Here is a 72,089-nt window from a genome sequence, read left to right on the forward strand (position 1 = left end):
CTTTAATCCCAGCACTTGGGAGGCAGAGGCAGGTGGATTTCTGAGTTCGAGGCCAGCCTGATCTACAGAGTGAGTTTCAGGACAGCCAGAGCTACACAGAGAAACCCTCTCTCAAAAAACCAATAAATAAATAAATAAATAAATAAATAAATAAATACAGAAGACAGCATAAATCCTTAGCGTCATCGGTTTTTATTACTAAGAGATTTTATTACTAAGAGAAATTACCTATGCCATTTGTATTCTTACTTGAAATGTAAAGCAAAGAGAAAAGTTATGTGTAGATGAAATTGGGAGAGTGGCAAGCACATGCTTTGTAGACCGGAAGAAGGGCAGCTCTGTATGATTTTCCAGCCCTTACTTAATGTAAGTGGAACCTAAAGTGTTACGTGTTACAGACGGCATTGATATGAGTGACACCAACACCTGTAGCAATAATTAGGTTATCAGTTTTATACACAGGTAAATTAAAGTAGGTTTAATTACTACAGCTCATTAATGTTCATTAAACATATATACATTATATATTAATTTATCATTTATATATATTATATAATATATACATTAAACTCATACACACACTATTCCCAGGGATAGAGAGACTTATACATTCTATATTTGGACTTCATATTATATTAAGCACGTATACACTGTAAACATCTCAGTACAGTCACCCAGTGATAATGTCATGTTTGTTCTGAGTTAACCTTTACCCTCCACGGTCTTGGTAGTGATGTGAGGCTCAGTAGCATTGGAAGAATGTGTGAACCCCACTCTCAGAGAAACCACCCTGAGGGAGAGAGTGCCACAGAAGAGAGGCAGCACCACTGATCTCAGCCACAAGGCTGATCTGGCTCAGGTTTCCAATAAACGTAATGGTTGGCTCTCTGTGTTCCGATTCATCCTGAAGTGTGTTACCAGGGGAGAAAAGAAGGAAGGTGGAGCTTGAGGAGTGTTAATCTGTTTTCCCAAATTGCTGGCTCAACAGCTTAAGTTTCAATTCCTGTTACTGCTCACTGGTGTTTGTCACTTACAAGCTTCACAAACTGCACTGTTCTCTTACAATGCCATCTCTTACACAAAACTGACAATGATTGAAAGCCTATTTCCTGATGACATCTGTAAACTGGCCTGCAATGACCAGACCTCAAATAGCCTTTATTCTTAAAATTATGCCTATTCTGAGGCTAATTGTGCTTTGGGTGGATACAAAATAGATAAGCAGGGCATTTAAAAATACAAATACTAGCAAGCATTTTCCCTGGGAGACTGCATGAGCTGAGCTCTCCCGCTCATGCTCCAGCTATGACTCACGTTGACAGTTTAGGCCTCGGGGCCTGGATTCAAAACCTGTTGTGCCCAGTTTGAGAGCCCCAAAAGACCACCAAAGAACCCATTATGATGCATTCTCACTAGGGTCTTTATTCAAGCTCAAGCTTGGGCCACAAGCACTGTCACTGACGCAGCAGGACAGGAGGGTGAAGCCCCAAGCCCAGTTTCAAGCAGGCATTTGTAGAGACAAACAAACAAGCAAGGGCATTTTCAGCAGTTTATTTTGTATATGTGGGATTTTAAAGTTGTTCACACGCCTTGTTGATCCATTCTTCTACTAATCTCTATATAGCCACTGTTCATTCCTTTAGAACTTCTCCTTAGATAGCACAAGGATGCCTACTTTCATCACCTCATCCCTTGGGTAATAAAAACTTTAAATCAACAAATAAGCACATGATTTTACCCTTCCAGATGTTTGTTTTGTGTATTTGGAAAGATTACTTGAGAGTCCCTTCAAAGAGTAGCCTTCTTTAAGGAGAATTTAAAGTATATTAAGCTATAATTTTGATCTCAGTATTATTGCCAGAGAAGCATAATGTTGGGCCTTGGACGAGGTAACTCCATTTAACCTGTTACCTTCAGTCACGTAGGGCACAGGTAGAGGGCGTGACTAACAAGTCTCCACCTCCAGAGATTTAAGTATTAATGAATTATCAAAAGGCCAGGGGTGTAGCTAATTAAGTTATTCCCTCCCCTTTCTCCCTTCCCTATAAGATTGGTCTCCCCTGGCTTTTGGCGGGGGAAGCGTATACCACTTGCGTCCATTCACCATACCATGAACAATAAAAGCTTTGGCAAACCGGACTCCACTTGTCCATGGTCTCTCCGCCTGATTCCCAGCTTTTGGAACCCTGGAACTTTGCCGATGCAGCCGCCGGCCCAAATGTGGGATCCTTCTTCCCCACAGCATAAGTCTTTTAAATCCCAAGTAGAAGACAGGTGGAAAGAGGAAAGAGCCAGAGGCATGTCTGACTGCAAGGGAACAATGTCTTCAAGACACAGCAGGGCAGCTGCACATATGAATTCACAGCAGTTGTGGCAGCACACACAAGACCCCTGAAAGCACAAACCAGGCTGTATCCCACCATGGAGCGAAAAGTAGAAAAGATCAATTCTACCTCACGGCCATGTAGCTATTGGCAATTATTATCTTCTGGGGAGAAAAAAAGCAATTGTATCAGAGAGTGTAGCGCCTGGAAAGTTGCTGATGTTCTAATGGAATACAACACATCCAAGAATATTCGGATAAAAAGGGAAAAAAGACCTTGCTGTTATACGATAAATAGATACGAACAAACAAACACCCACAAAATTGGGTGGATAAGAAAAAGGTGTTGAATCTGTACATCTTTGCAGAAGGAGGGGTAAATATGACCTAAACACACTGTATGAAGCTCCCAAAGAACTAATAATAATGAGAATAATAAAAGACAATATTATCTCATATTTTTCAGTTTACACAAGTAGTATGTTTCTTCAGAGATCAACTCTTCAGAAGAATAATGATCTGTTCAGTCTTGAACACCTAATCTAGCATGTTCTTTGATAAAGAAGCAAGTATTTTTTCTCTCCTATGAGTATACAATACTCCTCTCTTATATGTGTATACAGCACTCTCACTACTATAGATAGCAATTTCTCAGTTTTAGTTTTTGGTTTGCTATGTAAAATATTAAGAAATATAATATAAGAATAATTAATATTTTGTATTTCTGGTTTGTTCTCTAACCTTAGTTTCTTTATTTTTGTTGTGAAATTTTGTCTTAAATTGTAATGATAAATTCAGCTTGATATTTATTTATTTAAACGTAAATACTTTATTCAGAATCCAAAATTCTTAACCACAGAAAAATGTACTATCATATAAAATTGTAACTAGAATGGAACTTTAATTCATAGATGATAAATTGGAGTTCACTATTACTAAAGGGAGGTCATATTAAACCTTATTGTATGCTATTCCTTCTAAATAATTCTAGGTTTTTTTATTTTTGTGTAACTTCATGGTTCTGTAAAAGTAGAAAATGTGTCCTATTTTTACTTACTCTCATAAAAGGAAACTAAGGGAAGTTCTACGTGAAGAGTCAAACATCTAGATATAATAAATTTTTGGAGTGGCATAATGCATCCATATTCATTTTAATTACTTATTTCTGTCAGTTATTTGCAACATGCTGTCCATGTTATTGGGAGCCAAGAAGGCACAACTCTATAATGTTAATTTATTGTACTCATACTCACAGAAAGAGTTCAATGTGTTGATCTGGTTAGGGGGGTTATAAGACTGCTAATTGCATATGACATATGTAGCCAGCCTTCTTTCTCTAAGGACAAGTCAGACATCTGAGGAACATGGAATCCTTGGGGACAGGCCGAGCTCATCGTTCACAATGAGAGCTTGTTTTGCTTTTGCCTATCTTCTTTCTATTAACGCCACTTGCCTTGTTTTCACCTGATTCTCTATGTTATGGCATGCTGTCCTCTGTTCCACCCAGATGAAATGACCCGCAAACACTTCACTGTCCTTGTAGACAATATGGAGGTTACCCTTCATGCTCTTCTCACTACACAGGTAATCTGACCCCTTTTCTTGGTCCAGAGTAGATGACAACCCAAGAGTATCACATTGCATGTTGCTGAGGTTGGCAAAGGAGAATTCTCTGTACGGAGAATACTTCACTCCATTATCACAACACTGTTCCCTGAAAGTGCTCCAATCCCTGTTTCAAGGTTATTCCAACTTTCTTACATTTGATTATTTTTCCTTTTTTAAAAAATATGTGAAAGTTTTACATCCATTTCCACAATCTACTCTCTGCTTCCCATTATGTCCTGTTTACACTCAGCTCTGTCTTTGTCATATGTGATTGAGAAGGATACTTTTCAATAGTATCCCCTCATATATGATTTCTAAAATGGAAGACAACAAAGACATGCCCTTTAGGCCTAATCTCTCAAACTGACAGTTGCAGCCTGTCACAGAGTCATTCTTACTCTGTCCTACTCAGTCCTCTCAACTCATGTCATGGGCCATTAATATTTCATTCCCATGTTGATTGTCTCACAAAAAACAGTAATGCCTATAGCACTCACAAACCTCATGGAGATATGACAAAAAGTTGTTCAATTACTTGAAAGTAAATGATTTTAAGATCATGAAAAAATTATCATCTGTACATTGCTATGTAGCTCCAAGTAGCCATAGAACTAGTGAGCTTCTAGGTTCTGAATGGAATGTTAATTGTTGTAGCTGCTTTTATCTCTGCATCCTGGACTCTTCCTAATAGTAACGTGGAAATAGTGGAGTGTAAGACAGATGAAGGCCCAGTCTTCTCTCACTGACCTCTAAGGTAGCCATTTCATATGTATCTTCCAAAAACTATTGTCCTTTGAAATTTTGATGATCATAACTGATTATAACTACTTTTTTTTTGCCTAGAGTCTTATCATATCTGCCTGTTTAACTCATATCAGGTATATTGGGTGATCTGGGCCATTATGACAAGACCATATCTGGGTGGGTTATAAGAGTAGAAAACTCCTTCTCACAGCCTGGAGGCAGAGATTTGATGTCTGATGAGACTTGATCCCCTCAAAATCTCTTCTTCTAGAACTTCATGTGGCTTAAGGAGAAAGTTCTCTCATAGATCTGTTTTGTAAAACCTCTAATCCTATCCATGAGGTTCCTTTCCTTAGAATTATTTCTTCATAAATCAATTGCTTTATGAGTTTCATTTTTTACTATTTGGCAGACAAATATTCAGGCCATTGAACTAAGAAACTATTTTGGAGACAAAAGGCTTCAAAGGAGTTGATGCTTCATTGATGTTGGTGGGATATGGGTGAAAACCTTGATGGTTTTGGAGCCATTGCTGAACATTCTGAGTTCTCAAGCTTCTGCTTTAATTTTTGTAATGTGGTGTCTTTATTAGGAACCAGAATTTTATGTTTTTGTATAGAATAAAAAAGTCAAATGTTCTAGCTGGATTATAACAAGTGCCTGCAAACTGATTTTGCTTCTGACATACAAATAAGTGTGAAGCTTACATGACCCTCAGGAGGCCTTATGTTTTCCTACTCTCTTTCCAAACTGTTCATAATTCATGTTAAAATATAAGTCATATGCTCCTGTTCTCCCCTTTTCTTCCTTGGTACATGTGGATTCATTTCATAGATGTTCCATGTATCAGTTTAAGCGAAAAGATATTTCTAAGACTCGTTTTAATTTTCAAAACTGTAAATTGACCTGGCAATGAACTGGGAGTTCTCACCTTAAATCAACAGTGAATGTTTTCAAAGATAAGACACTTCCAAAGTATGTGATCATAACCAGAATCTAAGCCAGAGGTTCAATTCTAAGGGTTTCAACATATAAAGTCTAGGCATTGGTCCTAAAGAAAGCAAACAGAAAGTAAAGATGAAGACTTAAGAGTGAACTTTATGCATAATGTACATGTTCAAAAAGGAGAAAAGTAAATATCTGAGCACATCTTTGGAATAGTTAAAGAGAAAACAAATTGGGCAGACAGTGAGAAGTGTACATGATTAAGCAGTCTTGATCAACCTGTGGTCTGCTGATGATTGTCTCAGTTTTGATTCTGTAAAATGCTCCTAAAGAAGTATTTTAATAGGACAATCTGGGTCTAGCAGATTATTGCTCCTAGTGGGGCTAGAGAATTCCTCATCCTCAGGAATTCTCAAGGCTCCAATATTCCTGGAATCAAAGGTAGTTGTGGGTTTAGGACAATGACCTGTTGCTTTTAAGGGACATTTCTATAATTCAGAGCTAGATAATACTAAATACTAAATATTAAATATAAATACTAAAGTACCAGAACTACTATTATCTTTGTGCTATAAATCTTGAAAGAAAAAGAAACATATTTGATTCCACAAGTGTAAAAGATATTTATAAGTTATTGTCACATTTTTTTTGTACAGAACTCCACAAGCTTACTCCAAAGTAAAGCTAGAAATGAAATTAGAAGTGCAATTTTTTTTTGTCCTGCTTCTGTCTACACTATGGGCTAAGTAAGAGGTGATTTTTCAAGCAGGATTTGACCAGAAAGTATCCTTTCTGAAAACTAAGTTTTATAGTCTCTGAAGGGACTATGTAAACTACCAAGGAAGTAATGAAACCACTTCCTATGATAATCCTATTCAATTATGAAGCCTATGAACTACAAAAACAATCAGCATGACAAGATATTTCTATAGGTTCAATAGTGGCACTCATATCTTGTTGGTAACCAATAGCTGTCTAATTGGATTTAAGACCAACTCTATATAAAGAAATTCATTCCTGGTACTTGAAACCTGGCCAACTTCCCAGGGCTAATGATGACATGGATCTTAGAAAGAACAAACTACTATCACTTCATTAAACAAGCATGGCTCTTAACAGGACTCTAAATACTCATTCTTATATCCACAGATAAACATAGCTTCCATTTCTCATCAACAGAGAGTTGGTACAACAAAGGATCTTTAAACAGAGAGACCATTACAGAAAATAACAACTGATAATATCCAGGAAATAATTGACTAGAGTTGTCTATCTCCAATGGTTACATCTTACAACACAGCTCCTGTATCTAAGGCTCAGCTAGATTAAAAGCAAAATTAGAGCTGTAATAAATAATCATCCTATTAGTAAAGGCCCTTATCCAGACAGATTCACTATTGAGTTCTATCAGACCTTTAAAGGATAACTTAACCATCGCTTCTCAAATTATTCTGTCAGAAAAAGAAGGGATACGCTTCCAAATTATTTCTACAAAAAAGTTCCCTGACAAGAAAAGAAACTTACATTGACAAGAAAAGCAGATAGATACACAGCAAAAACAAAAGAGAACCATAGACCGATTTTTAATTCCCCTGACTACTTGAAAAGAAATATTTCATGTCTTCTACTGTAACTTTTTTTTAGTCTATGGTCCTTTAGGAAGTATACCATTCCAAGTAATGTTATTTCATGTTTTTTTAATTATATATATGCATTATATGTAATATCAGGTAAATATGAAATATCGTGATTCCTTATAGCCTTTTGCGTATCTGTAGGGCTACATTTCATTCCTTTCTCCCTCTGCTCTACTACTGACCGTCTATTTCTCTCAATTAAAATCCCAGCCCGTTTGTTTTCATTTCTCCCTTCATGTCACCTCTTTCCTCCTATGCCCATCACTAGGGCTTCCCACGATAATTCTTTTTATTTTTCTTTATTCTGTGGTTGTTCTAGATTATATAATCACATCTGAAGCTTTGACGATAAGAAACAAACATCAGAAAGCATATGCGATATTTGGTTGTATGGATCTGGTTTAGTCCATTCAATGGATTTTCTAGTTATACCCATGTGCCTGCAAATTCTATTTTTCTTTATAGCTGAATAATATTCCATCGTTTATATGTGACATGGTTTTGATATCTCCTCACAGGCCAAAGGTTATTTACTTTATTTCCATTCTTGCTATTGTGAGTTGAATGTCAATGAACATGGCTGAGCAAGTATCTGTGGCATAGGATGCTTCATCTTTTGAGCATATTCTGTGGAATAGTGTTGCTGGTTGATACTGAGTTTAATTTTAGCTTTTGAGAATTCTCCCCTAATTTCCAGACTGATTTTCAGACTATATACAACTACTTACAACCCAAAATAGTGAGTAAAAATTCTCCTCTTCCCCACATATTTGAAGCATTTGTTGTTGGTCATTTTGTTATCTTAGGTATTCTAAGTGATGTATGACAAAAATCTCAGAATTGTTTTGGTTTCCATTTCCTGTAACTCTTAAAGACAATATAGACTTTTTGAAATATTTCTCAGTCATTTAATTTCTTCTTTTGAAAACTCTTTGTTCAAAATCATTACTGATTTTTAGTTGTGTCATTTGTTTTCTTGACTTTTTTTTTTTTTTTTTTTGAAGTTCTTTACATAAAATGGGTACTAATGCACTGTCAGATGTAGAGCTGGCAAAAATTCTTTCCCATTTTGTGGCCTTGCTCTTCCTTTATTATTTTCTTAGTTGGGTAGACAAATTTCTCCTCTTCCTCCTCCTCTTCCTCCTTCTCCTCCTCTTCTTCCTCCTCTTTCTTTTTCTCCTCCTCTTCCTCCTTCTCCTCTTCCTACTCCTCCTTTTCTTCTCCCTCCTCTTTTTTCTTCCTTTTCCTCTTCCTTTCTCTTCCTCTTCCACTTCTGCTTCTTCTTTTTTTCTTCTCATTATGAGGTCTCACTTGGTATTTGCTGGCCTTAAATCTTGAGCAGATACAGTCACAATCAAAAGTCTTTTCCTACACGTGTGTGTTTCAGGGCACTGTTCATGTTTTATCCTTGGCGTTTCAGTGTTTCAGGCTTCAGAATGAGGTGCTGGATTCATTTGAAATCAAGTTTTGTGCACAGTAATAGATAATCCTCAAATTGTATTCTACATACAGACATCCAGTATTCCTAGTAAGTGTCTGTGTTTGTTAAAGATGCTCTCTTCTCTAGTATATGACTCTGTGTATCACGTGGCTGTACTTAGGCGTATTCATGCTCTACTGTTTGAAGTTTCTATTTTGTTCCATTGAATTTTATTTCCGCTTTTGAACTCAAGTCAGACTATTTTTATTTCAATAATTCTGAAATATACAAATTTGAAATGGTAGTCCCTCTATCAATGCTGTTATCTGTCTCTGTCAGTCTCTCACCTCTCTCTCTCTCTCTCTCTCTCTCTCTCTCTCTCTCTCTCTCTCTCTCTCTCTCTTTCTCATCTCTCTTTCTTCCCCCAAGATCATTTTTGCTAATGGGGATTTTGTGTGTGTGTGTGTGTAATATTAAATGAATTTTAGGATTTTAAATATTTCTGTGAAAAACTGTAAGAATTTTGACTGGAATTGCATTTAATCTGTAAATTGCTTTTGGTAGAACTGTCATGTTTTTGTATAGTACTAATTCATGGGATTTGGAGGTCTGTCCATTTTCTATGTTTTTACTTCACCTCCATGGCTAGGCTTATCCCTAGATACATATCTTCTTTTTGGCTATTGTCAATGGGAATCCATCTGGCACAACCATATCCACAGGAAGCGTCAAGAGTCAGGAAGCCAGCTCAGCTGCTTGCCATGGTTCCATCAAAGCTAATCAGATTGCTGCCATTGCTGTCCTTCCTTTTCTAACTTTTAGGTTTTGGTCTCTGTATGTTGTATTCTTGGGGACTTTCTTTATTATAATTGATTTTATGTCCTGAGAAAAATTATGCATGAGTTTTTTTTTTTCAGGAAAATCCTAAAATTAAGACTATCTGGTCACTATTTTGAAGTCTTCCTGTGCCCTAGAGATCATTAAGCAAAAGTATGCACACAGATAGATGGGGCCATTACTCATGGAATCTTCTTCAAGTGTCAGCCCCTAAGCTAATGCAAACAGTATAATTGATGCAGGGCAAACAGAGACAACAAACTCTACTTGCCAGGAGAATAGGTTACAAATTCAAGATCTCTTTTTATTATAGAGTTAGAGCTCTCTGAAAATGTAGTTTAAAGATAGGAGGTCATACAGGATTCACCCTGGAGGAATAAAACTCAGTAAGTACAATATATTTGACTAAAATAAACTTTTCCTACTTTATAGTGTAGATGATGAAGCACATAGTTAAAAAAAAGTTAGACATTAGTATTTGCTATTCAAAAGAAGACTGGTTTAGATATTTTCTATTTGTTTGGAGTGCTTTCAAACTGCTAACACTGCCAGCCTAAAACCAGGCTTTCATATAATAAATATGTTTGCTTTGGAGGAGACTTTCTTCTTCTTTTTTTTTAATTGGTTATTTTATTTTCATTTCAAGTGCTGTCCCCTCCCAGTTTCCCTTCCACAAATCCCCCCCTCTCATCCCCCCTCCACGGCCTCTATGATGGTGCTAACCCACCCATCCACTCACTCCCGCCTCACTTCCCTAGCATCCTCCTACGCTGGGACGCCAAGCCTCCACAGGACCAAGGGCTTTTCCTCCCATTGATGCCAGATAAGGCCATCCTCTGCTACATATGCAGCTGGAGCCATGGGGTCCTTCCCTGTGGATTCTTTGGTTGGTGGTTTAGTCTCTGGAAGCTCTGGTGTGAGGGGCCCAGTTAGTTAATATTGCTCTTTCTATGAGGTTACAGTCCCCTTAAACTCCTTCAGCTCTTCCCCTAATTCTTCCATTGAGGTCCCCGTGCTCTGTCCAGTGGTTGGCTATGAGCATCTGCATCTGTATTGATCAGATGCTAGTAGAGCTTTTCAGGAAACAGCTATGTCAGGCTCCTGTCAGAAAGCACTTCTTGGCATCAGCAATAGTGTCTGGGTTTGGTGTCTGCAAATGGGATAGATCCCTAGGTGGGGCCATCTCTGTATGACCTTTCCTGCAGTCTCTGCTCCACTCTGTCCCTGCATTTCCTTTAGACAGGAACAATTCTGGGCTAAAATTTGGAGGAGGAGACATTCTTTGGATTCCTGAAATTGGAATTACTGGGCTAATAGTAAGAATAAAATCTGTTCTGTTTATATTTTCTAATTGTGACTGAACATGTAACCGTGAACAAGTAACGAGAAATCAAATACATGATCTGTTCCACTTGGATAATCATTTGTCTTCTGTGAAACTTGTATAAATAAAGAAGTACCTGTTTGATAGTCAAAGCAGCAGAAATGGCCTGATTGCTAATAGCCAGAACCACTGAAGTGGCCTGATTGGTAGCAAGTCAGAGCTGCTAAATTCCCTTAATCATTGCCTAAATCACTCTCTCCCCTTGCAGAAGCTTAGTCTCCTCTTGGTACCTTGTAAGGAAAGGTCTAAGACCCTGGGGGGAGGAGAGACATCCCTTCCCCAGAAGGCCCCTGGCATGCATCCATGAACTCCTTGGCACATTTGGTTGGGTGTATAAAAAGGCTCCTGCTTTTGAGAGTCGGTTTTGTATCCTGCTAAAACCGTCGATCATTTCTAAAAGTATTCCATTGGAACTCTTTGGATCTCTTAAGTGTAGCGGCATATATTCTGCAAGTCAGACCAATTTGCTTTCTTCTTTCTCCTATTTGCACTCCTTTACTTGACTTTCCTTGCCTTACTGCTCCACCTAGCTCGTTGATCACTGTATTGAGAAGAGTAGGGATACTGGATAGCCCTGTCATGTTCCCAAGTTTTGATGAAATTGCTTCAAGGTTTTCTCCATTTAGGATAGTGTTAACTAACTATATGTAGCCTTCGTATGTTGAGGTATGTTCCCTTATGTCCCACTTTCTCTACGATTTTCATCATGAAGGCATGTGGGATTTTGGCACTTTCTGGATTGATTGTGATGATCATGTTATTGTTGCCCACAAATTCCTTCATTTATTACAGTGTTTACACATGTTTAATCGCCCCTACATCTCTGAGATAAGCTAATTTTGTCATGGTGGATGTACATTTAGGTGTATACCTATATTCATTTCACAAATATTTCATTGTGGACTTTTGTATCTCTGTTAATCAGAGACATTGATCAGTAGTAGTTGTTGTTGTTGCTATTATTATTATTATTGTCTTTATTTGGTTTGGTATTAGAGTAATGCGAGCTTCATAGAAGAGGCTTAAACGTTCTCCATTTGTTTTGTTTTTTCTTTCTTTCTTTTCTTTCTTTCTTTCTTTCTTTCTTTCTTTCTTTCTTTCTTTCTTTTAATTTAAGTACTGTTACCTGTGGATCTTCTGAGAAAGCCTGGTAGATTTCTTCTGTGAATCTGCCTCAGCCAGAGCTTTACATAGAAGACTTTTTAATTTCTATTTCAGTCTCATTTGCTTTGGGTCTGTTTAGGTTGTTAATCTCTTCTTAATTTAACTTTGGTAATTTCAATGGATCTAGATATTCTCCCATTTCTTTTAGATTTTCTGATTTAATGGAGTACGGGTTTTAAAATTATTCCCTTATAGTATTCTATATATTTTTAGTATTTGTTATAATGGCTCCTGTTCATTTCTGATTCTGTTAATTTGGTCATCTCTTTCTTTTTTGTTGGTTAAGCCCAATATCTGTGAATATTTGTTTGCTTTTTGAAGAAACAGCTCTTAGATTCATTGAAGTTCTGTATTAGTTTCTTTGTTTCTATTTCATTATTTCATGCTCTGATTTTAGTCTTTTTTTTTTTTTTTTTTTTTTTTTTTTTTGCCATCAACTGGGATTGAGTTTAATTCTTTTCATGATTTTCCAAATTCTTGTGTTGTAGCTCAAGCCATTTATTTGTATCCCCTTTTGCTTTTTCAATATAAGCTCATAAAGCTGTGAATTTCCCTACTGGGATTACTGTTAGTTTGCCAGACATTTTGTTGTGTTGGGTCTTCATTTTTCATTTAATTCTAGGAGTTTTAAAACTTCTTGATTGATTTTTAACTTTTACCCATTTGTCATTCCCTGATGAACGGTTTAATCTCCATTAGTACGTGTACTAACTAGGAATTATTAGCTATTTATTTAAAGTTTTATTGAATTATAGTCAGATAGGGTATATAGAGTTAGTTCAAACTTTCTAAATTTATTAAGCTTTGTTTTGTGTCCCAGAATGAGGCCTATTTTAAAGAAACTTTCCATGAAATGCTGAGTATCAAGTGCATTTCTTGATACTTGGGAGAAATATTCTGGGGATGTTAGGTTCATTTAATTATGACATCATTTAATTTTAATATTTCTCTATTAGTTTTTTTTTATTGTTCAGATGACCTACCTACTTGAGTAAGTGAGGTGTTAAAAGCATCTACTATTACTAGGTTGGTGTTAATCTGTCTTTATTTCTAGAATTAATTTTTAAAAGAATTGTATGCATCAGAATTTGGTTCATATGTGTTTATGATTGTAATGTATTCTTGGTTGGTTGTTCCCTTAATTAGGATGAGGTGTCTTTTATTATCTCCTGTGATTAGTTTTAGGTAAGTTTATTTTGTGATCTAGTAGAACATTAATCCTAATTGTTATATGGTCCATTTGCTTTGTATACATTTTTTCACCCTTTTACTGTAAGGTGCTTCCTGTCTAAATTTAGTTTCTTGTACATAATAAGAAGGTGGCTGTTGTTTCTTAGCATGTTTAGCCAGCCTGTGTCTTTTGATTGCGTAGGTGAAGCCATTAAAAACTTAATGTTATTATTGGAATGTGAGTTTTGATTACAGCTTTTCTGTTTTGCTTATGTGTTTTGTTTTAATTGTTGTTTTGGTCCTCATCATACTTTGGTTTTCAGTAATTATAGTTTTGTTTATTTTATTTTTTAAAAAAGAATTATTTATTTATATATTTAATGAACATGAGTGCTTTGTTTTTAATGTACATTTGCACACCCAAAAAGGGCATTGGATCTCATGTGAATACAGTTATAGACAGTTGTGAACCACCATGTGTGTGCTGGGGGAATTGAACTCAGGATCTATAGAAGAGCAGCCACTGTGATTTACCTTTGAGCCATCAGTGCTCATTTATTTTCCTTCTATAGCCTCTTCACTATGCTTATTCCTGCCTCAGCTAGAAGTATTTTTTTCTAATATTTTCCGTGGGGATAATTTTATGAACATATATTCTTTCAGTCTCTATCATGAAAAGCTTTTCTTTTTCCTTCAATGGTGATAGTTTTTCAGGGTGTGGTAATCTAGGTTTGTCATCCTGGATCTTTCTGAACTTGGAGTCATTACTCTAGGCTTCTCTGGCTTTCAAAATTTCTATTGAGAAATCAGCTATGACTTTTGAGGCTCTTAAATTTGTATGCAATTCATGCTTTTCTTTTTTCCTCTCTCTGCTTTCAACACATTATGTGCACTCTTAAGTGTTTAACTATGATGCATCACGGGGACTTTCTTGATCTTGTCTACTTGGTATTCTGTGTGCATTTTGTAGCAGACTGGGTGAGTCTTTTTTTAATTTTGGGAAATTGTCTATGATATTGTTAAAGATATGGTCTGATTATTGACTTGGAATTCTTCATCTCTGCCTATAATTTGAGTGTGTGTGTGTGTGTGTGTGTGTGTGTGTGTGTGTTACCTGTTGTCTCAAAGCTCCTGTTCCTTTTCTGTAGCTTAAAATTTTTCTTTGCTTGTGTCGTATCACTCCTGCAATCTGTGTTTGCGTTTTTGTACTCTACCTTTACTTGATCCATAGTGCTTACTATGCTTTGCCCCAAGGTTTCTAATTCTTTTATTAAGCTTTTTTTTTTTCAATTCCATCTTCATTTCCACTTGAGTTTGCTTCAATGTTTACATCTCTTTACTGAGTTTGTTTCTTAAATCCTGCGCTGTCTTTGCCATTTTCCTTATGGAAATGATCCTTATGGTCATGATTTCTTGGCATCACTCAGGTGTTTTACAGCTCTCAGGTCACACTCATCACTAAGGCAAGGCAGAGCACTATGTGCATCAGAAGTCAGGGAGGAATCAGAAGCCACTTGCTGTCTTGGTCGGTTTGCTTTCTCGTAAAGCTTACCTACCCAGGGGTGGCACAATTGGTATTGGGCTGGGCCTGGGAGCACCATCCATTAATGGGAAAAAATTCCCAACAGACTTGCCCTCAGACTTGTAATCTGGGTGGATGCATTTCTTAATTAAGATTTCCTCTCCCTAGATATGTCTATGTTCCTGTGAAGGTGACAAAACCCAGTCAGGACCAGCTTCAGTGTCCTAGGACAGACACATATGAAGTATAGAATAGCACAGAGAGTATGAAAGAGGATATCAGGAATTCATGAAGAGCTAGATAGGATGAAGCACACCATGTGGAGGAAATTAAAGTCAGGAAAACTGCAAGCCAATTTAAATTTGTTCTCCTTATATTTGTTTCATTTTTAATCTCATTTGGTAGAGTTGGAGCTTTAGGGAACAATTAAGTTGGAAAAGAATTGTGAACATAAAATTGTGAAAGTGAAATCTAAAGAGACAAGCTAGAGCTCAAGTAAAGTTAGCTCAAGATGCAGCTAATTTTACAAAAACACTGGAAGATGCCAAGATCAGGTCTATCCAAAGTTAATTAGAAATGGCTGTGAACACCAGCTACATTTGTTTGGGTGGTAATTACCTTCTTATCGGTGTCTAAATGATGCAAGATATATATATATATATATATAAAATCACATTGTTGTTATATCATGGAGTATCATGGAGAGACTGACAGACTAACAGGTGAACAAGTTTCCCCAGGTCATGGAGCTTGAGGTCTTTAGGACCACGGTTTGCAAATGCTTTAATGGTATGAATGATGTAAAGATGAGGGGATGCAGTTAATATTCCTTTCATTATGTGACACCAAGAATGAGGGAAACAATGGTAGTATTTTATCAGTCCTTTCCCAGTTTCTAATATGATTGTTTCAAAGCAAAACACAAAAATACTTGATAATAAAATTACTGTCCTAGCATTTTGAATTCTTTCGTTATAAATCATGTATTATCTGCCATTTTCCAGAAATAATTTCTTTCTATGAAATAAATATTCTTTCTAAAATAGCAATATAAACAGTGAATTATTTATTACCCTTTAACTTTATCTTTAACTAAGGTCACGCTAAGGGGTTGAGAAAGAAAGTGTTATAAGAGAGAAATAACTTTCTATTAAAATTAAGCTCATAGAATTCTGTGTTGAAAAGGAAAATTCCACTGTTTACTCCTGATTTCCTTAGTGCACAATAGTTCATGCTGAAGTTAAAATTTATTACAAGAGGAACAAACTGAAGAGTCTCTATTTGTAAATAGTACAAAATTTCCACTCATAACTAAACCAAGAAGAAACATGTTTTTATTTCAGAAAGTTGTTATCTGCTAACTTTGTTTTTTTCTGCTATATAATATTTCTAAGAAGGCACCTTTACATTCCAATAAAAATCATAGAAAAACATTATACATACTTACATCAGAATCACACCTCTTAAACGTAAGACTAAAACACAAAGCCTATTCAAAAAATAATAATATTCTATAAAGTTCTAAACAATAAACAGAATAGGAATAAAGAATTAACTAGGCATATTTGAAAGGAAACATAAGATTGTTATGATTTTAGATTACTACTTTACTTTTAAAAAAGTATAATACAATAAGATTTACAATATACTTTGAGTTATTCATTTAAAATAATATATATTGAAAGTTCAACATTAATTATTGATTTAAAATTCAACTGTACTACTAAAAATGCTACAGGATAAATATCAAGAGAAATATTCAATACCTCCACATAAAAAGCATGATTGATAACACTGTGGAGGTTTACAGTGACTAAACAGATGCCCCAAATTCATTTACTTTCCCAACAAAAATTCCTAAAGTGATATGTATGATATATTTTGAGATGAGTGCCATGGAACAACATTGCAAATCAGTAAGTAAATCACTGCAACATTGTCAGATGCAGTAACCTATAGCAATGCAGAAAGCTGGGAGACAGAGAAGAAAAAATATCTGCCATTTATACCTCATGGCCAGAGAAGTTAAAGATCTCCTTTGCAGAACTATGAATAAAAGTTCTAGCAACACTGTCTGTACAGATACTGACCAACCTGGCAACTGTAACTACTCCTATCACAGAAGTAGTCACATTGTGACTTTATCCACAGTACAGTTGCCTGAGTTGCTCATATCTCCAGTGTTGCATGGTTCATCAAGATAGTAAATCTGTCTGACTACACTCCAGTTTTCAGAGTTTTGGAGACTATAAAAATAGGATGCTGTGCCAGCACTATACAACAATTAATACTCTAAAGTACATCTTCAAGAGAAAGTTGTTACTAAGAATACTACCACACAAAAATGGTGAGGATAATCAATCCACCACAACATATCCAAGTAACAGTTCAGAACTTAAGAAGTGTTGAAAAGCAAATAGATACAATGCTTCCCCAAAAGTACAGTGACTCTGCAGCATTGCCTCCAAAAACTCAGCATAAGCAAAGTATCTGCTAACAAATCTCAAAGAACTAATATAGGGTCTCTTTAGGTCCAACACAACCACATACCAGATCAATGCAGATGAGAAAATTCAATTTGATTTAGCAGGTGGATTAAGTCACTGCTAATCAATTAGAGCTGAAGAATAGACTCAGGAGCTGAACTGTGACCCATCTTCCCTCCACAACCCCTGCCTCAGCTGCTTCCCAAAGCCAGAAGTTACAGTTACATTTTTCCTTCAATCAGGATTTAGGGATAGGGGACTTCATTAAAAACCTCCCACCTCTCTCTCTCTCTCTCTCTGTCTCTCATTCTCTCTCAATTTCTCCCCCTTCTTCCCTTCCTCCCTTCTAGCCTCCCTCCCTCCCTCCCTCTCTCTTTCTCTGCTCAGTTACCCAGGGAGGTCTTGGATACTTCATGTTAAAAGTATTGGCGAGATCAGGAATTCAAGGCCCATACTAAACACAATAAAAGCAATATACAGCAAATCAACAGCCAATATCAAAATAAACGGAGAGATACTTGAAGTAACCCCATTAAAATCTGGGACATGACAAAGATATCTACTCTCGACATATCTATTCAATATAATACTTGAAGTGCTAGCTAGAACAATAAGACAACAAAAAGACATCAAAGGGATACAAATTGGTAAAGAAGAAATAAAGGAATCTCTATTTGCAGATGATATGATAGTATACATAAGCGATTCCAAAATTTCTACCAGAGAACTTCTCCAGCTGATGAACAACTTCAGCAAAGTGGCCAGATATAAAATTAACTCAAATAAATCAGTAGCCTTCCTTTATACAAATGATAAACAGGCTGAGAAAGAAATTAGGGAAATAACTTCCTTCACAATAGCCATAAATAATATAAAATATCTTGGGATAACTATAACCAAACAAGTGAAAAACCTGTATGACAATAAATTCAAGTCTCTCAAGAAAGAAATTGAAGATCTCAGAAGATGGAGAGATCTCCCAAGCTCATGGATTGGCAAAATTAATATAGTAAAAATGGCCTTCCTACCAAAGGCAATCTACAGATTCAATACAATGACCATAAAAATCCCAACACAATTCTTTAAAGACATGGAAAGAACAATTCTCAAATTCATCTGGAAAGGCAAAAAACCCAGAATAGCAAAAACAATTCTTAACAGTAAAAGAACAGCTGGGAGAATCACCATCCTTGACTTCAAGCTTTACTACAGAGCAATAGTGATAAAAACTGCTGCATGGTACTGGTAGAAAGATAGACATGTTGATCAATGGAATAGAATAGAAGACCCAGAAATAAAACCACACACTTACAGACACCTGATCTTTGACAAAGACACCAAAAATATACAATGAAAAAAAGATAGCATCTTCAACAAATGGTGCTGGTCTAACTGGCTGTTTGTATGTAGAAAAGTGAAAATAGACCCATATTTGTCACCTTACACAAAGCTCAAATCCAAGTGGATCAAGGACCTCACCTAAAACCAGATACACTGAATCTAATAGTAGAGAAAGTGGGAAGGAGCCTAGAACTCACTGGCACAGGAGGAAATTTCCTAAACAGAACTTCAATGGCTCATGCTCTAAGATCAAGAATTGATAAATGAGACCTCATGAAACTGGAAAGCTTCTGTAAGGCACAGGACATATTTAATAAGACAAATCGGCAACCTACTGATTGGAAATAAAAATCTTCACTCCCATTTAAAATGGGAGTTTTATTCAAAATTGTTTTACTTTGGTTCCTTCTTATGAAATAATTGTAAAAAAAATAGTCAATCTGGCTAAAGATGATGGAGGTGGACAGTAAATAAAATTAGGAAGGCAGTTCATGCCAGACTGGAATGAGAAATTGATTAGAGACAGAAATTATGACCAAGAAAAAAAGACATCATTAAACAGATCTCATCTAACAGAAGAATGGCTGACCTTAAACTTTATTTTAATACTCAAGACAGATTATGGTGTTTTGAATAAGAATGTCCCGCACAGGTTCACTTGTTGGAACATTTAGTCCACTGTTGATGATGTTGTTTAGATGGGTTTAAGAAGTTTAGAAGTATGTCACGAAAGCCAACTATTAAGGTTTAAAAGGCCACATAGCATTCCCAATTCACCTCTTCTGCTTGCTGCTCGTACATTAAGATGTGCACTCCTGGCTTACTGTGCCAGTTACCATCCCTGCCTGCTGCCCTGCTTCCCACTGGGATGATGGTGGACTCTTTTTCTCCAGACCTGTAAGCTAAACCAAGGCTTTCTTCTGTAAGTTATAGTGGTCATAACTTATTACAACCACATGGAAGCAATTGATAGCGAGACTAAAAGAAAGAAGAGGAAGAAAGATGAAAGAAGAAAAGGGGAAGAATTGAAGAGATTCTTCCAAGCCTTTGGCATACCGTTAAATAAAATGTCTGCAGTTTTGGAATGCTGAAGGAAAAGATTTGAAGATTAAAGATATTTAAAACCTATTCAATGAAATAACAGTACCATTTTTTTATTTGGGAAGAAAGTTATGCATATTCTTAGCGAAGAAGCCCATAGAACCACAAAAAGACATGGATAAAAACATCTTCATCACACCATATGACAGTCAAATTTTCAAAAGCACAAGATAAAAACAGAAAAAAAAAAAAACAACATTGCCACGCACAAGGGTATCCTCCATTACATTGACACCAGAAAAACCACAAAAGGTTTGGAAAATTTAAAGATGTATTACAGATCCTGAAAAAAAAAATAAGTGTCACAGAAGAATACTATGGTGAGCAAGAGCATCCTTCAACAATAATTGATAAATGAAGACCTTTCAAAACACAAGCTGAGAATCCATGATTAGTAAAGTAAACTTAGAAAAAAATTTTGATAGAGTCCTATATCCATACGCAAAATAAAGCTAAAGGACATCCCAAAAGCACTTGAAAAGTTCCACCAAGGGTTAAGATACACACGATACAAATACAAAGGATCACATGTTATCAACACAATCATCAAGCCACACATGGTAAATATAAAATAAAGGGGAAGGAGTATTTCGGTAATTGGAGGAAAATTATGGAAATTGCAAGTCTTTACATTTAAATAATACATTAAATGTAAACAGATTAAATTCTGAAATAAAAGGATTCAGACTGGATTGAAGGTTAAAAGAAAACCCTAACAATACAGTAAAATCTCACACACCAAGTCAGGAAAACACATGCAGAAAGTGCAAGGATGGGGAATGATATTCTTAGAGTTTAACCCCAAAGACATTAGAAATAGCTATATTTATGATCTGCTTCTAGGTAGACTTTAAGATCAAATGTCAGGATAAAACAAAGATCACTAAATAATGTTCAATAGATCAGTTCAGGAAAATGTAATGGCCGAGCTGCCCCACGTTGGGTGGCCAAATTGTAATGGCCGTTCTGTTCTGCAGGTCCGGGTCGAGAGAGAGAGAGAGAGAGAGAGAGAGCGAGAGAGAGAGAGAGAGAGAGAGAGAGAGAGAGGCGATGCGAAGAATGGATGGAGACAAGGCAGAGGTTCTGATCAAGTCTCAAGTCTCGTTTGTCTCTCTCTTTTATTGCCTCTCTCATTGTCTCCCGTATCCTCTCTTTCCTATTGAAGGGAAATCTGGGGTATTTATAGGTTTTTGCCATGTGCCTTGTAGGCGTGTGAATACCATGTGCCTTGCAGGTGTGGATATAACATAAGCCTTACAGGTGTCTATAGCATGGATAGCACGTGCACTGTGTGCCTTGCAGGCTTGGATACCACGTGTGCCTTACAGGCATGTATGGCGTGGATAGCACGTGAACCCATGCCTTGCAGGCATGGATACCACGTGCGCCTTGCAGCTGGGGGCAGTAAACAGCAAAACAAGATATGTGGGATATCAGAGTGTGCTTCAGCTGTTGTAGGCTATTGAAAACCAAATCTTTCGTCAGGGTATATGGCTTGAGATGGCTGCAAAGCTGATAGCCGCTTTCTGCTAAAAGTCGGCTCCCAACAGGAAAACATAATGGCATATAGCTATGTCCATCTAATATGGAAGTGCCCAACTTTATAAAATAGCACCATTAAGCCTAAAGTGGGAAATATGCTCCAGTGTAATATTACTGAGGGAGTTCAGCATCATACTTTGATTAATGTACAGATTACAACATTTCAGCAAAGAAATTGCTAACCTATACCATGAATGAATAAGATGTTCATTTATTACAGCCAGCATCTGGAGATCACATGGCTGTCATTGGCACATACAGCTTTATCCAGACTAGACCATATATTAGGTTATAAGCAAGGCTTAAGACATTCACCAAATTTCCTACTACATTGAGAACATGTTCTGATCACAATGCATAAGGCTAAAAGTGAAGAATAAACCAAAAAAAATTGAAATTACACAAACACATGGGGACTAAACACCATATTTTGAAAAATATAATTGGCCATCAAAATTTAAAAATTTTAATGTTTAAAAGTTCTTAAAATAAATGAAAATACATTCCAGAACTTACAGAATACAGCAAGTTCCTACTGAGGGGTGTGTATAGTAATAATTTCCTGCATCAAAAATAGAAAGATTCCAGATAAAGAACATGTTGAATGCATTTTAAAGACCTAGATAACAAAGAATAAATCAAATCTCAAATTAGTAACAGGAAAGAAATAACGGATAAAGCAAAAATATGAGACTCAGGCACTAAAAATAAAATATAAATTTAAAAATTAGGCTTTTGAGAAAGCAAAATTGGCAAGCCTTTAGCCAACCTCATCAATATGAAAGAAGAGAACAAAGTGGACCCCGGCTCCATTCTTAACCCAGGAGCAATTTCTAATTGAAAGCCAATTGGAAATGAAAATCCAGTTTTCTCCAAGGGAGATTCACTGGGGAAACAAACTATTCTTGTTTTGTTTTCTTTTGTTTGTTTTTGTTTGTTTTTCGAGACAGGGTTTCTCTGTGTAGCCCTGGCTGTCCTGGAACTCATTCTGTAGACCAGGCTGGCCTCAAACTCAGAAATCCACCTGCCTCTGCCTCCCAAGTGCTGGGATTAAAGGTGTGCACCACCACTGCCTGGCTGAAACAAACTATTCTTAAAGATAGGCCTCAAGCCAAGCAGTAGATGGCCAACAGGAAACGAACTCACTGGTATCTTATCTTGTCCCATACTATTGTGTCAAGACGTGAAAGGATGTTATCTTAGCTTCTTATATTTTATTTTATTATATATACACATTTATATGTATATATTTTCTCACACTTATATGTATATATTTTTATTTTACAAGTCCTTCACCTATATATTCTCATATATAGTTTAGTGTTCTTATGGGATTCCTGAGCATGTGAACAAGTGTGTCTCTGCATCTATAACTTTTTCTTCTGCCTTTTCTTGGGCTCTTTTTCTTCTCCATATTTGCCTCGCCCTATTCCCATGTATTAGTTTTTGTTTTATGTTGTTTTATTTTACCATTACCCCTTAGAAGCCTGTTTGTTTTCTAATGAGAGACAGAAATGGAGTGCATCCAAATGAAAAGTGGGGTGGGAAGGAACTGGGAGGGGTAAAAATCATAATAAATGGAAAAAAAAATCTCAAATAAGTAAAGTTAGGTATAAAACTGTAGACCCTGAAACTATTACCACGGAAATAAAGGTGACCAATCATTAGGTATTACTACAAACAACTGTGTGCTGACAAACTGACAAAGCTCAAAGTGATGGATAAACTTCTGGACGTATCTGACCTATACAAATTAATGGGAAGGAAATAATCATTTGAACAGACCAGAAGCAAATAGCAGGTTGGATCAGTTCCTTGGCAAAGAGAAACTAAGAAGCAGATGGTTCCAAGGCAAAGTTTCTAAACTAAAAATAAAACAAAAACTTTATTCTTGAGAATTTTGTGCATGTATATGATGAAATGTGATCATATCTCAATGTATTTATAAAACACTAAACACTTAGGGGAGAGACAGCAGGAGCTCTCATAAACAGGAATCGGACAGGGATGAAACCCCTACCTCCTACGTAATTCTACAGGGCTAGCATCACACCCTGTGTTCAGCGGGAGAATGACAATGCAAACCACAATCACACACCAAGATGTTATCCTACCAAAGCAAGAGTTCTTATCCAGAAGGCTAAAGATAGCAGGTGTGCTGCTGAGGATATACAGAGACAGGAGACCTCTCATATCATATGTGTGGATATAATTCAGTATAGTCATTGTGGAAAACAAAATATAGGTTCCTTAAAATTTTCTAAAATATATATCACAAATTTCAAAAGCTAAATTCCTCACATTTAACCACAAGCAAGGGTCAAAAAAAGTGTAACTTACACTACAGGTCATTTAATGTGTTAATCTACAGGTAGCCAGTGTAAACATACTGGCTTCTCATTCATGTCTGTTTGTTTTTTCAAACACAAGGCTTTCCAGCTTTTATTTCTCAGTATTAGACCAAAAGTCCTTTTAAGTTGTTTCCTGGAGCATCTTGTAGTTCTTGACCATGAAAGAAACCTGAAAATTATTTTCCCACTGAAAGCCAACTTTGATGTGCTTCCCAGAAAAAAAAAAAATATTATGTGTGCGTGTTTGTGTGTGTGTGTGTGTTGATTTATTATTTACATCTATTCCCTGGGTTGAAATGAAATGAAATGAAACCACAGAAATATGAGTTACTTAGTGCTGAGTAATATTTTTATAACCATCTTTTGGTTCTAAATAATAGTGACTAGATTCTGAAATGATTAACATGACTGCACCTTAATTAGGATTTCTGCAAATTTGTACTCAAGATTGTTAAGGAGTTTATTTAGCTGAAAAGGGCAATTCAAAAATATCTAAGCTTGACTTTTACGGCTTGATTAAAGTCAGTTCATTTTACAGCCACTGAATTGTAAACCACACAACCAACTAAAAACAAAGATAAGCCAATTAATAGAGAAAATGGAAGAGCACTCACACCTGTCCTTCACTGTGGGCGGAGTTAATGAATTCACTGATGACAGAAAACCAGAGGGTACCGGCAGTGTCTAAACAGAAACCAATTATCATGGAAAAACCAAGCAGATTTCACATATAAATAATTTAGATTATAACAAATAGAATTATATAAGCATTTCAAAATCTATTATATTTTTACCCAAAAGGAAGATTGTAGGTAGTGTCATTCAAATTGACACTGGGCAAAATTTCCAGGTCATGACTTCACACTGTATATCTTTCTAATGATAGAAGAACACTCTCTAAAATGCCATATAATTGAATTTTTCATAGGAAAAAAAATCTGATATAATGTAGAGCAAATACCTCATTTCAAAACATGCATGAGTGGAAAGTAGTGAGGAAATAAAGAAAAGAACAAAATCCCAAGCACGTTTTCCTGTAATAATTAGGCCAGTAATGAAAGTCACCAAGTACTTCTGATCTATCAGGAAATACACTAAGCATTCTGTCTTCATTCTAGTATCTTTATGCTTTGTTGTCAGTGTAAAGAGATAATATCACAGTGAAAGAAACTGAGGCAGAATGGTAGAACCAGTGTAAACCAGCACAAAATAATTTAGTTCATACTAAGACATCTGGTGGTCAGGGATTGTAGTACCAGGAAACGTTTGTGAACTCCAACAGACCAATCAGGAGCTGAGATCTGATGCAATCACAAAGGGTCTTTATTTACAAGCTCCAGCTTGGGTTTTAACTCACCATAGACCCACAGGAGGTTTTGGTAGAGAAGCCCTGAGCTCTCACTGGGACAAGGTTTTATAGAAACTGGGAAGCAAGGGGTGAGTGTTTCTAGCCTGGAAAGCATCTAACTGGGGGGGTGGGAGGGAGTACTGTGCCCTTTAACATTATTAGCTGGTGCTGGGACCCAAACCATAAACTTAACTTCTGTTTTTTCTGATTGGTGGTTGTTGGAAGTGAAGTGCCAGGAGTGGGCTTGTAACCTGGGGGGGTGCAGATTTGTTGAGGAAATCCCCTGGAGACTGTTGTTAAACACAGGTCTTGTTGGGAGGTAACCTGGAAACTGGTGCTAAGTACCAACCTGTTAGTTTACTTGAGTTCGAAACATGGTGGCATGTAGGCAGACATGGTGATGAAGAGGTAGCTCAGAGTTTTATATCTGCATCTGCAAAGCAGCAGGAAGTGAATCCCACACATGACTGAGCATCTGGAATCTAAAGCCCACCCCACTCCCTAGTGACACACTTCACCCAACAAAAAACACATGTAACTCAATAAGGACATATCTCCTAATAGGTGCCGCTCTCTATGGACCTATGGGGCCATTTTTATTCAAACCACCACATAGAAGAACCTTTTGAACCAAGTGAACAAAGATGATACATGCACTCATAGTCACTAAACTATAAACCTTGCAACTTACTTTCCTGAAAGTTTCTTAAAATCATTCTTTAAGGTCATCAATGTATTCTTTGTGCTAGAGACAAAAATTTATTAATGTCTCTCTTTGAGGTATTTGATTTATTGCTTGTGTTGGAGATAAGCCTTGAACTCATAACCCTCTGGCTTCAGCTGCTCATGTGCCAGGACCATCTTTTCTAGGTAAGACTGCCCACAAACATTTTAATGTGAGAAAACAAACTTTTTTTTTCAGAGCATTTGAAAAAATAAAATTTGTAATATGAAAACACAATATTGTTAGTTAACTGGAGTATTTTGCCTTTAAATTTTCTGGCACTTGACATAGTCCTATACAACCTGTGTATGTGCATGCATAATACACACATACCTAATGTGTGTATTACACATACACAAACATCCTATGTTTGGTGTATAAAGATTAACTATGCATTATGGTTTAGATGTGAAACATTGTTCATAGGCTCATGTGTTTGAACACTTGGTAACCAGCAGACAGACCTGCTTGGGAAGGTCCTGGAATCTTTAGGAGGCAGAGCTTTGCTAGAGAAAGTACATAATTGGGTGGGCTTTGACATTTGATAGCCTGGTCCCACTTATTAGTCTCTGTCTCTGTCTCTGTCTCTCTCCCCTGCTCTCTCCTGTGTGCTAATGAAATGTGATCATTTGGCTTCTTCACCACCAGATTGGTCTCTTGCTTATGTTTTTCCTTTAATGATGGACTGTATCCATCTCTGGAACTCTAAGCAAAAATAAACACTTTCTTCCCTAAGTTTCTTTTTAGTAATGCTATTGTATCAAGGATGTTTCTGGTAATATTCACAGACAATGGTTAGGTTTGGGATTAGGAGGAGGGGAAAGAATGTAAGCACATTAGCTGTGTTCAAATTCTTACTGTCTCAGCTGGAAAGAGATGTCAACCAGAATCTACAGTTAAGATCTCCATCTCATTCTCAAATCTGCATAGTTTTTCCTGAGTTTTAAAATCCCACCTCCTATAAGTTAAGTGGCCACCTTTGTCTGCCACCTGCACAGTTCCTTCTTCCCCCATTGTGATAAAGGAACGAAGTGATTAAATGGCCCAGCAGAAATGGAGACTTGTGATTTCTGATGGAATGATTTCAACAAAGATGTCCATAAATGTTAAATGTGCATGGGATGTGACGGTTCTCTCTCCTAGAATTGCACTTAACTATTAAAAAAGGGCATATGCTAATCAGGTTGTGATGGAAAATTGTGTGTATATATTAGAGTAATTATTATTCTTACTGTAAATTATATAACATGAATTTTTTAACACAACTTTGTCCATGTTCTTATTATTTTTTTATTTTTAGTAAAGTGTTAGTGCTTTTCTCTTCTGTGAATTTTTTGGCATTTTTTTTTAAACTATAAGAATGGGAAACAATTGTCTGGTCATGGTTAATTAATTCAACTAGAATACTGTCTGATCATTTCTGCAACTATGTGATGCTATTTCTTGGAATAAATCCATTAAATTAATCTCTAGGGAAAAAGAGCAACAGGAAATATGTAGCTAGAGATATGAGCTTTGGCTGGTGAGATGGTTCAGCTTGTGGGCTTTGTGGCGCCAAGTCTAATGACCTAGGTTTGCTCCCTAGGGCACACATGCTAAATGGAGAGAACCGATTATCAAAAGCTGTCCTCTGAAATTCACATTTGCCCCTTTGTATTTGCACATGCTTACACATGCACATGACATGCACACACACATGTGTACACTCAAACCCAAGTGCATGCACATACACTCTACACTTAAAATAAGTAAATGTAATTTTTAAAACATATATAAGGTTACAAATTGTTTTTAAATTCTGAGAGTGAAACTCAATTCTAAAGTATAAATCAAAATCATCATATTTTGTAATTCAATCTGAGAATCAAAGGAACCAGTGAAACAGAGTCCAGTTTGAGTCTTGGGAGGCAGGAACATGAAGAGCAGAACACTAATGTTCTAACCAAGAAAAGCAGCAGAGATTTCTCTGCTCCACTATTAAATTCTCAAAAGAGAGAGAGAAAAAAAAAAAGCCTACCCACATGAGGTGGGGAAACCTAGCTAGCTATTCATTCCACAGACTGAAATTCTAATCTCAGTTCAAAACACTTCCTAGACACATTCAGACTTATGTTTGGTTTGAGCATGCTATGGCCACTTTTAAGTTGACACACAAAATTAACCACCATGGATGTACTCATCAACTAGAAAGTCATATATCTCCTTGTAACTATACTTAATTAAAACAAACAAAAACCCCCAAGGTTTTATCATGCTGACACAAACTAGAATCATCTGAAAATAGAACCTCAACTAAAGAATTGTCTCTGTTAGATTTGCCTGTGGGTATGTGTGTACAGAATCTGTGGTCCACTGAGGGGCCTAAGGATATATCTTAAGCTTGAATCTGATAGTGTGTACTTCTCCCTCATGGCTCTGGTTTTGGAGTCATGAAGGGGTTACTAAGAAAAGCTGAGGCTTGGCACCATTAGAGGCAGAGAGGTCATTGCTGAAGATTCATTCTCAGTTGTAGTGAAGACACTACCATATTTGAGACTCTAGAAAATGAACCAAAATAAGAGAGGTATGTTTGGAACGGTGTAAACTAGAGCCTACCAGGCAAGCTGTGTGCTGCAGATGTAAGCATAGCCATGGTGGAGCTACACAAGCTATTTAGAGCCCATAGGTCTTGAGTGAGTCCCAAAAAACTCTGTTTTATATTGTAATATTAACATGAGATCTTGAGAGGAAACAAGGTTGAAGGGTGATCCACTTGTCTGTCAAGTTTACAAGGGATTAATCTTGCCAGCAAGATTTTGTCAACTTGACATAATAGTTGCACATGCAGAGACAACCTCTATTGCGGAACTGCTTTTGTCAAGTTGACATGTGAGCTTTTTTAAGGGGACATTTATAAATTGCTATTTTATTCAGGGGTCCTAAACCACTATGATTGGTACCATCCATTGCTGGGCACGCCTGGGCTATATAAGAAAGATAGCTGAGCAAGCCAGAAAAAAAAAAAAAAAAACAATCAATAGGCAACTTTTTTTTTTTTTGATGGTTCCTGCTTAAGATTTTCCTTTGTCTACCATCAATAATGGGCTATGATCATAACATATGATGCACATAGATTCTTTCTTCCCTATTCATTCATCATGTCACTTACACCTAGCAACAGAAAGACAACTAGAACAGTGATAAAGTAGCTATCCAAGTCCAACTGGGAGTGCACTGACCCTTCTCTCTAAGTGTATAAAGTCCTTCAGTGATTCTTACTCTACTTGATATGCAATAACCTAAGTACTATGACCTCCAATAAAAGTGCTTCAACACTCTGATACATAATAGATACATTATAGGTTATAAGCTAAGAGGTAAAGAGAAAAATAGAAAACATGTATACACATACCCCTAAAACAAAACAAGTCAGAAGTAAGTATAGCCTTACAATATTCTATCATGTGGTCATTCCTGGTATCTGTATCTTTGTCTACTCTATATGCCCATTTCCTCTGAGAAGCAACCTAAAGGTCAATTGGCACCAGAGCTTAAATCCTTTTTATTAAAGTTTCCATTCATTGACAAAGTCATTGTATACAAACCTTTTATAAAGCTGTCATATTTTTCATGTAGAGGATATATTTTAACCATGTGCAGCCATGTGAATTTTAATTATATATATGATATAGTTATGTAAGCTATAAGTAAATTGTGTGTGTGTGTGTGTGTGTGTGTGTATTATTAACATTTCCTGGAGGATCTGCCAACAGTAACCTAGCAACGGCTAGGTATGAGCCTCTCTCTCTCTCTCTCTCTCTCTCTCTCTCTCTCTCTCTCTCTCCCTCTGTTCTTCTCTTTTCTCCTCTCTCTGTCTCTATTATCTCTACCCCCTCCTCCAGGTCCCAAATAACTTCTTTTTATATGAAGGTTGTTACATGGCTTGATTGTTTAGCAGGACACTTTGGCAGAGCACGTCTCCACTTTTTTATAAAACACAAAGTGAGTGTCTCTCTCTTCTCTCTTCTCTTCTCTTCTCTTCTCTTCTTCTTCTTCCTCTCTCTCTCTCTCTCTCTCTCTCTCTCTCTCTCTCTCTCTCTCTCTCTCTCTCTCTCTCTCTGTGTGTGTATGTGATGTCTCTACAAATACCATTACCAGCAGAGTAATGATCAGTGTTAGGCAAGAAGGAAATCCAGTCCAACAGGACTCGGTAGCCAGTGCTGGTTAAAACTTCTATCTGATGTAGTTTATTTTAGGCATAGGATAATTTTGGGAAAAAGTTCCTGATGATGATTAACCCAATCCTTTGTGTTCAACAAAGCTTAAGATATGATACAATGAAATTCTTCAGAGTCCAGATGACCTCCTCAAGTAAAAGATGGGTTCTGTTTACCAAGAATGCTCAAGATAAGGGTCTAGGGAGAATGACTGAGATAAATTAAGGTTTGTGGGAGTCAGGTAAAGCTTGTATCTACAGATAGCACAAAGGTCACCTGGACTATTGTAAAGTACATGTGACCTCACCCATAAACTGGGTTTTATTGACTGAGAAACAATGCTCAAGATAAAGTCTATGGAGGAAGAGTCTGAATAAATATAATAGCCTAGGAGACTCAGGTGTGGTCTGGCCCTGCAGATATCACAGGTGTCCGTCCAGGCTATTAACTATAACCATCCCCAGGTTTTGGGGAGGGAAATAGGCTATATGTCTTTTGTTGTTGTTGTTAAACAAACTCTGTGTGTTTAGCATTGCCCATTGCTTACCTTTGAGCATAAGGACCTTATCCTCTCCACTAAATGAAAACTGAAATTTATTCTGCAGTTGTTTTGCCAAAAGGTACTCTTCCTCATTAACCTGCAGCTTAAGGTTTATGGGTTAAAAGGTAGGAAGAAAGCAAGGGAGCGTGAACAAATGAGCACTGTTGAAAATCCATTCAGTTTTCTTCTAGGGATTTCTATGCAAAGGAAAATGGCTCCCGAGCACAGAACATGTAAACATTATGAGTATTTGTTGCAGGTGTCCTATTAAACACATCTGGATAAACAACCGTGTCAGACCACAAATTGCCTGCTCCGGTTGAACAGACAAGATGCTCAAATTCCAGACACAGTCAATCCTAGGATTGGAGCACATGCTTGCTATCCTGCTAGACCATTCGAAGAGACCAACACCTGAAGCTGGTCTTTGCTAATTTGTGGGCTTTTCTTTTTTCTACCCTTTATGCCATGGTATCATCCTGTATCATTAGATAGAAGAGAAAGAAGAGAGGAGAGAAAGCTAAGCTAGAGATCCCTTAATCTAATCTCTTTCCCTTTGTTTCCTCTTTGAGGATGACTACTAACAAACCTCAGCTAATCCTTCTGAATAACCACCATGCCCCACCATGCCTATCAAAGCTCTAACATTTTTACACTCTCTGAAAAGTTCCCAGAATTCCAAATGCCACGAAATTGCAGAAACTATCTGCAGGTGGCAAGACCATGCTTTTTCTAGAGTATAAGATGAGTCACAGTCAGCCTTTTTGGACAGTCTAAAGCATTCCCGTATTCCCACACAAGGGATTAAAATGAAAATATATTCTTTTATTATTTCTATAGTTTTTTTAAGAGACCAAAATTGCAGAATTCTCAGTAAATACCAATGCTGAGAACTGACCAAACAGCTTTCTTTAGATATGTGGATAGTGAGCACTGTAGTTAGCTTTTGGTTGGCTACCAGTTTGGGTCTTAGGTTCATGATTTTCCTTCTTTAATTTATGCCCCATTGAAGGTACTTCCCAATGGTGTTTTAGAAAAATCTGTTAGCATCACATGCTAGCCAACAGCTTCCAAAGTTTTTCTGGTAAACATCATGTGCATGATGATCCAGCCCCAAGGCTAGACTAGATGTAAGTAGATGAGTCCAGACTGACGATGCAGTTCTATCCCTGATGTCAGATCCTCTCCAGAACCTTCTCAGCTGTAGTTTAGTACAGTGTTTTTCTTTGTCCTGTTTTTCTCTTCCTCCCTGTAGTATCAAATCTAGTGTTCGCTTTTCCCTTCTTGTGTATATATGTTACACATTTTAAAGGGTATCATTTGACATTTTTTTTTTTTACGTTGGGAATTTGAATGCTCAGCATCATGAATATATAAATGGTGTCATGAATTCAACCTGCTCCCCAGGTCCAGGCTTTGCCTGCCAAGCAAATTTAAAGTGAGAACTCCTTACACAGGGCTTCTGGAGATAAACTGTATCCTGTTGTGTTATGGACAGAGCTTCCCATTCTTCTTTGAACATGTCTCTTGGTAGGTATGCCAAATTCACCTCCCAAACCAGGAGTTTCATTTTCTTTACTGTTCCTTCTCCACCATTTCTTCCTACAGCATCTCACAAAAGCTGCTCACTTTCTGGCATTTCCATCCTCATTTAAGCCATATCTATCAAAAATAGGTGCCTTGTGTCTGAGAACTTTATTTTAGAAACATTCTCTTTTTCCTGGAAGTTAACTGTAAGGTGCTTATCTTCTTCATAATTGTTTCTCTTCACTGTTCAGCAGATACAACTGCATTATAGATCATCTATAAATACTCATTTACTTACAAGGAGTTGACTATAAAACCTGTGCTTATGAGGCATTTGTGTATATTCTGTTTGCTAAGCCCTACTTTTAATGATATGTGGATTTCCTTCATCTGGATTCTACTTACACTCACTACCTATTCTGAATATTAGGTTCTTAGAATATTCTGAATATCAGTGCTGTTACATTATAGAGCCTAGAAACTGCTCTTCTATGAACTATAAAATTAAGCTTGTGAAGCTTAATATATATATTAATAAGCTTAATATATTATTAATAATTATTAATATATTAACTAGCTTAATATATATTAAAGTTGTATATACCATATATATATATCATATATATGTTGCGAACCCCCCACGCTTGGGCACCAAACTGTTGCGCTTACTGGAGCCCGATGTTGGACGCCAAACTGTTGCAGCCCGTACTGCCCGTTCCGGTCCGAGGGTCAGGGTCTAGCGAGAGAGAGAGTGGGGATAAAGGGGAAGAGACGCGAAGAATGGAGACAAGACAGAGATTCTGATCAAGTCTCTCTTATTGAAGGGAATTCTGAGCTATTTATAGGCTTTTGCCACGTGCCTTGTAGGCGCGTGGATACCACGTGCCTTGCAGGTGTTGATATGACGTAAGCCTTACAGGCGTCTATAGCGTGGACAGCACGTGCACCGCAATGCCTTGCAGGCGTGGATAGCACGTGTGCCTTACAGGCATGTATGGCGTAGATAGCACGTGGACAGCACGTGAACTGCAATGCCTTGCAGGCGTGACTACCACGTGCACCTTGCAGCTGGGGCCAGTAAACAGCAACACAAAATATGTGGGATATCAGAGTGTGCTTCAGCTGTTGTAGGCTATTGAAAACCAAATCTTTCGTCAGGGTATATGGTTCCAGATGGCTGCAAAGTTGATCTAGCCGCTTTCTGCTAAAGTCGGCTCCCAACAATATATATACAACTTTAATATTTGAAATAGAAAATTCTTTATTTTCAAGTGAGCCATTCTGGGCACTTGGGATTGTGGTGGCATTCCTGACTTCTCCCGACCACAATCCGGTGCTACCCATCTCATAAGTTGTAGAAAATAGACAAATGACTCCAGACCTTGACAAGTATACATATAGTGGAATACAATCATCTGTTCTATACAGATAGGACAAGTTATTGTTCAGGACTCCAAATTATTCTTTTTGGCAAGATGCTTTGGTCCTAGAAATAGTAGATCATATTCTTTGCTTTGGTTTTCTCATTAACACTTTTTTCCATGAATTCATGCCAAAACCATCCTATAAATAACTTGAGTCATCCTTGATTTTGTCTCACATATTACACATGTCAAGTGTGAATGGTAAGGATTTTGTGTTAACTTTTTCCAGGGAGACATGAACAGATGTCTTGTCACTCAAGATAGAGCACCATTAAAATATCAAAGTGACAACTCTACCAAAGTCCAATTTGAGGATTTTTACAGGACAGTGGGGGAAAGGTAACATAAAGGAGCGTGATATCTCTTAGGCAGCTGCAGCGTGAAAAAATTCATCAGTCCTGGTTGGTTTGTAACTCACAAAAAGTTCATTCCTACAGCTCTCAGCACAACTTGGAGACAGCTCAAATGGCAGGAAAGTCTCCTCTCCACAGCACTTGATATCTGCTCCTATAATCTTCAGAAGAGGACTTGTAAAACAGTTCAGCTTTCTCTGATAAGTGGGATTTGTTTACTTCTGGAAACGTATGAGTTTCCCCTTTTCCTCCAGATGGGAATGCTTCAATTTGGGGAAAATTGCCAAAATTCATAGATGCAAAAATTGAAATGTCAACTTACATATAGAGTAATACCAAAAGAGTGATCATTCAAGTGTTTTGTGCAGTAACAAACTATTTGGCTTACTCCTGTTTTGGGAACTTCTGGATATTCTGATTCCTCAGGACCTCAGGCTTGGCTGCTTAGTCCCTCCATTCATCTCTGCAGATGCAGGCCCAGCCTTTTTCATTATCCGAAGTCAACTAGAATCTAACCAGTCAGGTGGACCTACTGTGTGATCCCCATGGATATCAACACCACCTCCTATGGAGTGCCACCTGGATTAGAATATTTACTTCAGGTAAGTTCAAATGAATAAAAAGTTAATAAATAAGACCATGCTTCCACTTTACTTATGAGTAGGTAATCACAGTTCATTCATACAAGTTAGAGACAGAGAGTAAACTTTTTTTTTTTTTGATAAAGGTTTTACTTAGGTGCCACAGGCTAGCCTCGAATTCTTCAGAATCTATTTACTGCAGTATCCCAAGTGTTGAGATGATGACTTGATCCACAAAACATGGCTATGTATTCTAAAATTAATCACTCTGATTTATATGTTTTTGCTTTATTTCCAAAGTAAAGTTTGAATGTCTTGGGAAATTGTATTTTCTATTACCTTGGAAGTGATTTATAACAATGGTCAAATACTGGTATATATTTAGCACAAGTTTCTGGAATTTGTTATAGGCACAATATATAATATATTCTTCATTAATTTGTTATTTGACAAGTCCATGCATGTCTACAAAAATTCTGGTCACATTATCAATCCACCTACCTTCTCTTGACTTACTCCTACCCCCACAAGTATTTCCTACCATCCAAGGCCTCATCCCATTTTCCTGTCTTTGAGTATGTTAAGTAAGTTACTAGTGGCTAAATCACTAAAGACATTGACTTCCTTGCCCTCATCAGCCTAAAATCAATAATAGTTCTGGGAGGGGGAGTGGGGCATGCTGAGCACTGTAAGCCTCTCTTTTATTTGTGACTAAATATTTACAAGCTCAGGCTTGTATAGACCTTAAGCAGGGAAACAAAGCTGCTATGAGTTCATACCATATTTTATAGTCCTCTTCTCGTTTTCTGGCTCATTCTTTTTACCCTGTCACATCTGTGATGTTCCATGAGCCTTGGAGTGGGAGATATGGTTGTTCCATTTAAGACTAATCATGCACCAAACACTTGTTCTCAGCATTTTGGCCAGTGATGGATCTCTGTATTAATTCAAGATTCATTGTAAAGAGAAGTAAGTGTCTTTGATCAAGACTGAGGGCAACACTAGTCTATGTATATAAATATAAATATAAATATAAATATAAATATAAATATAAATATAAATATTTTGGAGGCAGTTTGATGATATTTCCATTTAGTATAATGAAAGTACTAGGTTCATCCCCAGTGCCTTTGACTTTCCCAACCATGGGGCTTTGACCAGGTCCCCCCAATCCAAGGTGTGAATTTCCTCCTGCTAGACCTCAGATAAGAAATCAGTTGTTTACCTGAGTAAGAGTTGTGGCACAATTTCAGCCATAGGGACATCTTGCTTGATAAGCTGGTTTTATATAGTATTCATAGTATGCAAGGCCTGAAGCTCAAAAACTGTTTGAAATCTGGCAGCAAGAAGGAAGCTTCCAGCTCAGTTGAAGTATGATTTTCTTGAGTTCTGCAACCAAAGTATGTAGGGGTTCAGCAAGAGACTTATCATCTACTTTTGGTGGGTGATCAATGGCAATGACCAACACCAGTATAGTTTGGGGAGCCTCTGGGACACTCTGGGTCAATAATTCCTAGGGAGATGTTCCACATCTGTCATTTGGATTTTAATCTGATAGCCCATGGCTTCTGGGATAAGCATTATCTACTCATGCATGGCACATCCATTCTGACATTTAAGTTTTAATATGCATTCTCCATATAGCCTTAGTTTTCTTTAACCCTCTGTCCATATCTCCTGCTCTCCCCAATCACTCACCACCTGTTCAAAACTTACAACTCGCAGAACTCTCTCAGTTTTCAACCCGCATGTGTGTTGTTTTCTCAGTTTCTGTAAGGGCTTTTCACCATCCACAGCCCTTCCATCCCTCTTCTTCCTTTGGGGTTTCTACAGACATTACGGTTTAAATAAACACATCTAAAGATTCAACTCTATCTGCATATGGGGGAGAACATATGGTGTTTGATTTTCCAAGTCGGAGCTTTTCACACTCGCTATAATATTTTCCAGTTCCATCAATGCACCTTCAAATTTTATTGTTTCAATTTTCTTTACAGATGGATAAAATTCCACTGTGCTTATGTACTGCATTTTCGTTGTCCAGCCACGAGTTGATAGACATCTAGGCTGATCCCATTTCTTAGTTATTTTGAATAGAGCATCAATGACCATATGTGAGCAGATATCTCTGCAGTAAGATATGGAGAGTCCTTTGAGTATACATCCGTAAGTGACATATCTGGGACTTATGGAAGTTTTATGTTCAGTCTTTTGCAAAACTTCCAGAATGATTTTCAGTGTGTCTGCATTAAGTGACAATTCTGCTCAGAGTGTGAATCAGGGACCATAAGACCTGATGTTCTCTACATGTGCTAGAGAGTAACGAGAACACTTCCACATGTGGACATGGTGAGGACTTTCTAAATAGAATTCCAGTAGCACAGAGAGTAAGACTGCCAATCAATCAACGGTCTCTCATGAAACTAAATCTTCTTAACCCAAACAAACTGTTAAACGAGAGAAGAGGCAAAGCAGGGAAAAGAAGACAATCTTTGCTACCTATACATTTGACAGATGATTAATATGTGGAGCACAAAAAGAACTCAAAAAACCTAAACACCAAGAAAATAAGTACCCAACAAAAGTGAGGCTATAGAATTGAACAGAGAGTTATCAAAGGGAAGAAATACATGTAAACACCCTTTAAAAAGTGTTCACTATCCTTAGATATGTTTCTTTGATATTCTACCACACCCTGAGTCATTTTAAAGAAGACAATTGACAACAAAATCTGGCGTGGATGGGGAGAAAGAGGAGATGCTTATACACAATAGGTGCTATAAGGGTTAGCTATCCTTTACAGAACCTTCATGATGTGTAAGTACTATAATTATAACTATTTACACAACAGAAAACTATGGTCTATAAAAGTTACCTTAGAGTCAAGAGCCTAAGACTTATGACATGTCATAAGACTTGTGTTCTTAAACGTCATAGCTTGATTCTGCATCCTGTGCTCCTTAATCACAGTACTGAATATATGAATAAATGAATTGGTACTTTAAATAAACATTTAGTTAATCTTAGACGTCAGATTCAGTAAGTTGTGCTGAAAATAATCAATGTATATACTGTATGTAGCATGATCTATTATTGTAATTAGTAAAAAAATAGTTTTATTCATACAGATTTTATTATTAGACAAATACAATGCTTTGAATGCCAATAGTAAGAGAACAAAATCTGGGTTTTATAGTACTGCATGTAGTTTAACATAGCACTGTAAGTTGATACTTGTTTTATTTCATAAATCAGATAGGCTTAACAAGACTCTAAATTTTGGTATTTTCCCAAAAGACCATTTGGAGTTCAATAAATTATCTTATGAATATGTACTTGTTTGTGTTTCTGAAAAACACCTTGACACATTTTTTTAACAGTCAAGGTCATGCAGGGCATGATGACCCATGCCTCCGTAGTCAGCTCTAAGGAGGCCAAGGCAGGGAAATTGTAAGTATAATGCTCTCATGGGCTGTATATAAAGAAGCCTTGTCTCAAAGGCAAACAAACCAACAAAAACTATCATAGCTAAAGCCCACAAGCCATAAGATGCATACAAGTCCTCAGTTACCAAAAACAATGACATCAAGAATCATATCCAGACATACAAAAAAGCCTCTTTAAATGGATAAAAATGTTTTCACATTTCATAAAAATCATCTAGCAAGACCTTTACTTTCTAATCTCTACAGATATCTGAGATTAAGCTAAACTGACCTTTTCCCCACATTAATAATAAATTCATCCAGCAGATATATTTTCTAAGTGAAAAAAGCTGTTAAATATAGTTTTATTCAACAAACAATTATGAAAATTTGATACTGATAAACATTGGTTACTAGTTATAAATGATATTAAATAATGAAAAATATGAATTCCAATTTGGTTGAGTGAAATATCTGAAATTCTTAATTTTCTTTTCACTGTGACAGATAGATCATATTCTGATTCATCAGCAGTTTGAGTTTGTGGAAGGTGTGTATTTGCCATTTTCATTGTATTTCTAGAAAGATGACAAAAGTAAAGGCATGCTAAACACCACAAAACAGCATTCTGGATCATTCTGGATGATGCAGGAAGGATGGAAAACTTGATCTCTTACAGTGGCTTTCCTCATAGTCTGTAAACAAGCAATTTTATCTGGATATTTTCATCGCTACTACTTAGGGACCTCTTAGTAAATATTATGATGGCCAGCTGTCCTCCTTATATCCAATAATTTGAAAGAGAGCATCTAAAACTTACCTCTTCTTCCATATCTGAAAATCACTGGTTGTTTCATCACACCCTGCCAGGTTTCTTTGCTGCTTCTGCCATGCCATGGCCAGTGTGAGACTTGCACAGATCCTCAGGCAATGGTTCAGATTGCACAGTGAATGATACTTTGAAATTAGAATGGATATTCTTTGAAAAAAAAAAAAAAAAACCCTCTGTTAATGCCCTCCCCATGGAATCTAGGTTTTATAGGGCTCTTTGGCACTTTCTAACTCGGCAAGGGGTTTTGTTGAACTGGAGTTGCTGAGCAGACTATAGACCAGGTGCCTACAGATGTCATCCAAGGTCCAATGTCTACAGGTACAAAAAGGAACTGAAGAAGCTCCCAGAGCATCCGGATAACTGCCACAGGGGTCAGACCATAGGAGGATCATGAACTACAGCATCTGCTCTTGATCCTGCTCATGATGAAAACTTAACTGATATCGAGAACATATCCTTAAAATTCATATTCATCAGTTTAGAAAGTTCTTTTCCATTCGAAAAATTAGAACATACATTGTATGGTGCAATTCTGGACTTTTTTCTTCTTTTTTTTAGTGCTTGTTTTATTTGTTTACATTTCAAATGTTATCCCCCTTCCTGGTTTTTCCTCCACAAACCTCCTATCCCACTCACCCACTCCTGCCTCACCCTCCCCTACACTAGGGCATGGAGCCTCCACAGGACCAAGGGCCTCTCCTCCCATTGATGCTAGATAAGGCCATCCTCTGCTGCATATGCAGGTGGAACCATGGGTCCCTCCATGTGTACTCTGGGTGGTGGTTTTGTCCCAGGGAGTGCTAGGAGTTCTGGTTGGTTGATATTGTTCTTTTTCCTATGGGGTTGCAAACCCCTTCTGCTTCTTCAGTCCTTCCCCCTAACTTCTCCATTCATTGGGGTCCCCATGCTCAGTCCAATGGTGGCTGTGAGCATCCACATCTGTATTGGTCAGGCTCTGGCAGAGCCTCTCAGGTGACAGCCATACTAGGCTCCTGTCAGCAAGAGCTTCTTGGCATCAGCAATAGTGTCTGAGTTTGGTGTATGCAGATGGGATGGATCCTTGGTGGGGCAGTCTCTGGATGGCCTTTCCTCTAGTCTCTGCTCCACTCTTTTTTCCTGCAGTTCCTTTAGACAAGGGACAATTCTGAGCTAATATTTTTGGGATGGGTGGGTGGCCCCATCCCTCTACCAGGAGCCATTTCTAAACTATGGATACAGTTTCTACAGGTTCTCTCTCCCCTTTGTTGGGTATTTCAGTTAACATTATCCCCATTGGGTCCTGGGAACCTCTTCCCAGATGCCAGGAAAGCATTTCTGGGCTTTTAAAAATATATAGTTTTACTTATTTTATTAAATTGCCTTTAATGTATTATTAGGTACTGTATTATCTTTGAATTTAGTTTTTATAAAATAAGCTTTTCTCTGGAAATAAACCCTATCTCTTTATATTATTTTGTATTTTGAATGTTTACACATATTCAACTCCACAGTACATATGACTGTGAATTTTGAATCCCAAAGTCGTATTTGGTATATTATATAGCCTTCCATTTCTAATTTTTAGATATGTAAGTTTCATTTTATTTGTACACTAAGTACACTGTAAAATTAACCCACATCCACTAGCTCTCCATTCCTTGTTAAAAAATGTTTTGGAATTTTTCTTATTTTCTTAAATGGAAATATTTTTAATATAAATATTATAAAATATGAATATTTCTTTATTCATTTTCAGCACTTGAGTTTAGGATCTGCATTTTTTACTTTCATCTTATTGGAAAATAAATAAATGCTACAAATATAACTCTGTAGATTGTTTTTTTCCTGCATGCTCAGGACTCAAATCTCCAGTCTCATGGATACTAAGCAATTATTCTACCACTGAACTATCTTTAGCCATGGTATAGAGTCCTTCATTTTCTTAGTTTTAATTTTCCAAAGAACTTGAAGAAAACTAGAGACTCTGTAAGCCTTGTTGATCTCACTTTATAGGTTAAAAAAATCTAAGGTACATAATTGAACTGCTATTTGAATTATAGATGCTCTCCCAATTAAAAAATAATTTTCAAAGTGATTTTTAAAATTTTGCAAAAATATTTGTCATAGGTGTTGATCCCATGCCAATTTTTAAGAGACTGCTTCTAAGGCTTCTCAAGTTCCATCAAAGATAAAAATAGGTCCACAGTGCTACGACTTCTGAAGAACGTTTTTCTGTGGGAAAAAGTGATTATGAATTGACTCTTTCTGTCTCTAAATGAGCGAAGATCCCCAACAATATTTTTTGGAAAGATGACATTTGACAATCTGCACTTGTCACCTCTCTCTGTTCTTAGCATAAAAGGAACACCAGTAAGGCAAAGTTTATTTGGAATGCCCATGATATTGTGATACATGACAGGGCACTGTGATGTGTTGGTTGAAATCTGAGCTGAGTTGTCATGTGCAAATCTCATACTCACCTGTTGTCCAGGGCCCACCCCATTCCTCCAGAGGACTCTGGGATCAGTACAATGTTGTGACTCACCTTTCATTTTCAATCTCTCTCATTTTACACGAGTAAGTCTCTGCGTTGTTCAAATATAGTGCAAAAGAAAATACAGTTTATAAAATAATTTCAATCCGACTGGTTTACGGTAGTATTTCACATACATTTTAAAATATCACTCATTCTTTAGTCTCTCTATAATACATGGAAACTATGCTAGACAAGTGGTTATTTATCCAAATGTCTAGCACTATTGTCTTCAACCCACGCAGTCCCCTTCATGATTAGGCCATAGAGGTATTAAAACAAAAACACCTGTTTTGTTTTTTTCATGTCTCCCAGAGGTGCTCAATTTTTTTCTTAGTTTTCTAGCCTTTCCTTTCCTTTTGCCTTTCCCCGCTCAGACTTGATTACCAATATATACCTTCTTTTTTTCCTTTCCTTGTGCTTCTTAAAATATCATCTAAATTTGGGGTATCTAGATATTATACTATCTTAGGATATGTGAAGGATTTTAATCTACTGTTGATTATGAGCTCTGTTTTTTTTTTTTTTTTAAAGCCATTTTAGGTTATGAAACTGCTAACAAATACAAAATCCAGGACAAACTGGGGCAGAAAGTTTACTACGCTGTAGAAGAGTCTAATTTCTTTACACGCTGTTGCTGTGGGGACGCTAGAGCTTTCTCCATGAGGATCCTTAATAACTCAGGTCATGAAGTCATAACTCTACAACGACCACTAAGATGTGATTCTTGTCTCTGCCCATGCTGCCTCCAGGAGGTCAGAGAATAATTACCAAGATAGTTTATTAAGAATTTTGTCAAGTTATTGATATCTTAAACAGTGACCCATGAGCAATATTTTGGCCTTCACTGAACTATATAGGAAGAAACATAAATAACTAAGCCTATGCTCTTAGGTAATCTTTCCTTTATGGATGAGTAACAGCTCAAATAACAGTTTCCAGTGTTCAGTGGAAAGCCTTTTGGTCAAATCTCTTGTCAGAAATGATCATGATAGGAATGCCCCAAACTAATTAAGCTACATGTCTGAGGATGTCTTGGAATATTGTTTTAGAAACAAAATGTATTAACAGAAGAGTTAGGAGAAGAATATATGTATTCATGTCATAATTTATCTGATGATTTGAACACTCCACTAAGGAGCAAGCAGAAAAACAATGCCCATATTTCTTTCCTCTCGTTCAACATACACAGTAAGTTGTGTTCTCTGTAATAAATATTCCTCAGATGGAGCTGCCCTCAGCTCAAGTCTAACTGCCTGTTTCATATCACTTGGTGGCCTATTTATTGCAAATGTGTCTTTCAGAGCAGGTGTCAGGACATAGAGACTTTATAGGGAAGGTAGCCTTTGCCTGGATTTCACTTGCCTGGGACCATGTCTGCCTGTGTACCCCAGTCATTCTGTAAGGTATGTCTATAAAGCCTGTCACAAACAGAGATAATACAAAAACAGATATTTGGGGCTCAATACTGTACTTACTCTGATTTGAGAGAGTAAGTTTCTTTGTAAATAATTCCTTTGTTTTCCATGCTCTTTAAGCTAGGTATAATCTTACAGGCATAGCAATATCTGAGGAGAATGTGTTCGTGTGTTGGATGAATAAAGCACTACAACTGAGTGGTAGTAAAACACGCTCATGAAGCTTGACTGTCAGAAGTAATCCCATGTGAGTCACCTAGTAAACAAATAGCAGGGCCATGAGTCTCGTGTCCAAAGTCCTTTTATTATACAATATTGCAACTAATAGTTGAAAATGTACCAGTGATCAAAGTTCTGTCCGTAGAAATAAGCTACTGTTTATGAACAGTTTAGGAAAGAAATGTTTATTAATAATTTAGACAGGTTTTATAGAGATATTGATAAAACAAGAAAGCTATAGTTTAATTTGCCCCTTCTATGCATTAGCTGAAGAATCTGATACAAATGAATTCACCTTTCTTTGGTATAGTTACCTCCATGAAGTAAAAGAAGAAATAGCATTGATCTAATTAAAGGGTGTTGAAGAATGGGACACTGTCTGTCATTCTAAGTAAACGAAGCCACAATAGCTAATACAATGATAAACATATTTACCAATGTTCTTTTTTCATATGTAGATGGAAGTCCAAGCTCCACCTGGTGTGCCAATCGGTTATGTTATTCAAAACTGGCACCCATGTTGGCCAAAGTTTACAGTTCAAAATGAGGAGAAACAGGCTGTTCTAAAAATTATTGGTCCAATCTGCACGTGCAACATTGGAGGAAATGTAGATTTTGAGGTAACAGATGCAATCATGTTTATTGGATTTTCTTTCCTTATAAATATAACAAATTTTGCACAAAGCTAACGTATTAAATGAAGATTTCTGTACAGATATTTTAAAAAAGAAATAACACAGTCAGAGAAATATTTTGTGGTCCAATACAAGGTCAGTGCTTATACTAATAAATGAGGAAAGGGGATGGTCGTCTTAAAAATAGCCAGTTTCTCTATCGGCTATTCTTCTCATTGCTATGACCAATATTTGAGAAGAACTAATTAAAAGAAATGTTTCTTTTGGCTTACAGTTTAAGGGTACAATGCTCCTCAGGCACTGCACACACATGCTGCACAGACCAACATGCAAACAGAACACCTATGTACGTGAAACAGAAATAAGTGGATCTTTACTAAAAGAAAAAGAGTTAATACAGGCATAGTGCTTACCATTCAATCATGCTTCACCATGATCTTTTTATTCTTGTACTGAATTAGTTCATTGGGAAACATGTTTCTATGTTTACTTCCTGGAGGAATTTTTTTTAAACGAAGGGAATTTTTGCCATTTAACTTGCTGATTCTCTTCAAAGATAAGAAAATCTGATAAAAAAATTAGGCCAATATTTCCACAGAAGGGGCAAAACCACTCTTAAGTTGATGAGGGCTATCCCTTCCTGATATGCCTTCAGAACTCTACCTCCATTCTCATGAATTCTTGTCTCCATGTTAACTCTGTTCCAATGCCTATGGCCCTTGGGAACCATGCAGCTTTTTGTTCCTGTCTTAGAATCCAGTTACATGTACACAAAGCCTTGCCTCCACTGACCTGCAGATCTAGTCACAGACATGGGCAATTCTAAGAAAAGACAGGCAAGGCAGAGAAAATACAAGAGATCTTACAAGGCGTGTATGTATAATGTTCTGAGCAAATGTGTATGTGGGTGTATTTTATATGTACTATAAAGACATTATATACAGGCATGTGTTAAAATAGGTCAAGTACATGAGAAGGCATCTAAATGTGTGTAAATCTATTTCTAGTTTCAGAAACAGTAACAGAACATACACTGGCTTACAGTTTCCTTTTAGGAAAGACACGAGGACACTGGGGAAACACTGAAATTTTCATATACAGTGGCCTCCCCAAATTCATATTTTATGCAGCAACCTTTCTAGTGTTTTGTCACAATCTGAATGGAGTATTTGTCTTCTGTTACTCAAACCATATTCACTGTTATTTTTCTAGAACTTTTTAAGCTCTTCACCTTGTTCATTGATTTTTTTTTTTCCAATTCAGATCACATCTCCTGATGAAGCATTTGTGGTTGGCAGGATTTCCAAGCACTGGTCTGGTTTACTGAAAGAGATACTGACAGATGTAGACAGTTTTGGGATCCAATTCCCTTTAGACCTCGATGTAAAGATAAAGGCAGTGATGCTTGGTGCTTGTTTCCTCATAGTAAGTCTGTTCTTTGTGATTCTGATTTTGGATCGAGTCTCCAGAAACATCTGGAAACAACTTGGAAAACTGTACACTTGAAGATCTCCTCCTTAGTGAGGCAGATGGGGATTGAATATAATCACATTGCATCTTATACATGTGTGAAATTCCCAAAGTAAAATAAGACAAAACTAAAAGAAGGAAGAATATGTTTTCACTTCCCAGGTTTGATGAGGAGGTGACACTGAGCCCTAGGTCTGAGGTTATCTAAGATCCTTCCAATACTTTGGATTCACAGGGGACATAGTTTCTATCCAAAGAATCCATGCAGTTTCAAATGCAAAGATACAAAGCTCGTCTGTTGAGAGGTTCTGACTTTACAGAGCCAAAAGTTAAATTGAGATTTTAGAGAATTAATACCTGTATGTAATAAAACTTGCTGAAATGTAAATATTTTATCTTGATATAATTTTTAATTAAGTCATTAAATACAGTGAAGAGTAATAATCAGTAAAACATGTGTTCAATCAAGTCCCTGTATCTACAGGAAGTATTTGGGATGAAGCAGTGGCCCTAGGATTTTTCCAAGCCCCACATTAAGTTCCAAGCTCAGGACTAGAAGTTTGTTGAACACCCAGAAAATTCTCTCATGACAACAAAGTTGATGTCTACAGGGACAAATGTGTGGTTTCCAAGTTACACATTAGAAACACCTGGGCAATTCAAGTCCATCAATGTCCAAATATTCTTCCATTTCGCTCCAGGACTTAGAGCAGCACAGTGCACTCATTGTATGGGGAATAAAATCTGAAAAAAACAAAAAAATTAAAAAAAAAAAAACCACTACCAGACAAAAGTGTATACAACTAAAGGATACAGGTCCTTCAACAACAAAAACGTCAATAAATATAAAAATAAAATGAAGGGGCAGAGAGATTTTCAAGTTAACTTAATGAGGTTTGTGGGCTCATTTTATCAACTCAGTCAAACCTTCCTGTGGCATTCAAAGAAATGTGAACACTGGCCATACAATGCTAAAACAAATTATTAAAATTTTGATGCAATAATGGTATCGTGGCAATGAATACATTTAATGAAGTTGATATATCTCAGAAGGAACATGCCATGGGATACTGGATAATTTTTTGCCAACTTGACACAGGCTAGAGTAATTTTGGAAGAAGGACCTTCCATTGTGAAAACGCCCCTTCTAGCTTGTCTCTGGTAGAGCCTCCAGTCCATGTTCTAGATTGTTGAATAATATGGGAGGGCCCAGATCACAGGGGACAGTGCCACCCCTGAACGGATCTCCCTGGGTTCTAGAAGAGGGCCGAATAAGACATGACAAGCTAGTAAGCATCACTCCTCCATGGCCTTACATCAGCTCCTGCCTACAGCTCCCTGGTGTGTTTGAGTTCCTGTCCTGATTTTCCTCAGTGATGGTCTATGATGTAGAACTATAAACTGAAATAAACCCTTTCCCCTTCAAGTTGTTTTAGATCATAATATTTTGTCACAGTAATGGTAATCCTAACTAAGACACAAGGGCCTTCATCTTTGCTTTTATATTTTATTTTCTTGAGACCCTGTATCTCCCTATAGTCTAAACTGCTCGCAAAGTCATGGCAATCCTCCTGTCTGAGTCTCCCAAGTACTAGAATTGCAAGTAACTATTGCATCCAGGTGAAATTTTTCTTAATATTTGATTTTCAATGATGAAAGCAAAGTAAGAGATCTAGGAAATGAAATCATAGATCAACAAAACATAGTCATGCTACTAATTATAAAACAAACTTAGGAATTACTAGGATTTTAGGATGCTAGTCTTGCAAATTTGAGATACCATAACTAACCTTTGAATTAAAGCATCAACATTGCAACACTTGTATTTACATCAATTAACAAATATTCTGTATATGGGGTTTCACAAGATATCTTGATACAAGTATATGTTATGAGATGATCAAATACAACTTACTGACATATCCATAGACTGAAGGATTATCTTTATTTTGTAGTGTAAGCATTTATAATTTACTCTTTTGGCAATTTTGGAATATACAATGCAGTGGTATACCTCCAGTCACAATGCCAAGTGAGAATTGCATTAATAAATCTACAGAGCCTTTGATACAAGTCTTACTCCCTTGACACAACTTCCAACCTCAGGCTCAGGCACTACAATTCTATTCTTTTTGTTTAGAATGATGAACTCAACATTATTGCCCTCCATATGTGAGAGAGTACTATATTGTAGCCAGAAAAGTTTTCTGGCTTTTTCAAGTTACATACTATGTTCCAGGTCAATCTATTTTGTTGTTTATGAAAAAGTTTTGTTATGAATGTATAGTATCTCATTGTAGTACACACATCCCATTTCCCTTCATTTTTTGTTTTTGTTTTGGGGGGAGGGTCTGGTTTTTGGGTATTGTTTGATGTCTTGTTTCTCTTTTGTTTGCTTTGAGAAAGGGTCTCACTATGTAGAGCATTGTGACTTCCACTCAAAACTCTATTGCCTCTCACCCCTGAGCTTCCTGAATTTTCATAATTTGAAGAGTGAGGTGTCTTAGTTAGCATTCCCATCATTGTGAAGAGACAGCATGACCAAGGCAACTCTAATAAAGGACAAATTTAGTTAAGACTAGCTTATAGGTTCAGAGGTTCAGTCCATTATCATCAAGGCAAGAAGCATGGCAGCATCCAAAGCAGGTATGGCGCTGGAGAAGCTAGAGTCCTACATTTCGTTCTGAAGCGAAACTGGAGAAGACTGGCTTCTAGGCAGCCAGGAGGAGGGTCTCAAAGCCCAATCCCACAGTGACACCCTTCCTCTAATGAGACCACACCTACTCCAACAAGGCCACACCTCCTAATAGTGCCATTCCCTATGTCAAGCATATTTAAACTGCCACGTGAGGCTGCACTTTTATTGCTGGAAATTGACTTTGCTATTTTTCTTCTGGTCTAGGACTTCATGTTTTTCGAAAGCGGTAGAAGACAGAGACCAAAACTATGCTTATGGTACTGAATCAATGTATGTGGCCTCAGAAAACGTGAAGTGGGAACATTGATTGAGACTGAGAAAAGCATGGTCATGTCTATCATTGAAATCACCTCTCTTGAATTAAACTAGGATATGCAACTCCACTGATGTGTGATGGGCTTTCTCAGTCATTATAGTTTGTTTCCTGGCTCACTAGCTTATAGATGCTTTTATATATTATAATGAACATTCACTTCTTTTTTTATTAGTCATTTTATTCATTTACATTTCAACTGATATCCCCTTTCCTGGTTACCCCTCCACCAACCCTCCATCCCATCGCCCTTCCCTCCCTCCCCTTTTTATTTGGGATAATGAACATAAGAGTTTGAAACTTTCCTGATCCAGTCCTGGTCCTGCCATTAAAAAAATACTTCACCAAAGGGTGATCCTTTACTGGATTCTGTTGCTGCGAAGTTCTATGGTGGTCCTTGTGCCTCAATGTACTTAATTGTCAGTACTGTTTTTTTTTTGTTTGTTTGTTTGTTTGTTTGTTTTGTTTTGGTTTGGTTTGGTTTTTCAAGACAGGGTTTCTCTGTGTAACCCTGGCTCCCCTGGAACTCACTCTGTAGACCAAGCTGGCCTTGAACTCAGAAATCCACCTGCCTCTGCCTCCCAAGTGCTGGGATTAAAGGTGTGCGCCACCACTGCCCGGCTCAGTACTGAAATTTTTAATTAGTAACAGTATCAAGTTTTGAGGTCTACATAAGGACTGTGAGGATCTAATATATAAGAAATTTTCCAAACTAAAACCATGGTAGAAAATGAGAGACAGTTTTCATTGTGAAGACCAATGATTTCAGAAGACAGGAAAACAATTTAGGACAATACAGAAATTTTTGGATGGGTAGGATTTCTGTTCTTTGGTTTTATAGTTACATCAAATTCACTCTGAATCCTGGGGCAGACACTGATTCTCCTTTCAAGGGAGAGTGAGCTTCCTGTGCAGCTACACTGTCATTCCTTCCTTACCCTCAGCACCTAAAAATGTGAAGGCCATGGAGCAGGAAGGGTAAAATCCAGAACACATTGCAAGTCATTACAACATCAGGCTTGAACAGGATGCTTGCTTTAAAAGATGAATGTGGAACTAGAACGCTGACCTTAGGCAACAAGCCTCCATGCTCTGACTGACCACCCTCTGCCTCAGTTACATTCATCAGCCGCTTGCCTTCTATGTATATACAGTAAAATGTTCCCCAGTGAATCTCATAAACTTGCCTACATTGAAGATCAACTGCCTGTCTGTTAGTAGCAGTGTTTTCAGCTTGTGCTATGTTAACAGGGTAAAGTTATTCTACCTCAATATTCAACAAAATCTCTGTATTCAACATGTGGGCAGGCATAAATGCAGAAAATATTAGGATAGAATTCAAGGTCTGTCTTGGTTACTGCTCTAGTGTTGTGAAGAGACACTATAACCAAGGCAATTTATTAAAGAAAGCATTTAGTTGGGGTCTTGTTTACAGTTTCACAGGGTGAATCCATGACCATCATGACAAAGAGCATGATGCCATGCAGGCATAGTGCTGTAGCAGTATCTGAGAACCTACATATGATCCATATGGCCACCATCATTTAAACCATCACAAAGTCTTATTGAAAACATTCATGCACCAACCAGTGAATAGTCAAGATTTGCACTGCACAGGGGATGGCTTTGAAATGGAGGTAAGTTGTTGTCCCAAAGAAGTGGGAAGGCACCATCAGGAGTTGACCCTGTAGCTTGCAGACCAGCTTCCCATCATTACAGGTAAGGATGGTGAAGGAAGGTTGGAATAGCTGTAGCACCTTGCTGGCCACATTATGGAAGGTCAACTTTTATATAAAGAGCAATCCAGGATTTTGTGGAGAATGGAGAAGAACAATGGTCAAATGCCTCCCACTTCAAAAGCAGAAACCAAGTCATATACAAAGATTTTTCATGTTCTCTGAGGAAAACTGGGCTGATACTCTGGGTGTTGGGTTGTCTTTCAACATAGATTCATGTAGCTCAGACAGTCTTTAAACTCCCTATGTGGTCAAAGATGACATTAAACTCCTGATTCACCTACTTCTTCCTCCCAAATGCCAGGATCTTAGGCGTGTGCTACCACACCCAGCTTTATTCGGTGTTGGAAAATGATTTCAACCTGCATGTTGATAAGCATGCCAGTACCCATGCAATTACCAGTTGAGCCAGATCTCCATCCCTTCTTCTTGATATTCAGGAAGCACATAATGATTCCATAGGTTATTACCTACCCTTCTATGCAATATGCATCTGCCTTCACTCCTCATTTCTCAACAAAGCGAATACCCTATTCAAGACTTGTGCATCACGCCCACAGATGCCTAAGTGTTACCTTGACCCTATTTCATCCATAGTCTGACTTCCTTTCTGGGAGTTTCTGTATCAGAAATCCCAATGCTAATGTTCCTAAAGCCTCACCTTCAGGCTCAGAACTTTAATTAGTTGGGAAGGAACCAGCAGGTCTATCCCTCATAGTAATTTAAAATTTCCTTTATTCTTTAAAGGTGGATGTGTGGTATATGCACGGAAATCACCTATCTTTCAAATTTATGAGGTGAACCGATACATGCTACAAATATATATATATATATATATATATATATATATATATATATATCCTCAAAATAGCCAGGCCCATTTACATGAAGATAGGAAATTAGTAGTTGTTTAAGTTACATGTCAATAAAAACATCTTTAAAGCATGTATGCATTATTTGAGGTAAATTATTATATGTGTCAATATTTTGTTGTAGGATCAAAGTCCAGATGTCTTTTGTCTTTTCCTTTTTACATAAAGGCACACATTTTTATTCAAATGTATGTGTGTGCGTGTGCATAGGGGAGGTAGAGAGGTGGATACAAATATGCTATATTGCACATGTGAAGGGCAACTGTCTCCTTCCCTAGTGTGTTGTAGAGATCCGATTTATGTTGTTAGATATACAGAACAAAAGTGCTTTCACCTGATGAACTATGTCATGCACCCAAGGCACACATTTTATAAATGTATTCTAGAATCTCAGGACTATGTTCGGTCTGGTTCTGCGATTTCTGTTGAATAACTTCTGATGAGACACACAGTTTGTAGTATAAGAACCGAACGAGACAAAATTTATTACAGAATGTTACAAGGCACTGTTGAGGATGAAGAGTACAGTGGACAAAGGGACCTTTATAAATTACATGCCAGTGAAAAATGGTCAGAGAGAGAGGGGCCAACTTTTCAGACAGACTTTATTCTATTCCTAAAGTCTCTAGACTGCATAATTTTCCTGAAGAGTGGTTTTCTGTCTAGGTGATTTAGAGGCTTATTTAGAGTGAAAAAAAATCTTTTTAAAGAGATGATCTCATGTAGTGTAGGCTGACCTTACGCTGTGCAGTCAGAACTGGTCTTGACGTCCTGATCTTTGCTTCCCCACCTCCTGAGCATTGCTTCATGAATGTTTGGCATAAATAAGAGAACCCAAATAAGAAACCCAAAGACTGTCTACAACAGAAGAGTATTTGCTGGTGACTATAAGGAACACTTGTAACTTTCTTCAGCTAGAAGACTTTATTTTCTATTTCCCATTTAGCCATAGTGGATTTCATAGAGAAAAGGGAGACTCTGTTGACACGGAGTATTAGTTCACAACAACAACAAAAAAATGAACCTTTCCAAAGGCTTTGCATGAGGTGCGCACACTGGATTATGCTCCATCCATGATGCCAGACCTGAATTCTTAAGCAACATCTGCTAATTCCTGTTTATTTCCTCATTGCCATGTGTACATATCTGTATACATCCACACCCACATATAATCTGACACATATGCAAAAGTATTAACAATCATTGTGCAGTTTCAACAGTTTAAACAAAAGGCTTATCCAAGTATTATTGCAACATATATTCATGTAACACGTTTATACAAGTGACATCTGAAATGCTTTAAAAAATAATTTACTTACCAAATACTGGATGTTTTAGTTCCCCAAAGCTTTAAATTAACCCATATGTTATCTATGCGTGATAAATGATTGTTCTGGGCAGGAAATCTTCTTGGCTATCTCCTTCCATGGTTTATTTCTAATCTACGCCCCCTGGAAATGCACACACATACAGAAATGATTTTATACACACACACACCACACACACACAAACAGAAACTTTTTGCTTGCTTCAAGGTAATCTTTCCCTTCTAGGTATTGATATATAAACGGATGACATTTTCTGATTTTGATTCTTAACAAACTGTAATTATAGAGTATACGATCCATGCTATATTGAGTCTTTAATAAGAATCAATTGAACAGTAGTAGCAAATTTAAGGCAAAGGGAAGGTAATCAAAGCACTAATGGGTTTGGGGCTGTAAATGAGGTTTTCTTGCCTGAAGTTATACAAGTTGCCTTGTAAAACAACAGATGAAAGCTTTATTGGATCCTCTGTAGACTGAAGAATTCACGGCTTCCTATTCAGCAAAATGACGCTCCAATTTTATTATACACGATGGTCATGTAGCCAGTCTTTGTCATTTTGGCTTTTAATTTTGGAAAATCTGGGTATATGAAGAAAAGGAACCTTTAAAGATATTACCTTGTCTTGTGGGACATGTAAATGTCACCAAAGTGATTACATCTTTAAAGGACAGAGGAAGCTCATCACTCTTTATCACTTTTTGATTCTTGTGTCTAAGAACAGTATATTAATTTAGTCATATAGTCAAGTTTTGGAAGAAAAGCCTAAACTATGTCAAGTCATCAGTATTCCCAAGGATGTATACCTCCCAGCACCAAGCCAGGCAAGGGCATGGTGCATTGGAATGACCAGTTCATAAACATCAACCCATTGTCAACATCTGCAGTCTGTCCTCTTTGCTGTACAAATCACAAACCAATCATTACACTTGTGGGTTATGTGGGAATTGGTATCTGGAAAATTATTACAAGCCAAGAGTGTAATTTAAGTTCTTGAAGAACTAATTTAATGTCTTGACGATCTAATCCAATGTCTGAGAGTTTCATATTGTCTAAGCTGAGGTCAGCACAGATGTATGGACAGATTCAGTCTACGGGCCCTTTCATGTACAAGTTCAGACTATGGCTGTCTCCCAGTCCTGATTATGCTGAAGTCACTTCTTTTCTCTTCATTTTCAACATTTGTTTCCCATATCCAGATAATAAAGTCTTCACATTTTCTTTTGTCCAAAGTCAGGCACCAAATAGGTTGTAATCAGTATCATACTTTCTTCCATATTTGCCTGAGAGCAGGACTTATTTAGAACATCTCCTCACATAAATGGCACAAAAGGAGCCACAGCAATGACACATCTTTTAGGTGATGATGTAATCTTTTAAATGACTTCTATTTATGTTTCAATAAAGAGTGGTGAGGTTTTTATTAATCAGTATGTCCATGAGAACATGATCTCATTTCTCATTCTGATTCACACGTCCGGTTCGGCACTCCTCTTAAGCCAGCTGCTATTCCAGGCTACCATCGTCATCAGCTTTCACCCATCGATGCATCCTAACAGGAATTTTAAGAGACCGAGTGGAAAGCCAGACAGCCATATTGCTTTGTTGGATAAGTGGAAGATTGATGATAAGTCTGTAAAATTGATAAGTGTGATGGAGCAGCTGTGAAAAACTCTCTGGATGCTACTACAAAAAAAAAAAGTATAAGTATGTGGAGAACTTTGGTCTTATTGATGGTAGCCTCACCACCTGTATCATCTCCTGCTTCTTTGCCATAGTGGCTTTGATTTGGGATTACATGCATCCCTTTCCAGAGTCCAAGCCAGTTTTGGCTTTGCGTGTCATATCCTGTTTTGTGCGTCTTTCTTGTGGCCCACAGAAAAGCTTCTACAAGAATGGATCCTGATGATATTTGGCAGCTGTCCTCCAAGCCTCAAAAGATTTGATGACAAATACACCCTGAAGTTGACCTTCATCAGCGAGAAGACAAAGCAGCAGCTGGAAGCCGAGTTCACCAAGTCTATTGCTAAGTTTTTGACACTGGTCATGGATGCATATGAACCTGAAATATCCAGGATCCATGACAGTCTCACCATAGAAAGAAAAATAAAATAGCCAGTTCTAAAAGCTCTCCTTCTGCTGGATCATACACATTACTGGTGCGTAGGGGAAAAGACAGAAATCTTAATCTTGGTCAAGTAAGAAATAGTAAGGATGCTGTGGTCTAGTCCACCCTGGATAAATAGAATTTCCTAGTACAGATATGCAAAGTTGTCTCTCTGATGGCTAGCTGTAGCCTCCTTGGACTGCGGAATGGTTTTCTGTTGTTTTCCTTAAGAAACATTTTTGTAAAGCTAAGCATACTTTTTCATTTGTGCGTAATAGGGCTTTATGCAGTATAGCTCTGTGCCACGCAATGTTTGGATGCTCAGTTCTTAAGATCCACTAACCTTGCTGGGGCGCAGGAGTGTTCACCTAGAATCCCAGCACTCAGAAGGCCGAGGAAGGGGGGTTGAGTTTGAGGCCACCCTGGGCTGTAGAGCCAGGCTCTGTCTTGGGGGAGTGATATTGTAAACTTGTTGCTGACTTTGTATTGATCCCTGAAATCAGCAACTATTTCCAATAGTCCAAGATACAACTTAAGTATGACAGCTTTTCTTTACACACCATTTTTGTGGAGATGTGTGTGTGTGTGTGTGTGTGCGCGCGCATTTGACTTGGGAAGAATTATTTTTTAAAAAAATACACAAAATAGCTTTTTAATTTGTTTAAAATAGACCTGCCTGTTATATTTTGTGCTTTTAACGAATTAAAGAAGCCAGTGGCATTTTTAGTTTTATATTTTCTATGTTTTCCAGTCATATGTTCCTGTTGATATGTTTGTACCCTTTATTAACTACCATTTTCTAAAAATTTTTTTCAATAAACGAAAGATGTGAAAAAAATAAAAAATTAAATAAAATCTACCTTTTAGCTCAACAATTTTACTTTTAGAAGTCTACTCCAAGAAAACATGCAAGGTATTTTGGGCAAGGACTCCTAAGTACCAAGTAAAACTGGATCCCGTTCAAGTAACCCAGTGAAGAAATGGCTAAAGAAACTAGGACTACAAAAATTAAAATCATAACTATTAGTGACAGGAAAACGTCTTGGAAGGTTTTTTTTTGGGGGGGAGGGGTGTATTTTGTTTTGTTCTTTTTTTTTTTTTTTTTAGATTTTTTTTTAACTTTTTACTGATTCTTTGTGAATTTCCCATTATGCATTAATCCAACTCACATCTCATCCCTTCTATCTGCCCTCCACCTTTGAAACCCCCACCCCAACTCCACAAAAGAAAACAACTGCAAAAACCTTACTGTGAAAGTTGTGAAGTATCACAGTGTGTCACACAGTAGACCCTTTTGCCCAAACAGTTTTACTTGCAAATGATCATTGCAGTGAGCCATTGGTTTGTTTTGGGGCCTCTGGCTTCACCATCAATACTGGATCCTCAGCTGGATTCCTCTTGATTACCTTATCATTGCCCTTTGTCGTGGATATCCTGCCTCTTTGGATCCATAGGACTGGCCCCTTCTTGTGCTCTAGCAGTTCATAGATGGAGTAGTTGTTGGGGTAAGCCAACTCAAAGCCCTGAATCTGCGCCTGTGTGGAAGCTGAGTTAGTCAGCCCACCAGCCCTCCTATGCCTGTGTCACTAGCCAGCTTTCACAATTTGTCCAGGAAAGGAGTGGGACCAGCTCCTCCACTCTCAAGCTTTCAAGCCTTATGGGCTGTCTCTCCCATGCCCATGCCACCAGGACCAGCTCTACTGTGCAGCCCAGGCAATAATCCAGGCAGAAAGATTCACTGGTGTTTATCGGCTTCCAGTCTGACATGAGACAATCTCTCTCTCTCTCTCTCTCTCTCTCTCTCTCTCTCTCTCTCTCTCTCTCTCTCTCTCTGTGTGTGTATATATATATAATATAAATATATTTCTATTAATATATAATATTAATATAATATATATTTCTATTAACATATATATTAATAAAAATTCAATACATCCCTTTTTATCCTCTTCTCTCCAGGCCCTCAAAACTACTACCAAACTTCTTTCAGGTCCACTCTACTCTCAAGTTAATAGCTACTTTTCCTTTGATTATTATTGCTACACAATGTGTGTATATGTAAGTATATACATATATACACATTCATAAACACACACACACACACACACATCTGGCTCTTCCTTCTGCCTTCATACACAATCTTTGTCACTTTCACTCCATGCTCCTCTTGCTCTGGCTATTTTTCTTCAGGCTCCCTGACTACCCATACCCTTACATGACAATATCAAACTTGTCCTATAAAGAGAATTGAATTGGGAGTAGCTATAAGCTCCCCCACTGCATCCTCTATAAATCTATGCTAAAGATAAGCTATTTTGGCATGTGTGATTACATGTACAGTTCTGAAGTTTCTTCCAGAATTAACAAACATGCATTAGACTGAAGCATATGCCAATCAAGATCCAAATTCACTCCAAGCCTTTAGGTGAACCTGACACTTCATAGGATTATGTTTTTATCACTGTTCTTTGAACGTTTTTGACACAGAAAAGATTAAAATTGTCACAGAGCAGAAAACTAGCATATACCCAGAAGATGCTCCAACATGTAATAAGGACACATGCTTCACTATGTTCATAGTAGTCATACTTATTATAGTCAGAAGTTGGAAACAACCCAGATGTTCCTCAACAGAGGAATGGATACAGAAAATGTGGTACATTTACACAACGGAATATACTTCATGAAACTCACAGGCAAATGGATGGAACTAGAAAATATCATTCTGAGTGAGGTAACGCAATCACAAAAGAACACACATGATATGCATTCACTGATAAATGGATATTAGCCCAAAAGCTGGAAATAACAAAGATACAATTCACAGACCACATGAAGCTCATGAGGAAGGAAGGCCAAAGTGTAGATGCTTCAGTGCTTCTTAGAAGGGGAAACAAAATACTTACAGGAGGAAGTATGAAGACAAAGTGTGGAGCAGAGACTGAAGGAGGGGCCATCCAGAGCCTGCTTCTTCTGGGGATCCATCCCATATACAGTCTCCAAACCCGGACACTATTGCAGATGCCAAGGAACCTGCTATGGCTGTCTCCTGAGAGGCTCTTTCAGAGCCTGACAAGTACAGATGTGGATGCTCACAGCCAACCATTGGACTGAGCACAGGATCCCCAATGGGTGAGTTAGAGAAAGGGCTGAAGGAGCTGAGGGGGTTTGCAGCCCCATGTTGGGAGCAACAGTGGACCACCTTAAGCAACAGACATGCTTTACAAATTGCTGCACAAGGAACAGAGTCCTGAAGCCAATCTTTAGAATTCTAACTTCATAATCAGAACATAATACATGGACTGTTCACTTGCTACTGAAGCAACAATAGCATGCTCTTATACTTACTACTTTAATACTTATACTTGATGTCTTCAGAGTTGAGTGATGGGTAGGAAGTGCCTGGATCACTTCAATGGGCTATTACAAGGATGATGTGTAGACCATTCTGTATACAACACTTAGTTTCTGCATCCTGAAACTCTTTGGAAAGAACTTAGAAAAATTAATAGTGTATTTTTAAATAAGTCTGCCTTTTATTTATTTATTTTTAAGTTAGTTTACAGTGTAGTCTTTTATTTTTTAAGCTTAACTCAGAACTTTCTATAGCAAAAATTTATACTGATAGTCTGGAACTACCATAAAAGAAAAATACAGATCAGTGGAAGATTGGAATGTCCAGAAGTATAGTTTATACTTATGAACAGTTCTACAGGACTCAAAAAATGTTAAGGGATAAAAGTGCCATCAACAGGTTTTTTGTTGTTGTTGTTTTTGCTTTTGCTTTTTCTGAAATAATTGGGCATTGACACACAAAGGAGTCGAGATGGATGATTACATCATATCATAGACAAACATTCTTTCTAAACGGATAGTAAACAAAAGCAAAGAAACTGAAATTTTAATAGTATTAGAAAGACATAATAAAATATTAACACTGGATTAGAGAATGGTTCCCTATATATAACACATAATGATCAAGCAAGTAACAACACCAGACAGGTATCAAAATTAGAAACACGTACTTTAAAGCAAGTCATCTAGTAGGAAGACAATGCACATAATTGGAGAAAATGTTTACAAATCTTATAAGGACATATTATCTAGAGTAAATAAAAGAGTCTGGCAATTCAGTAAATAACAGTACAACAACAACATGGGCAAAGGATTTGAGTAGGTGCTGAGCAGAAGATTACAGTCAATAGCATAAGAAACAGTGTTCAACCTCATTAGTCATCAAAAAAATGAGTCAATATTATGTGCTATGACTTCACACCCACAGTGTTGGTTAAAATTCAGAAGATATGCAATCCCAAGTGCTTCTGGGAGTGCAGAGAATGTGGAATGCTCTCATATTGCTTGTGAGAATGTAAAACAGCATGCCCTTGATTTACATTGGAACCTTGGAATGCTATCTTTAGAAACCTTGGAAAACGTTTTTCATTTTCTCTCAGTTTAAGTATAGGTGTAATATAGTACATTTAAATAAGTCTAAAGTTTACAAGTTTATTTTACTTTGTTGGGATTTTTTAATACTATAGTTTTTGTTTAGCTATATGATTGCAATTTTGAATATGTATAAGATGAGATGATACAGTGTTTGTCCCCAAAACAATGAGAGTATATTTTGAAATAACGTCAGCATTCTCATAAACACTGCTAGAACCATCCTCTGACATATCGAGCTGGAAGCTGGGTTTGTATATTTATTGTACTCAAGTCTAATTCTGAGCAAGACAAAGAAGACAGAATGATTAGCTTTAATCCAGGGTCAATAGTGCATTGTGATGCCATAGAGATCAGTTATAAATTCATAAAAATAAGGGCACTGGAGATTGGTATGTACCAAAGCCATATTTTAAATGTTTCATTTGGTCCTTACTTAGACAAAATGTCAGCCTGTCTGCCCTTTACTATTAAGCTAAAGAGGAAAAAGGATCCAGTAATTTTGAAACAGAAAGATAATATTATTAAAAGAAATTGAAGTAGTCACATAGCAATATTGATAAGAATTCACTTAACTGGTAATGATGGGATTAATTCTGACATGTTGCATTCCTAGGATTCTCTTTGGCTTTAGTTCAAGTAATGAACACAAATATAAAACATAAATATGTCCACTAAAATCAATTTTAAATAGGACATTGATGATATACCACAAAAAGAGAAAATAAAAACTTTAATTCCTGACTCTAGTCATGTTATTTCAATTTTGTTAGTATTTTTAACTTAATGTTTAAATCAGTTCAATCTATCTCACACTAGAGCATTCACATAATACATATTATGGTTTTGGTTTTGTTTTTATAATTTACAACCCACAATGCTACGGATGTGGACACCTGGACCAGCACTTACTTGTTTATCTGAATTGGAACATTTGGTTGTGGTATAATAATGTATATTGGAACTTACTTGATCTATGATAATATGAATAAGTTCTTTTAGAATACTTAATCATTATCACTCTAGCAAAATATTTTATACTTTATTTGATTTTAAACTTTAATTTTCAGCTGGGCAGTGGTGGCGCATGCCTTTCATCCCAGCACTTGGGAAGCAGAGGCAGGCAGATTTCTGAGTTCGAGGCCAGCCTGGTCTACAGAGTGAGTTCCAGGACAGCCAGGACTACACAGAGAAACCCTGTCTCGAAAAAACCAAAAACAAACAAACAAAAAAAATTAAAAACTTTAATTTTCATGAATGTAGTAATTTTTATTTTGAATGTCATCATATTTTTATTTAGAAGTCTGGATTTTGAGAATGTAACTAACTCTAAAATGTTACTTCCATTCCATGCTGCATTCATACTTGGGTATTAGGAGCCCAGTATGCAAATGTGAACAATGAAAACTAATGTTAGGAAAATGTCTCATTCTGCATAGGGTTGCATGAGATTGAATTACTGTTTGTTTATGCCATTAATATTAATTTTCTGACATACTGTGAATAATTAACTTTGATAATTATGATGTCTGTAGTTACTGGCAAGGTCTTATTTATAATACTTTAAAAAATGAAATCTTCCTTCTGCAAGATTTTTTTTAAATACCCTTAATAGATTATGATACATTTGTCACAAATAAATATAAATTACAACAGCTCTTATATATACAATCAAATTAGCCAAAACCATGTCCACATAAAATCCCAAGAATGTTGCCAAGAGCTTTATTCATAATGCTCCTATAAGTTGTATCTGAAATGTGCCGCTTGGATTCTAGCTTGGTGACACTTTTGGGAGGTGGGTAGAGCTTTTATAAGATGGAGTCTTGTGGAGTCTTAGGACATTAGGGACATGACTTCAAAGGGACTGTGAGACTCTATTCTCCTGCTTTGCTTTCTCATTCATTTTTGGCCCTGAGATGAGTGGATTTATTCTACCAACCACTCTCTTTCAGGCTTGTGCTTGATTCTCCATGAACACAAAAACATTAACCAAGATTGGTGTGATGGTTTGGATAGGAATGGCCCCCCATAGACTCATGTGTTTGGATTCTTGACCCAGAGGGAGTATGACTATGAGAGGTATGGCCTTGTTGGGGCAGGCTTTGAAGTCTCATTTGCTCAAGCTTTGCTCAGTGCAACACACAATCTCCTGCTGACTGCAGATTCAACAGGCAGAACTCTCAGCTCCTTCTCCAAAACCATGTCTGCCTGTACACTGCTGTTTTCTGTGGGACTGTGAGAGCATAGTTTGGTTTCTGGTGGAGCACTGGCTAGAGATGGCCAGAGACCCTGCAAGGGACAGCATACATTTCACCACACTCCCAGATTCCAGGCTCTTGACACTTGGCTAAAAACCTACATTGATCCACACCTTTCAGTCATGTAGGGCAACGCCCCTACCAGCCCCTCCACAGGTAGAGGGTTTGACTACAGGCCTCAGGGCCTCAAGAGATCTCCATATCAATGAGATACCTAAAGGCCAGAGGGTGTAGCCAATTAAGCATTCCTCCCCAGACCCTTCTCCCTCCTCCCTCCCTATTTAACTCAGGTCTTCCCTGAGGTGGGGGAGAAAGGGGCAGTACAGCTTCATTCACTTTCCACCATGACAATAAACCTTTTAAAATGATGGACTTCCTGATGTCTTTGCCACCCCCACACCCCCGACCCCCCGTGGGGAACCATGGCGAAGGCCTTTGACTACCGCTGTTGTTTAATCTTCTCTATGTTCCCACTGTGGAGGCCTGCCAACTCAAGCAAGCTAGCCAACCCAGCCAACCGAGTGCTGGTAACCAAGAGTCTCCAACCCACAGGGCTTCGGGCAGGTCCAGTCTGCATGCCCCCAGTTTCAACTTTTCTGTAGCTCCCAGTGGTATCCTGGGAGACCAGGAGTCTGAGACCAGTCAATCCCCGCAAACCTTCTTGTCCAGGGGGTCCCCATCCAAGAGCTCTGCCCCTGCAGGACTTCATGCTGAGACCTTTCCACGCCTGGGAGGAGTCCGGTGGCTTCTCACAGCAGAACATCTGCCCAGCACCAGGTGGAGGGAAGTCAGTCAAATTCCTGTACTTCTACTCCCCAGAGCCTCGGTTCCAGCTGACTAGGGCAGCAAACACTTGGGAACCACAACAGCCCAAAAGGACCCAGGCCCATGAGCAAGCTAACAGCCCCACAGTTTCCTACCATGACAATAATTGATTAAACCTCTGAAATGGTAAGTCAGCCCCAGTTAAATCTTTCTCAACTAAAGATACCATTCAGATATACTACACAGGACTGGCTCCTGAAATAAGGTTCCCATATTAGTTCCTCAAACTTATTTCAGAGAAGCAATGATTCTGAATTATTCTAGAAATCTAATCATCGAAAAAGAATACAGGTAACTGTCCAGAGAGCTCAACTTCATTGCCCAGTCTGAGAAATTGTTATTCATAATTCAATTCTTAATCTTTCTGTTACATGTAAATTATTTTTTCATAAAGATGAAATTTTAATAAATGAAAATAAAAAATGCTGAGGATCCTTCATATAAATTAGAGGTTGTAAGACTATAGTAGACGCTTATAGATTCATTTAATATACATGCTTTTTTTCTAATTTAAGTATGTTATAAAAGAATATGCCTATTTTCTGTTTCATTGGACTGAAATACTTTGGCCATTTATTATAAAAAAAAAAAATGATCACTGAATACCTACAATGAGGAGTGCGTGAACATTTCATATGCTCACCATTTTGAGAGACTCAAAGAACCTGACCTCACTTGCCCTGTTATTTTTGGTCTGGAGTATAATGGACATAAAATCTTAAATGAAGTATATAACTGAGATTCACAAAAGTTGGAAGAGAGGTAAACAATAGACACAAGAATTCATAAAAAGAGAAATAACAATAGTAACTAATAATTTAAGGAGTCACAAGCATGGAGTTAAAGCCTGAAAATGAGGTCTTACTACAGACCAACTGAGCCAGAAGATCCAGTAAAGAGTTTTGGCCATCTACATTAGATAAAGCTCATAAGCTATTCTGCTGCAAGCTTAAATTAAGTAGGTACTGGGTCAAACAATGACTTTGCCATATAAGATGTTACTTATAGGAATGCTACATCTCTGTAGTATGGTCACAGGTATTTACAAAGTATACTGTTGAATACAAAAAATAATTGCCAAGTAAATCATATTCTACCATTCATGTATGTATTTGAGATATATACACACTTATCTATGCTTAGTATATCTCTAGTTGTATGTATGTGTGTGGTGTGTGGTGTGTGTGTGTGTATGAGTCTGTGTGTGTATGAGTCTGTGAGTGTATATGAATGTACGTGTGTGTCTTCATACGTTTGTATGTATGTGCTGGATTTTAGTATTAAACTCAACCCTTTAAAATATGTGAATAACAGGGTTTTGTTGGCATGTTTGTTTTAGCTACTTTCCTGGGTTACTATATCTTTATATCTCTCAACCTTCAACCCTTATTCCACCCTAATCCCTTCTAAGCCCCACTCCCCAACACTAGGTAAGAAAGAAAGAAGGTTAGAGGGGAAAGGGGACATAGATCTCTTTAGACTACTTCCTACTAATTAGTGCCCCTTGCATTGAGTTTCTGGCAAGTCCAATCCTCCTCTTCAGGATATCTCCAACTTCTTTTCTTCAGTCCACAACAACAGCAACCAGGAACAGGGGGAGCAGCAGGCTCTCTCAGGCCTCTCACATGAAAACCCTCTCCAGCCTCTTCAGAATTAAGCTATCTGCAGCTGGCAAAGATCGTGTTCCCTTAGAGCACAAGACAATTATAGTTAATATTTGTGGATCAACTGAAGCAGCCCATATACCACACCTGGGATTAAAACAAAAATATTAACATAAAATAGTTGGGGTTTTTAAAAGATACCAAAATTCTCACTATACGTTTTGCATGTAAGCATGTTTCTACAATTTGAAATTTACAAATAGTATATCTATTTCTGTTTCCATGCTATAACATTGTTAGCATATATCATACATATCATGAGGTTTTTTTTATTGTTTTTAGGAAGTTTCTTTTTTTTCTTTTTATTTATTTATTTTTTATTGAATATTTTATTTACATTTCAGAGGCCATCCCCTTTCCCCATTTCCCCTCCCTAGAAAACTCCTATCCCATGCCCCTCCTCCTTTTTGCCTTTATACAATTTTTAGATGTTAATCAAGGGCTTTATAAGTTTGGTAATGCTCAATAGCAAGATGCCCATACAATCAGAAGTGTAATACAATAGCAACTTAGATACATCAACTATCTTTGACTGGCGGAGACACGAAAACATCTGCTGCCATATCTCTGTCTCTCTCTCTGTCTCTGTCTCTGTCTCTCTCTCTCCCTCTCTCTCATCTTGTAGCTCCTCCTCTCCTTACTCCTAATCTTCCTCTTCTTCCTCCTCCCACTTTAGCTCCTTCTACATATCACTCTTACTGTTAAAATAAGGCTTTTCTCTCAAAATACAATCAGAGCATAACTATACCAATTTGTGTCAGTAAGGTATAAGAAGGCCCTAATGCCCAGTTCATCATTTTGTTGACTAACCAGAACCACTGTCATCTCTACTAACTAAAAGACTTAATTCTGAACCTGGCTTTTTTTTTTTTTTTTTTTTTTTTTTTTTTTTTTTTTTTTGCTTTAGAATGAATGTCAGCTGAAAACAATCCTCTCAAATCTTTTCTCTCAAAGTAAATAGCCAGGATTGGCTATGAGACTATAAGTCTTCAACCCCGTCATAATCCAGAATGACTGAGTTAACTGAAATTATGAGAAGTACAAAGCATAGCTTCTAAAACTTAGCCAATTTATAGAGACCACTGAACACCTGGACAGTACCTATACTACAAAATGTTGGAGCATCTGATCTTCCGCCTTCTGGCCCAGGATCATCTGACAGACCTTAGTGATGCAGAATTATTAAGGGCTGATTACTCTGTATTGGCAGATATAATCAGTCGACTATTCCACAAGTGTGTCCTTTTCTGGACAGTAATTTGTCTGTAGATGAAAAGAGGCAATTCTTGCCTGGTAGCTGTCTCACCACAACTGGAATAACTCCAAAGATGCTCAATTTCTTCTTAGAATCCAAGACAGAAAGCTGTTAGGAGCAAACAGGTCTCTAATCAAAATGAACATTAATATAGAAATGTTTGTAATGGCAATTCTGTGGATTTCTGACGTTTTGAAAACCAACTATCTGTGTAAGGCAATCTGGACTGTTGTCTGTTAACTCCTCTCAGCTATTTCTAAAGAAAATATAGAAAATACCCTAACAATAGACTCAGAGCCATAAATTTGCTATAGGCCTTTAAATCACAGGCTAACCACCTCAAATCAGAAAAGTTAAAGAAGAACTGGGTCTAAGCCTTGTATTCCTAAATTCCTGTATTCCTAAATACAGGCACAATGCCTATGAGAGTAATAATATTCATCTCACTTTTATATCAATAAGAAGCTCATACCAATGGAAACCTTAAATTTGAAATCAAAGTAAATTTTGTACCATTTAAGAAATTATAACTTCATCTTAATAACAATTATTCAGATTTTTACCAATAGGTTATGGCTATGCAATAAATCCTAGCTAATCCTCCCTGTTCCAACAAACCACTACTTTTCCCTAGAAAGACAGCCCAATATTAACCACCTCAGTTCCTAAGCCCAGGGAATAGGGGTGTCATTAACTTCTTCAAGCTGATTATGGGTGTTGAGATGTTAGAAGAGGGGCAGGGGAAAGAGTAAATTGATAAGCCTCTGACACTGTGTCTTCACTGCATCCAGCTGGAATTCCAAGACATCAGATGTTTTAGCAGGTCTGCTCTGCTTGCTTGATGAGTAGATACACCAAGGCTGTGTATTCTGCAATATACAATTCTCAAAACAAACTTTAGTATCAAGATAATTTTTTGTTTGAATTCTGGAATCTAGTCTTCTGGCGGCCTGCCCCTGTCATGTCTAATCCAAATAATTCTGGGAGTTTCTATGAGGGTGTGCTGCCACCATCCTCCTATTCCCACCTCCCTGATCTTGAATTCCTCAACACTAGAGAATTCAAACTTTCAGGCACCAAGGCCTTCCACTTCCACTGATGCCTAACCCCTTACCCCATTCCCCCTCCTCCAATTACTATGAGGGTGTGCTCCCACCATCCTCCCATTCCTGCCTCCCTGCTCTGGAAATTTCCCAACACTAGGGAATCCAAACTTTTAGGCACCAAGGCTATCCACTTCCACTGATGCCTGGCAAGACCACCCTCAACTACCTATACAGGTGGAGCCATGAGTCCCTCCCTTTGTCTTCTCAGGCTGGAGATTTTAAAATGGCTATTCCAACTTATTTCTTAAGACCATTTGCTTGAAAAATTGTTTTCCAGCCTTTCACTCTAAGGTAGAGTCTGTCTTTGTCACTGAGGTGGGTTTCCTGTATGCAGCAAAATGCTGGGTCCCGTTTGTGTATCCAGTCCATTAGCCTATGTCTTTTAATTGGGAAATTGAGTTCATTGATGTTAAGAGATATTAAGGAACACTGATTGTTGCTTCCTGTTATTTTTGTTATTAGAGGTGGAATTATCTTTTGTGGCTATCTTCATTTGGATTTGTTGGAAGAGGATTACTTTCTTGCTCTTTCTAGTGTATAATTTCCCTCCTTGTATTGGAGCTTCCCTGCTATTATCCTTTGTAATACTGGGTTTGTGGAAAGATATTGTGTAAATTTGGTTTTGTTGTGGAATATCTTGGTTTCTCCATCTATGGTAATTGAGAGTTTTGCTGGGTATAGTAGCCTGGGCTGGCATTTGTGTTCTCTTAGGGTCTGTATGACATCTGTCCAGCATCTTCTAGCTTTTTATAGTATCTGGTGAGAAGTCTGGTGTAATTCTGATAGGTCTGCCTTTATATGTTACTTGGCCTTTTTCCCTTACTGCATTTAATATTCTTTCTTTGTTTTGTGCAATTGATGTTTTGATTATTATGTGACAGGAGGTATTTCTTTTCTGGTCTAGTCTATTTGTCGTTCTGTAGGCTTCTTGTATGTTTATGGGCATCTCGTTCTTTAGAAGTGGGACATTTTCCTCTATAATTTTGTTGAAGATATTTATTGGCTCTTTAAGTTGGGAATCTTCACTCTCATCTATACCTATTATCTTTAGGTTTGGTCTTCTCATTGTGTCCTGGATTTTCTGGATGTTTTGTGTTAAGAACTTTTTGTATTTTGCATTTTCTTTGACAGTTGTGTCAATCTTTTCTATGGTATTTTGTACACCTGAGATTCTCTCTTCTATCTCCTCTTGTATTCTGTTGGTGATGCTTGTGTCTATGACTCCTGATTTCTTTCCTAGGTTTTTTATCTCCAGGATAGTCTCCCTTTGTGATTTCTTGATTGTTTCTACTTTCATTTTTATGTCCTGGATGGTTTTGTTCAATTCCTGCACCTGTTTGGTTGTGTTCTCTTGTAATTCTTTAAGGGATTTTTGTGTTTCCTTTTTAAGGGCTTCTACCTGTTTACCTGTGTTCTCCTCAAATTCTTTGAGGGTGTTATTTATGTCCTTCTTGAAGTCCTCTATCATCATCATTAGAAGTGATTTTAAATTTGAATCTTGCTTTCCTAGTGATAGGGGGAATTCAGGACTTTCTTGTGTGGGAGAACTAGGTTCTAATGATCAGTACCCTGGGTTGCTGATGCTTATGTTCTTGTGCTTGCCTTTTGCCATCTGGATCTCCTTAGTGCTACCTGCTGTATCTCTGACTGGAGCCTATCTCTCCTATTATCTTTGTTGTATCAGAGCTGTGTGGGGTGGGTGTTACTACTGGGGTTAAAGCTGGGGCCCAAGATCTGCTCAGTTCTCAGACACAGACAGGAAGAAACCTGTGCTCCAGGCCAGGAGTGACTTCCTGGGCCCTAGTGGGTCCCAGTTACTCCCTGTTTGGGGCTGGTGTTGCTGTCTTCTTACCTAAAATACTGCCCAAGTTAGATCTCCTGGGAGGCCTGCTTCCTCTGGGTTCTGTGAGATTGGGAGCAGAGCTGCTGCCTGGGATCTGCTCAGTGCTTGGGCCCAGACTGTAAGGCACTTCATTCCTTTGAAATACTAATTTTTCTTCAATTGATTTTTTTTTTCATTTAAAAAGATAGTAGTCTTGCATCACCTAGCATCTGCAGAAACTCCCCCTAGGTTGACTGCTGCTGGCTTCCAGGGGCCTTGTTTGTCTCCCAGCATTATTCCTTAGGAGTTCCTGAAATTCACAGTGTCCTTGATGTTTCTCTGTGCTGGAAAAGATGTACTGCTACAGTACTGTGTGGGTGGAAGGTTTACTTCATTTATGAACTGTTAAGCCAGCCAGCCTCTGTGCAATCAAGACAGTAAATCTCAGTGTAATCAAAACCAGAAAATACATTATAAAGAACCATAAGATTGTAATAGGAAAGTATTATGAAGGTATATATATATATATAAAAAAAAGATAGGAAAGGGCACAGCATACCAGAACAGGAGGAGGGGAGAAGCAGAGAGGGGTGGGAAGAGGTGGGGAGAGAAGGGGTGATGAGGGGGAAAGAAGGGAGGGAAAGGGAGAGAGAAAAGGCCATCCTTTAAGTATTCCATAGATTGTGTGCAGTCTTCTACCTAGTGGATCTTCAACCATGTGTCCAGGTAGGGAGAGTAACAGAAGCTAAACCTCTTATGTGCAGGTAAAACCTTATGAGCACAGACCAAGTACAGCTAGAATAGCCATTAACACATCAGGAGTAGCTCATGGGATGGGCCAAGGCTACAAGCCTCCGTGAGGCTTCTACAGGCTCAATGTAGTGCTAGCAAAAAACTCTAGTGAAAATCCTTTGACACAAACATAGTTTATCAGCCATGCTGCAGGGGCAGGAAACTGGAGGAAAATTCCTCCTTTTCACTGGTGTCTTACGGTGCCCTCATAATCTATGACATACTTACATTAAAGAATATTTTTCTCTAGTCCTATTCATATGGGCGTGATGTCTTCTAGGCCTCATATCCACAGTGGAAGCTAAAGTCTAATTGTAAGCCACTCTCAAGAAGGGCTTGCCTATGGTACAAAGATTTGTTGTCTTGCTTGCCAAGAACAGATTAATGTGGTTTAGTTAGCTTCTCTACCATTGGCAGCTGTGACCATGTGCTTTCCAGAAAGTCTGAATGCCAACCTTTGTACTTATCACATTATTCAGTCTGTCTTCTCTCCCTCCCCCACTCCTTCATCCCGTCACCCTCCCTTTCTTCCTCTCTTCCCATTTCCCCAGTGTACTATGCCCTTTTGTATTTTTTTCCTATAGCTTCATAATACTTTCCTATCATAATCACATGCTCTTGCGTCTTTACAACATGTTTCCTATTTTAGCTTACATTTTGTATCTTGACTGAACAGACACCTACATAACTGTTCACAGATGAAAATGGTCAGTCTATCTTTTAAAGGACAAAATCATGGTGGGCAGTGTCTAGTGGGAGTTCAACATTTACTTCTCCAGCAGTGTCATTAAAATGTTGTCAAAAAGGAGGAGGAGGGATAGGATGGGGGTTTCTAAGGAGGGGAAATGGGGAAAGGGAATGGCATCTGAAATATAAATAAATAAAATATCCAATAAAAAAATGTTGTCTCCTGGAGAGAGCAAACAGGAGGTCCTCATTTGACAGAATAGGTGGGAAGGACAAGTTAGCCAGTCTACTGGGGATAACTTTTAGAGTCTTGTTCCATTCTTTGGAGTGGAGGGAGTGAGGTTGAGACTCATCCTAATTTCTTTCTAAAGACCAAGGCTCTCATAGTATTGGCTGTGGAACTACTATTGTCTGTGGAGAGTAATTTTTAGAGAGGAATTTTTGTGTTTTGAACATTTTGTGCACACTTATAATGTGTTTTAATCAAGAACTCCCTTTCCCTCCTCCACCCTGTCTCTTTCCTATGCTCCCACTGTTATTCTCTCCCAATTTCATGTTTTTTTTTTTTTTTCAAAACCACTTAGTGCTGCCAGTATGTATATGGTTGTGGAGCCATCTACTGGATCATTGGTTTCCTCTGAAGGACCACAACCTTGAAGAAAACAGAATTTCCACTTCCCAGAAACTATACATGCAAATGACTTTTTGGCCAGAGCAGGCTTCACAACCTCTCCTTTTACTCATGCTGATTTTTCCCTTACACAAGATTTTTGAATTTTTTTATTGAGCTTTATTTTACACCTATGACTATTTTGCCTGTGTGTATGTGTGTGCACAACCTGTGTGCCTGGTGTCTTTGGAAGTCAGAAGAGGGTGTAAGATGCCCTAGCACTGAGTTACAGACAGTTGTGAGTCATTGTGTTGATGGTGGGATTCAAGCCCTGGTTCCCTTAAAAGGCAACACATGTTCTTGGTTTCTGTGCTATCTCTGGCTCTCTGCCCCCAGCAGATTTTGTTAAATACATAGATGCTTTATATGATAAAAAATTTTGATGGAAGAAAATGGTAGAAAAATATAAGACAAAAACCAAAACTAAAGCAGTTGTTGGAACCAAGAATAAATATTAGAATATAAAAAAGCATTTAAGCATGGAGACAATGAGATTAGATTTTTTTATTGAATATTTTATTTATTTACAATACAGATGTTATTCCTTTTCCCCATTTCCTCTCCCTAGAACACCCTATCCTATACTCCTTCTTCCTTGATACTTTTATACCATTTTGATTACATGCATGTATTAAGGTTAGTTCTAGGTTGAGGGTCTAGATGCAAATAATCGAGAAATAAGCAATACAATAAGCACAAATAGTCAAAGGAAAAGCAAGGCATAAAACCGAAATACGTGAACACTCTCATTATCACTGTTTCTAAAGGCTTACCAAGGATGACCAAAGTATCTGAGTCTACTTCCCTATCCTAGCCCAAGTTCATTTTCCTGTCTGAAGCCTACTTCTTTGTTCTAGCCTAAAATTTAGATTCTTGTCAGAAATGACTTCTTTGTTCTAGGCTAATATTTAGATTCCTGCCTGAGATTACTTCTTTGTTGTAGCCTACAATTTAGATTCCTACCTGAAATTATTTCTTTGTTCTAGTCTAATGTCAGATTTCTGTTTAGAGCCTACTTCCTTGTCCTTGGCCAATGTCATATTCCTGCCAAGCAGTCCATTTCCTTGTCCTTAACCCATGTCAGCTTCTTACTAAGCATCCCCGAAGGCTCTCCACTTCTCCTCCTTTTTTATTTTGTTAACAAGACTGAGCCTGTCTTAGGTCGTTCTGACAAGAATGCCTTCCCTACCCATCATGGAATATGTATTATCAAAAGCAATGCACTTCTGACTTAGGTTGGTAAGGCTCTGTGCAGAATCTTACCCATCCTTGGTTTGCCATCCTGTTAATTTAATAACTTTGTTTGGGGGTCCATTTTCAGGCTCAAGCCATGAACTTTGGCTGCCAACATGTTGATGTGTTGGGAGCCAACTTTTAGCAGAAAGCAGCTATAAGCTTTGCAGCCATCTTGAGCCATATACCCTGACATGAGACTTGGATTACAATAGCCTACAACAGCTGAATGCATTCTGATAACATCTTGCTTTTAGATACCCAGGACTTTCCTTGGGTGTGTGAGATTAAAGGTGTGTGAGATTAAAGGTGTGTAACTTAAGAGTGTGACTTAGAGATCAGATTTTAGAGACAAGACCTAAGGGCATGACTTAAAGGTGTGACCTAAAGGCATGGCTTAGAAGTGAGATATATAAAAGGCGAGAGGCAAATAGGAGAGTTCTGAAAAATTTGGAGTAACAGAGATTCAGACACTAGGAGTAGGAGTAGACATTAGACACATGGAAGAGAACAAAATGAGTACTACTAGGAACTAAAAGGAGTACAACTAGGAACTAGGAACTAGGGACTCAAGACTTGGGACTTGGACTAGGAAGAGAGACTGAAGAATAAACAAGATTGAAACACACTCTGTCTGGTTTCCATTCTTCAAGTCTGTCCTCACTCTCTCTCTTGCTGAACCCCAACCGGAGGACTGGAGTGGCAGCTTGGGCTGGGATACAGTGGCCGCCAAGCATGGAGTGGAGAGGGCCTCAACATTTTAGGCCGCCCAAAGTGGGGCACCCTAGGCCCCAACATTTTTTGGTGCCCGAACAAGGACTAGTGAGGTTCTCAACATTGATGCTGTTAAAGATAAGCTTTAACACAATGGACAGAAATAAAAGTATTCCCAGGACAAGAAGGGCTAGCCTGAGCAAGCTATATATGCCATTCCTGAGGTTTGACCAAAATAGAAATACTGACCTCAGGCCATGAATAATTTTATTGGCATTATCTGCAGCATCAAAGCTCAACAAAGCAGCATTCTTTAAATTCATAATCTCACTATGCAAAGTCAACACACCCAGAGAGGTGGTAGAATTATGCCAAATATATATTATAAAGGGCCAAGAAAAAAGATGTCACCATAAATTTTAGGAAACTGATATCACTCAAATATTAGTTGTCGTAGACTATATTAGAAGTTAAATAAAGATGAATGTTTTGAGTGTTTTCTACATGTGGAAACATGTAAATATTTAAGAATTAAAAAGACTTAATTTAAAAAAATCAAAATATATAATAATCCAATTGTTACCTTTCAAAATTAGTGATGCACACCTAAAGAAAAAGAGGGTATAATTGTAAATGCTACTGAAGAAAGCTAGAAAATGAATGAGCTAATACTTATTAGCTAAGACGAAAAGTAAATAAAAGAGTAAATACAAAACAAACATAGAGGACACATTGATCACTGAGCAGATGGAAACAGCATATGGCTTCCAAAGGTCATTTGA

General features: G+C 37.6%; 1 protein-coding gene and 1 pseudogene across 1 annotated transcript; both read left to right on the forward strand.

Moving 5' to 3' along the window:
• Positions 1-4,585: 4,585 nt before the first annotated feature.
• Positions 4,586-47,861, forward strand: LOC117693531 (phospholipid scramblase 1-like). The gene is made up of 7 exons (XM_076917260.1): positions 4,586-4,685; positions 34,158-34,290; positions 38,202-38,244; positions 41,573-41,793; positions 43,134-43,295; positions 44,574-44,735; positions 47,683-47,861. The coding sequence occupies exons 2-7, from the start codon at positions 34,234-34,236 to the stop codon at positions 47,740-47,742; spliced, it is 705 nt and encodes a 234-aa protein (XP_076773375.1). The 5' UTR covers positions 4,586-4,685; positions 34,158-34,233; the 3' UTR covers positions 47,743-47,861.
• Positions 47,862-53,171: 5,310 nt separating this feature from the next.
• On the forward strand, positions 53,172-53,840 carry LOC117693642 (signal peptidase complex subunit 2 pseudogene; annotated as a pseudogene).
• The last annotated feature ends 18,249 nt before the right edge of the window (positions 53,841-72,089 follow it).

Source organism: Arvicanthis niloticus, chromosome 21, assembly GCF_011762505.2.
Source record: "Arvicanthis niloticus isolate mArvNil1 chromosome 21, mArvNil1.pat.X, whole genome shotgun sequence".
Lineage (NCBI taxonomy): Eukaryota > Metazoa > Chordata > Mammalia > Rodentia > Muridae > Arvicanthis > Arvicanthis niloticus.

Excerpts from the sequence above, each read along its gene's own strand:
- LOC117693531 (XM_076917260.1), top strand. The coding sequence starts at position 34,234 with ATGGATATCAACACCACCTCCTATGGAGTGCCACCTGGATTAGAATAT. Across the intron at positions 34,291-38,201 it reads GATTAGAATATTTACTTCAG|ATAGATCATATTCTGATTCA; the intron begins GTAAGTTCAAAT and ends TCACTGTGACAG. Across the intron at positions 41,794-43,133 it reads GCCCATGCTGCCTCCAGGAG|ATGGAAGTCCAAGCTCCACC; the intron begins GTCAGAGAATAA and ends TTTCATATGTAG.